This window comes from Oncorhynchus kisutch, unplaced genomic scaffold (assembly GCF_002021735.2).
Source record: "Oncorhynchus kisutch isolate 150728-3 unplaced genomic scaffold, Okis_V2 scaffold3918, whole genome shotgun sequence".
Lineage (NCBI taxonomy): Eukaryota > Metazoa > Chordata > Actinopteri > Salmoniformes > Salmonidae > Oncorhynchus > Oncorhynchus kisutch.
This window is the reverse complement of record NW_022265863.1, coordinates 224998-296479: the sequence shown is the minus strand read 5'-3', so window position 1 is coordinate 296479 and position 71482 is coordinate 224998. Positions and strand designations below refer to the sequence as shown.

At 43.6% G+C, this 71482-nt stretch overlaps 3 protein-coding genes across 6 annotated transcripts; 1 reads left to right on the top strand and 2 right to left on the bottom strand.

The window, feature by feature from the left end:
- Positions 1–11850: 11850 nt before the first annotated feature.
- LOC116372110 (retinal homeobox protein Rx2-like) lies at positions 11851–14233 on the bottom strand (the record flags this gene model as incomplete). Its single annotated transcript, XM_031821197.1, has 2 exons — positions 11851–12104; positions 13873–14233. Coding segments are annotated over 2 exons (615 nt in total), but the record flags the coding sequence as incomplete, so codon positions are not given.
- A 12911-nt stretch (positions 14234–27144) lies between these two features.
- LOC109876040 (poly(A) polymerase gamma-like) lies at positions 27145–45865 on the bottom strand. 3 transcript variants are annotated; one of them, XR_004209120.1, is made up of 25 exons: positions 45708–45840; positions 44489–44656; positions 43977–44043; positions 43749–43830; positions 43534–43643; positions 43168–43221; positions 42493–42604; positions 40930–41019; positions 39738–39876; positions 39193–39265; positions 38893–39013; positions 38071–38155; positions 37911–37964; positions 36667–36786; positions 35751–35860; positions 35123–35244; positions 34629–34795; positions 32742–32860; positions 32324–32493; positions 32048–32125; positions 31669–31857; positions 30411–30494; positions 30217–30276; positions 29017–30062; positions 27145–28973 (listed from the first exon to the last, which is right to left on the bottom strand). XR_004209120.1 is itself a non-coding variant. In XM_031821200.1 (24 exons), the coding sequence occupies exons 1-24, from the start codon at positions 45722–45724 to the stop codon at positions 29955–29957; spliced, it is 2499 nt and encodes an 832-aa protein (XP_031677060.1). In that variant the 5' UTR covers positions 45725–45865; the 3' UTR covers positions 27145–29954. The 3 variants fall into 3 exon arrangements, 2 of the variants coding, with proteins under 2 accessions (XP_031677060.1, XP_031677061.1); XM_031821200.1 differs by having other exon boundaries at positions 27145–30062; positions 45708–45865; XM_031821201.1 differs by lacking the exons at positions 27145–28973; positions 29017–30062; positions 30217–30276; ... (3 more) ...; positions 32324–32493; positions 32742–32860 and adding an exon at positions 33660–33729 and having other exon boundaries at positions 45708–45842.
- Positions 45866–48538: 2673 nt separating this feature from the next.
- Positions 48539–67832, top strand: LOC109876045 (actin-related protein 2-A-like). 2 transcript variants are annotated; one of them, XM_031821198.1, is made up of 10 exons: positions 48662–48709; positions 50110–50220; positions 50472–50486; positions 54865–55080; positions 56086–56158; positions 57829–57965; positions 59368–59517; positions 62523–62668; positions 63172–63304; positions 63738–67832. In XM_031821198.1, the coding sequence occupies exons 1-10, from the start codon at positions 48662–48664 to the stop codon at positions 63906–63908; spliced, it is 1200 nt and encodes a 399-aa protein (XP_031677058.1). In that variant the 3' UTR covers positions 63909–67832. The 2 variants fall into 2 exon arrangements, with proteins under 2 accessions (XP_031677059.1, XP_031677058.1); XM_031821199.1 differs by lacking the exon at positions 50472–50486 and having other exon boundaries at positions 48539–48709; positions 63738–67728.
- Positions 67833–71482: the final 3650 nt, after the last annotated feature.

Here is a 71482-nt window from a genome sequence, read left to right as displayed (position 1 = left end):
AGTAGTGGTGGTGTTAATATTAATAGTAGTAGTAGTGGTGGTGTTAATAGTAGTAGTAGTAGTAGTAGTAGTGGTGTTAATATTAATAGTAATAGTAGTGGTGGTGGTGTTAATATTAATAGTAGTAGTAGTGGTGGTGTAAATTAATAGTAGTAGTAGTAGTAGTGGTGTTAATATTAATAGTAATAGTAGTGTGGTGGTGTGTTATGTTATATTAATAGTAGTAGTAGTGGTGGTGTTAATATTAATAGTAGTAGTAGTGGTGGTGTTAATATTAATAGTAGTAGTAGTAGTAGTGGTTAATATTAATAGTAATAGTAGTGGTGGTGGTGTTAATATTAATAGTAGTAGTAGTGGTGGTGGTGTTAATATTAATAGTAATAGTAGTGGTGGTGGTGTTAATATTAATAGTAATAGTAGTGGTGGTGGTGTGTTAATATTAATAGTAGTGGTGGTGGTGGTGTTAATATTAATAGTAGTAGTAGTGGTGTTAATATTAATAGTAGTAGTAGTGGTGTTAATATTAATAGTAGTAGTGGTGGTGGTGTTAATAGTAGTAGTGGTGGTGGTGGTGTTAATATTAATAGTAGTAGTAGTGGTGGTGTTAATATTAATAGTAGTAGTAGTGGTGGTGTTAATATTAATAGTAGTAGTGGTGGTGGTGGTGTTAATATTAATAGTAGTAGTAGTAGTGGTGTTAATATTATAGTAGTAGTAATAGTGGGTGGTGTTAATATAATAGTAGTAGTGTGTTAATATTAATAGTGGTGGTGGTGTTAATATTATAGTAGTAGTAGTAGTGGTGGTGGTGTTATATTATAGTAGTAGTAGTAGTGGTGTGTTAATATTAATAGTAGTAGTAGTGTGGTGGTGGTGTTAATATTAAGTAGTGGTGGTGGTGGTGTTAATAATATAATAGTAGTATTAGTGGTGGTGGTGTTAATAGTAATAGTAGTAGTAGTGGTGGTGGTGTTAATATTAATAGTAGTAGTGGTGGTGGTGTTAATATTAATAGTAGTAGTAGTAGTAGTAGTAGTGGTGGTGGTGGTGTTAATATTAATAGTAGTAGTGGTGGTGGTGTTAATATTAATAGTAGTAGTAGTGGTGGTGTTAATATTAATAGTGGTGGTGGTGTTAATATTAATAGTAGTAGTAGTAGTGGTGTTATATTAATAGTAATAGTGGTGTTAATATTAATAGTGGTGGTGGTGTTAATATTATTAATAGTAGTAGTAGTGGTGGTGGTGTTATATATTAATAGTAGTAGTAGTGGTGGTGGTGTTAATATTAATAGTAGTAGTAGTGGTGGTGGTGGTGTTAATATTAATAGTAGTAGTAGTAGTGGTGTTAATATTAATAGTAGTGGTGGTGGTGTTAATATTAATAGTAGTAGTAGTGGGTTAATATAATAGTAGTAAGTGGTGTAGTAGTGGTGGTGGTGGTGTTAATATTAATAGTAGTAGTGGTGGTGGTGTTAATATTAATAGTAGTAGTAGTGGTGTTAATATTAATAGTAGTAGTGGTGGTGGTGTTAATGTTAATAGTAATAGTAGTAGTAGTAGTGGTGGTGGTGTTAATATTAATAGTAGTAGTGGTGGTGGTGTTAATAGTAATAGTAGTAGTAGTAGTGGTGGTGGTGTTAATATTAATAGTAGTGGGGTGGTGGTGGTGTTAATATTAATAGTAGTAGTGGTGGTGGTGGTGTTAATATTAATAGTAGTAGTAGTGGTGGTGTGTTAATATTAATAGTAGTAGTAGTGGTGGTGGTGTTAATATTAATAGTAGTAGTAGTGGTGGTGGTGGTGTTAATATTAATAGTAGTAGTAGTAGTGGTGTGTTAATATTAATAGTAGTAGTAATAGTGGTGGTGTTAATATTAATAGTAGTAGTGGTGTTAATATTAATAGTGGTGGTGGTGTTAATATATAGTAGTAGTAGTGGTGGTGGGTGTTAATATTAATAGTAGTAGTAGTAGTGGTGTTAATATTAATAGTAGTAGTAGTGGTGGTGGTGGTTAATATTAATAGTAGTAGTGGTGGTGGTGGTGGTGGTGTTAATATTAATAGTAGTAGTAGTGTGGTGGTGTTAATATACTAGTAGTGGTGGTGGTGGTGTTACTCTTAATAGTAGTAGTAGTGGTGGTGGTGTTAATAGTAATAGTAGTAGTAGTGGTGGTGGTGTTAATATTAATTAGTAGTAGTGGTGGTGGTGTTAATATTACTAGTAAGTAGTAGTAGTAGTAGTAGTGGTGGTGGTGGTGTTAATATTAATAGTAGTAGTGGTGGTGGGTGTAATATTAATAGTAGTAGTAGGTGGTGGTGTTAATATTAATAGGGTGGTGGTTGTTCATATTAATAGTAGTAGTAGTAGTGGGTGTAATATTACTAGTAATAGTGGGTGTTAATATTAATAGTGGTGTGGTGGTGTTTACTATTAATAGTAGTAGTAGTGGTGGTGGTTTGTTAATATTATTAATAGTATGTAGTAGTGGTGGTGGTTTGTAATATATAAGTAGTAGTAGTGGTGTGGTGGGTTAATAATTACTAGTAGTAGTAGTAGTGGTGTTAATATTAATAGTAGTGGTTGTGGTGGTTAATATTAATAGTAAGTAGTTAGGCTAGTGGTGTTAATATTAATAGTAGTAGTAGTGGTGGTGTGTTAATATTAATAGTAGTAGTGGTGGTGGTGTTACTATTAATAGTAGTAGTAGTGGTGTTAATATTAATAGTAGTAGTGGTGGTGGTGTTAATAGTAATAGCCTCTCAGCCTCCAGTATTTATGCTGCAGTAGTTTATGTGTCGGGGGGCTGGGGTCAGTTTGTTATATCTGGAGTACTTCTCCTGTCCTATTCGGTGTCCTGTGTGAATCTAAGTGTGCGTTCTCTAATTCTCTCCTTCTCTCTTTCTTTCTCTCTCTCGGAGGAACTGAGCCTAGGGACCATGCCCCAGGACTACCTGACATGATGACTCCTTGCTGTCCCCAGTCCACCTGGCCCTGCTGCTGTTCCAGTTTCAACTGACCTGAGCCCTAGGACCATGCCCCAGGACTACCTGACATGATGACTCCTTGCTGTCCCCAGTCTACCTGGCCATGCTGCTGCTCCAGTTTCAACTTCCACCTGACTGTGCTGCTGCTCTAGTTTCAACTGTTCTGCCTTATTATTATTCGACCATGCTGGTCATTTATGAACATTGAACATCTTGACCATGTTCTGTTATAATCTCCACCCGGCACAGCCAGAAGAGGACTGGCCACCCCACATAGCCTGGTTCCTCTCTAGGTTTCTTCCTAGGTATTGGCCTTTCTAGGGAGTTTTCCTAGCCACCGTGCTTCTCCACCTGCATTGCTTGCTGTTTGGGGTTTTAGGCTGGGTTTCTGTACAGCACTTTGAGATATCAGCTGATGTACGAAGGGCTATATAAATAAATTTGATTTGATTTGATTTGATTAATAGTAGTAGTAGTAGTGGTGGTGGTGTTAATATTAATAGTAGTGGTGGTTGGTGGTGTTAATATTAATAGTAGTAGTGGGTGTTTAATGTTAATAGTAGTAGTAGTGTGGTGTTAATATTAATAGTAGTAGTAGTGGTGGTGTTAATATTAATAGTAGTAGTAGTAGTGGTGTTAATATTAATAGTAGTAGTAATAGTGGTGGTGTTAATATTAATAGTAGTAGTGGTGTTAATATTAATAGTGGTGGTGGTGTTAATATTAATAGTAGTAGTAGTGGTGGTGGTGTTAATATTAATAGTAGTAGTAGTAGTGGTGTTAATATTAATAGTAGTAGTAGTGGTGGTGGTGTTAATATTAATAGTAGTAGTGGTGGTGGTGTTAATATTAATAGTAGTAGTGGTGGTGGTGGTGTTAATATTAATAGTAGTAGTAGTGGTGGTGGTGTTAATATTAATAGTAGTGGTGGTGGTGGTGTTAATATTAATAGTAGGTGGTGGGGTGGTGGTGTTAATATTAATAGTAGTAGTAGTGGTTGGTGGTGTTAATATTAATAGTAGTAGTGGTGGTGGTGTGTTAATATAATAGTAGTAGTAGTAGTAGTAGTAGTAGTAGTAGTAGTGGTGGTGGTGTGTTAATATTAATAGTAGTAGTAGTGGTGGTGGTGTTAATATTAATAGTAGTAGTAGTGGTGGTGTTAATATTAATAGTGGTGGTGGTGTTAATATTAATAGTAGTAGTAGTAGTGGTGTTAATATTAATAGTAGTAGTGGTGGTGGTGGTGGTGTTAATATTAATAGTAGTGGTGGTGGTGTTAATATTAATAGTAGTAGTGGTGGTGTTAATATTAATAGTAGTAGTGGTGGTGTTAATATTATAGTAGTAGTGGTGTAATATTAATAGTAGTAGTAGTAGTGGTGGTGGTGGTGTTAATATTAATAGTAGTGGTGGTGGTGGTGTTAATATTATAGTAGTAGTGGTGGTGTTAATATTAATAGTAGTAGTGGTGGTGGTGTTAATATTAATAGTAGTAGTGGTGGTGTTAATATTAATAGTAGTAGTGGTGGTGTTAATATATAGTAGTGGTGGTGTTAATATTAATAGTAGTAGTAGTGGTGGTGGTGTTAATAATAATAGTAGTAGTGTGGTGGTGGTTAATATTAATAGTAGTAGTAGTAGTGGTGTTACTATTAATAGTAGTAGTAGTAGTGTGTGTGTTAATATTAATAGTAGTAGTAGTAGTGGTTGGTGGTGTTAATATTAATAGTAGTAGTCGTAGTGGTGTTAATATTAATAGTAGTAGTAGTGGTGGTGGTGGGTTAATATTAATAGTAGTAGTAGTAGTGGTGGTGGTGGTGTTAATATAATAGTAGTAGTAGTGGTGGTGTGTTAATATTAATAGTAGTAGTAGTGGTGTGGTGTTAATATTAATAGTAGTAGTAGTGGTGGTGGTGTTAATATTAATAGTAGTAGTGGTGGTGTGTTAATATAATAGTAGTAGTAGTAGTGGTGGGTGTTAATATTAATAGTAGTAGTAGTGGTGGTGTTGTTAATATTAATAGTAGTAGTAGTATGTGGTGGTGTTAATATTAATAGTAGTAGTGTGTTTGTTAATATTAATAGTAGTAGTAGTGGTGGTTTTAATATTAATAGTAGTAGTAGTGGTGGTGTTAATATTAATAGTAGTAGTAGTGGTGTTAATATTAATAGTAGTAGTAGTGGTGGTGGTGTTAATAGTAATAGTAGTAGTAGTGGTGGTGGTGTTAATATTAATAGTAGTAGTGGTGGTGGTGTTAATATTAATAGTAGTAGTAGTAGTAGTAGTAGTGGTGGTGGTGGTGTTAATATTAATAGTAGTAGTGGTGGTGGTGTTTTTAATATTAATAGTAGTAGTAGTGGTGGTGGTGTTAATATTAATAGTAGTAGTAGTGGTGGTGGTGTTAATATTAATAGTCAGTAGTAGTAGTGGTGTTAATATTAATAGTATGTGGTGGTGGTTGTTAATATTAATAGTAGTAGTAGTGGTGTTAATATTAATAGGTAGTAGTAGTGGTGGTGGTGTTAATATTAATAGTAGTAGTGGTGGTGGTGTTTAATTCTAATAGTAGTAGTAGTGGTGTTAATATTAATAGTAGTAGTGGTGGTGGTGTTAATAGTAATAGCCTCTCAGCCTCCAGTATTTATGCTGCAGTAGTTTATGTGTCGGGGGGCTGGGGTCAGTTTGTTATATCTGGAGTACTTCTCCTGTCCTATTCGGTGTCCTGTGTGAATCTAAGTGTGCGTTCTCTAATTCTCTCCTTCTCTCTTTCTTTCTCTCTCTCGGAGGACCTGAGCCCTAGGACCATGCCCCAGGACTACCTGACATGATGACTCCTTGCTGTCCCCAGTCCACCTGGCCATGCTGCTGTTCCAGTTTTCAACTGACCTGAGCCCTAGGACCATGCCCCAGGACTACCTGACATGATGACTCCTTGCTGTCCCCAGTCTACCTGGCCATGCTGCTGCTCCAGTTTCAACTTCCACCTGACTGTGCTGCTGCTCTAGTTTCAACTGTTCTGCCTTATTATTATTCGACCATGCTGGTCATTTATGAACATTGAACATCTTGACCATGTTCTGTTATAATCTCCACCCGGCACAGCCAGAAGAGGACTGGCCACCCCACATAGCCTGGTTCCTCTCTAGGTTTCTTCCTAGGTATTGGCCCTTTCTAGGGAGTTTTTCCTAGCCACCGTGCTTCTCCACCTGCATTGCTTGCTGTTTGGGGTTTTAGGCTGGGTTTCTGTACAGCACTTTGAGATATCAGCTGATGTACGAAGGGCTATATAAATAAATTTGATTTGATTTGATTTGATTAATAGTAGTAGTAGTAGTGGTGGTGGTGTTAATATTAATAGTAGTGGTGGTGGTGGTGTTAATATTAATAGTAGTAGTGGTGTTAATGTTAATAGTAGTAGTAGTGGTGGTGTTAATATTAATAGTAGTAGTAGTGGTGGTGTTAATATTAATAGTAGTAGTAGTAGTGGTGTTAATATTAATAGTAGTAGTAATAGTGGTGGTGTTAATATTAATAGTAGTAGTGGTGTTAATATTAATAGTGGTGGTGGGTGTTAATATTAATAGTAGTAGTAGTGGTGGTGGTGTTAATATTAATAGTAGTAGTAGTAGTGGTGTTAATATTAATAGTAGTAGTAGTGGTGGTGGTGTTAATATTAATAGTAGTAGTGGTGGTGGTGTTAATATTAATAGTAGTAGTGGTGGTGGTGGTGTTAATATTAATAGTAGTAGTAGTGGTGGTGGTGTTAATATTAATAGTAGTGGTGGTGGTGGTGTTAATATTAATAGTAGTGGTGGTGGTGGTGTTAATATTAATAGTAGTAGTAGTGGTGGTGGTGTTAATATTAATAGTAGTAGTGGTGGTGGTGTTAATATTAATAGTAGTAGTAGTAGTAGTAGTAGTAGTAGTAGTGGTGGTGGTGTTAATATTAATAGTAGTAGTAGTGGTGGTGGTGTTAATATTAATAGTAGTAGTGGTGGTTGTTAATATTAATAGTAGTAGTAGTAGTGGTGGTGTTAATATTAATAGTAGTAGTAGTGGTGGTGTTAATATTAATAGTAGTAGTAGTAGTGGTGGTGTTAATATTAATAGTAGTAGTGGTGTTAATATTAATAGTAGTAGTAGTGGTGGTGTTAATATTAATAGTAGTAGTAGTGGTGGTGTTAATATTAATAGTAGTAGTAGTGGTGTTAATATTAATAGTAGTAGTAGTGGTGGTTTAATATTAATAGTAGTGGTGGTGGTGTTAATATTAATAGTAGTGGTGGTGGTTGTTAATATTAATAGTAGTAGTAGTGGGTGTTAATATTAATAGTGGTGGTGGTGGTGGTGGTGTTAATATTAATAGTAGTAGTGGTGGTGGTGTTAATATTAATAGTAGTAGTGGTGTTAATATTAATAGTAGTAGTAGTGGTGGTGGTGTTAATATTAATAGTAGTAGTAGTGGTGTTAATATTAATAGTAGTAGTAGTAGTAGTAGTAGTGGTGGTGGTGTTAATATTAATAGTAGTAGTGGTGGTGGTGGTGTTAATATTAATAGTAGTAGTGGTGGTGGTGGTGTTAATATTAATAGTAGTAGTAGTAGTGGTGGTGTTAATATTAATAGTAGTAGTAGTGGTGGTTGTAATATCAATAGTGGTGGTGGTGTTAATATCAATAGTGGTGGTGGTGTTAATATTAATAGTAGTGGTGGTGTTAATATTAATAGTAGTAGTAGTGGTGGTGTTAATATTAATAGTAGTAGTAGTGGTGGTGTTAATATTAATAGTGGTGGTGGTGTTAATATTAATAGTAGTAGTGGTGTTATATTAATAGTAGTAGTGGTGTTAATATTAATAGTAGTGGTGGTGTTAATATTAATAGTAGTAGTAGTGGTGGTGGTGTTAATATTAATAGTAATAGTAGTGGTGGTGGTGTTAATATTAATAGTAATAGTAGTAGTGGTGGTGGTGTTAATATTAATAGTAATAGTAATGGTGGTGGTGTTAATATTAATAGTAATGGTGGTGGTGGTGTTAATATTAATAGTAGTAGTAGTGGTGTTAATATTAATAGTAGTAGTAGTGGTGTTAATATTAATAGTGGTGGTGGTGGTGTTAATATTAATAGTAGTAGTGGTGGTGGTGTTAATATTAATAGTAGTAGTGGTGTTAATATTAATAGTGGTGGTGGTGTTAATATTAATAGTGGTGGTGGTGGTGGTGGTGTTAATATTAATAGTAGTAGTGGTGGTGGTGTTAATATTAATAGTAGTAGTGGTGTTAATATTAATAGTAGTAGTAGTGGTGGTGGTGTTAATATTAATAGTAGTAGTAGTGGTGTTAATATTAATAGTAGTAGTAGTGGTGTTAATATTAATAGTAGTAGTAGTAGTAGTGGTGGTGGTTGTTAATATTAATAGTAGTAGTGGTGGTGGTGGTGTTAATATTAATAGTAGTAGTAGTAGTGGTGGTGTTAATATTAATAGTAGTAGTAGTGGTGGTGTTAATATCAATAGTGGTGGTGGTGTTAATATCAATAGTGGTGGTGGTGTTAATATTAATAGTAGTGGTGGTGTTAATATAATAGTAGTAGTAGTGGTGGTGTTAATATTAATAGTAGTAGTAGTGGTGGTGTTAATATTAATAGTGGTGGTGGTGTTAATATTAATAGTAGTAGTGGTGTTAATATTAATAGTAGTGGTGGTGTTAATATTAATAGTAGTGGTGGTGGTGGTGGTGTTAATATTAATAGTGGTGGTGGTGGTGTTAATATTAATAGTAGTAGTGGTGGTGGTGGTGTTAATATTAATAGTAGTGGTGGTGGTGGTGTTAATATTAATAGTAGTAGTGGTGGTGGTGGTGTTAATATTAATAGTAGTAGTAGTGGTGGTGGTGTTAATATTAATAGTAGTAGTGGTGGTGTTAATATTAATAGTAGTAGTGGTGGTGTTAATATTAATAGTAGTAGTGGTGGTGTTAATATTAATAGTAGTAGTGGTGGTGTTAATATTAATAGTAGTAGTGGTGTTAATATTAATAGTAGTAGTGGTGTTAATATTAATAGTAGTGGTGGTGTTAATATTAATAGTAGTGGTGGTGTTAATATTAATAGTAGTAGTAGTGGTGGTGTTAATATTAATAGTAGTAGTAGTAGTGGTGTTAATATTAATAGTAATAGTAGTGGTGGTGGTGTTAATATTAATAGTAGTAGTAGTGGTGGTGGTGTTAATATTAATAGTAATAGTAGTGGTGGTGGTGTTAATATTAATAGTAATAGTAGTGGTGGTGGTGTTAATATTAATAGTAATAGTAATGGTGGTGGTGTTAATATTAATAGTAATGGTGGTGGTGGTGTTAATATTAATAGTAGTAGTAGTGGTGTTAATATTAATAGTAGTAGTAGTAGTAGTGGTGGTGGTGTTAATATTAATAGTAGTAGTAGTGGTGGTGGTGTTAATATTAATAGTAGTAGTAGTGGTGGTGTTAATATTAATAGTGGTGGTGGTGTTAATATTAATAGTAGTAGTGGTGGTGGTGGTGTTAATATTAATAGTAGTAGTGGTGGTGGTGGTGTTAATATTAATAGTAGTGGTGGTGGTGTTAATATTAATAGTAGTGGTGGTGGTGGTGGTGTTAATATTAATAGTAGTAGTGGTGGTGGTGGTGTTAATATTAATAGTAGTAGTGGTGGTGGTGGTGTTAATATTAATAGTAGTGGTGGTGGTGTTAATATTAATAGTAGTAGTGGTGGTGTTAATATTAATAGTAGTAGTGGTGTTAATATTAATAGTAGTAGTGGTGTTAATATTAATAGTAGTAGTAGTAGTGGTGGTGGTGTTAATATTAATAGTAGTAGTAGTGGTGGTGTTAATATTAATAGTGGTGGTGGTGTTAATATTAATAGTAGTAGTAGTAGTGGTGTTAATATTAATAGTAGTAGTGGTGGTGGTGGTGTTAATATTAATAGTAGTGGTGGTGGTGTTAATATTAATAGTAGTAGTGGTGGTGTTAATATTAATAGTAGTAGTGGTGGTGTTAATATTAATAGTAGTGGTGGTGTTAATATTAATAGTAGTAGTAGTGGTGGTGGTGTTAATATTAATAGTAGTAGTAGTGGTGGTGTTAATATTAATAGTAGTAGTAGTAGTGGTGGTGTTAATATTAATAGTAGTAGTGGTGTTAATATTAATAGTAGTAGTGGTGTTAATATTAATAGTGGTGGTGGTGTTAATATTAATAGTGGTGGTGGTGTTAATATTAATAGTAGTAGTAGTAGTGGTGTTAATATTAATAGTAGTAGTAGTGGTGGTGGTGGTGTTAATATTAATAGTAGTAGTAGTAGTGGTGGTGGTGGTGTTAATATTAATAGTAGTAGTAGTGGTGGTGGTGTTAATATTAATAGTAGTAGTAGTAGTGGTGGTGTTAATATTAATAGTAGTAGTAGTAGTGGTGGTGTTAATATTAATAGTAGTAGTAGTAGTGGTGGTGTTAATATTAATAGTAGTAGTGGTGTTAATATTAATAGTAGTAGTAGTGGTGGTGTTAATATTAATAGTAGTAGTAGTAGTGGTGGTGTTAATATTAATAGTAGTAGTAGTGGTGTTAATATTAATAGTAGTAGTAGTGGTGGTGTTAATATTAATAGTAGTGGTGGTGGTGGTGGTGTTAATATTAATAGTGGTGGTGGTGTTAATATTAATAGTAGTGGTGGTGTTAATATCAATAGTAGTGGTGGTGGTGGTGGTGTTAATATTAATAGTAGTAGTGGTGGTGGTGGTGTTAATATTAATAGTAGTAGTAGTGGTGGTGTTAATATTAATAGTGGTGGTGGTGTTAATATTAATAGTAGTAGTGGTGGTGGTGGTGTTAATATTAATAGTAGTAGTGGTGGTGGTGGTGTTAATATTAATAGTAGTAGTGGTGGTGGTGGTGTTAATATTAATAGTAGTAGTGGTGTTAATATTAATAGTAGTAGTAGTGGTGGTGTTAATATTAATAGTAGTAGTAGTGGTGGTGTTAATATTAATAGTAGTAGTGGTGGTGTTAATATTAATATTACCACCACAACCACTACCACCACTATACAGTATTAATAGTGTATAGTAGTAGTATTAGATAGGTTGAGACTATACAGTATTATTAGTGTATAGTAGTAGAAGTATTAGATAGGTAGAGACTATACAGTATTAATAGTGTATAGTAGTAGTAGTAGTATTAGATAGGTAGAGACTATACAGTATTATTAGTGTGTAGTAGTATTAGATAGGTAGAGACTATACAGTATTAATAGTGTATAGTAGTAGTAGTATTAGATAGGTAGAGACTATACAGTATTAATAGTGTATAGTAGTATTAGATAGGTGGAGACTATACAGTATTAATAGTGTATAGTAGTAGTAGTAGTAGTATTAGATAGGTAGAGACTATACAGTATTATTAGTGTGTAGTAGTATTAGATAGGTAGAGACTATACAGTATTCATAGTGTATAGTAGTAGTAGTAGTAGATAGGTGGAGACTATACAGTATTAATAATGTATAGTAGTACTAGTATTAGATAGGTAGAGACTATACGGTATTAATAGTGTATAGTAGTAGTAGTATTAGATAGGTAGAGACTATACAGTATTCATAGTGTATAGTAGTAGTAGTATTAGATAGGTGGAGACTATACAGTATTAATAGTGTATAGTAGTAGTATTAGATAGGTAGAGACTATACGGTATTAATAGTGTATAGTAGTAGTAGTATTAGATAGGTAGAGACTCAATACAGTATTATTAGTATAGTAGTAGTATTAGATAGGTAGAGACGATACAGTATTATTAGTGTGTAGTAGTATTAGATAGGTAGAGGTTGCATACCTGGACACGGACCTCAAGGAGGTTGACCTTCATGGCCAGGAGCTCCCGGCTGTAGACGTCAGGGTAGTGGGACTTCTCAAAGGCCTTCTCCAACTCATGGAGCTGGAAGGTGGTGAAGGTGGTGCGGTTACGCCGGTGCTTCTTCTTAGGGCGGTCCTCCTTTGGAGGCTCGGGGGACTTTTCCCCGCTGCCCACCCCCTTCTGGAGATCTCCCAGGTCCCCGTCACACTCGTCCCTGGAGAAAAGGCCCGACTCTGAAGAGGAGACAGTCGAACAGGAGAGACGTGTGTGTTTAGGTATCTGTCTTCTTGCACTCGGTTCCTTTGGCAGTACCAGCTCTACTTACCAAAAGGCGACCTAATATGCAGCTCTCTCTACGGGTGATCTCATGGTCCCATGGGGACAGATGCCACCTGTTAAACCTGAGTGTCCTCATGTGGGAATAGATAGCTCTAATCTACATCAAGACTGTACTTGCCCTCTGCACTGCCCCAGACCTGATCATCTTTTCTAAGAAAACAGAGTGAGGTTGAAGCCCCACTACATATGGCTGATGGATGGTAGAAAACAGGGAGAGGTTGAAGCCCCACTACACATGGCTGACGGATGGTAGAAAACAGGGAGAGGTTGAAGCCCCTCTACACATGGCTGATGGATGGTAGAAAACAGGGTGAGGTTGAAGCCCCACTACACATGGCTGATGGTAGAAAACAGGGTGAGGTTGAAGCCTCTCTACACATGGCTGATGGATGGTAGAAAACAGGGAGAGGTTGAAGCCCTCTACACATGGCTGACGGATGGTAGATCTAATCCGAGTTTGTTAATTTATTAATCCAAATCAATTGAGGCTCAAGATTATCATCAGATCGTTGACTTGGTAACAAACATGTGAGGCAGGAAAAGTGGTCTCCTTAAGTCACTATGCTGTAATGTTACAGTAATAGAAGGATATAATGTTGTTATAATAAACAAAATATTTGGTACACCATCAGTCAGCCATTCATCCCAGCCAGGCCTACTTAGTCAGTCAGTCGATATCCAACCTGTTATTTCTTATCCAAGCCTGGTCCTAGATCTGGTTGTGTAAAAGGTGGAAACTACTAAGTTAAACATTGTAGCTATACTGTAGTGATAAACTGTAGTCTCTGAATCTTGAGAAAATTACAATCCAAGCACCGTGTGCTTTCAACTGTCCCCATCTTTCCTCCTGGATGAGGTCAGCACCGTGTGCTTTCAACTGTCCCGGCCTTTCCTCCTGGATGAGGTTAGCACCGTGTGCTTTCAACTGTCCCTGTCTGTCCTCCTGGATGAGGTCAGCACCGTGTGCTTTCAACTGTCCCTGTCTGTCCTCCTGGATGAGGTTAGCACCGTGTGCTTTCAACTGTCCCTGTCTGTCCTCCTGGATGAGGTTAGCACCGTGTGCTTTCAACTGTCCCCATCTTTCCTCCTGGATGAGGTTAGCACCGTGTGCTTTCAACTGTCCCCATCTTTCCTCCTGGATGAGGTTAGCACCGTGTGCTTTCAACTGTCCCCATCTTTCCTCCTGGATGAGGTAATCTAAGTAAACATTGTGACTACTCACGGAGAAGTGAAAGTCTTGGATACAAGTCTTATATGAACTGCTATTTCACTGATGTTGTTGCTGTATATGTTACAGATGTTTATGAGCAGTTATTAGTGCCTATGTTGTCCATTATAATGCATTATGCATGTCTCATAAGAGGTTATTCATAGGAAGGGTTACTTTTGTTTATTTATTTTATTTAACTAGGCAAGTCAGTTAATTAAGAACAAATTCTTATTTACAATGACGGCCTAGGAACAGTGGGTTAACTGCCTTGTTCGGGGGCAGGACGACAGATTTTTACCTTGTCAACTCGGGGATTCGATCTAGCAACCTTTCGGTTACTGGCTCAACTCTCTAACCACTAGGCTACCTGCCGCCCTTTACCTTGTCTTCATGTAATAAACAACATCACCTAGTCAATCAATGAATTAACCTATAACAACCAAGGTACTGACCGTGAAAGGCAGAGTGCTGGGTGCTGTCCTCCAGGCTGGCCAGGTATCTGTAGGGGTCTGACTGGCCCTGCTTCCCCTGGTGGGTCTCCAGGCCCTCAGTGTCCACCTCATGGGTCCGTTCGGACCCTACGGGAGTGAGCAGGAGGTACTGGTCCTTACTGAAGCCCAGGATCAGGTCAGTGCTGCGGAGCCGGCCTCCCCCACTAGACCCTCGTCCCGTCACCATGTCATTGTCTGGTGGCAGGCAGCCATCGTCCATCGTTCCCATGGTATCCATTGACAAATATGTCCAAGAAAAGCAGTATGTTGTCAAAGAGCACTTTGATGGGGGATGCAGAACTGTCTGTCCTTGGACTTTCTGTCAGTCTGCAAAACAGGGAAAGTTAGACACGTTGATCTCATGAACACAGGGTTTTGCAGAACGGTTCTGTTGTGAAAGTGCACATGTGCCTCTTGCATATGCCTCTTGTTAATATTGTGTCGTAGCCCTTTCCTGCAGTCGAATGACCAGAAATGCCGTCTAGTGGCCTCAGGGGTGGAATGTTATTCATAATTACTCAACATATTATTATTTTTACGCACCGAAAATCCAGTGTTTTTATGTCAAACGGTTTTGTTATATTTCAGTCTTCTGTGATGTACATAAAATGTAATATTGGGATGCAAACTCAAAATGTAATACATTTAAACTCTCTCTCTCTATATATATATATATATATATATATATATATATATATATATATATGACATGGTGAAGGTGTCTTGCTTTTTTTAAACCCATAACCATGTGTGTGAGGTTTTATACTTTTGTTTCAAAGTATATTTGTTTAAGACTACCAAGAATCACTGTGTGACACTGATTTAGCCCACTGCAGTAAAATGTTATGCAATGACATATTGGTTGTAATGCATATTACTACGGTAACAATCATATTGGTTGTAATGCATATTACTACGGTAACAATCATATTGGTTGTAATGCATATTACTACGGTAACAATCATATTGGTTGTAATGCATATTACTACGGTAACAATCATATTGGTTGTAATGCATATTACTACGGTAACAATCATATTGGTTGTAATGCATATTACTACGGTAACAATCATATTGGTTGTAATGCATATTACTACGGTAACAATCATATTGGTTGTAATGCATATTACTACGGTAACAATCATATTGGTTGTAATGCATATTACTACGGTAACAATCATATTGGTTTTAATGCATATTACTACGGTAACAATCAAGTTCCCTTCAGTTGGAAAACATTTGGGTATATTTGACGCTGATATGAACAATTCACATCTGATACTACTTGACATTTATTCATTATGTTCAATGCATGAAGGTACCTGGACTTATTTCTGTATCTTGCTTTGTCACATGTGCACCGGTTCGCATTAACATACAGTATCTCTATCCTAAAAACAATGTCAATTTGCCAGTTAGTTAAAAAAAATCTGATCTGAAATTATCAACATGTGTTTATCAAATCATATGTTATGTACAGCTAGCTACATTTATCAACAAGACCAAATCATATGTTATGTACAGCTAGCTACATTTATCAACAAGACCAATAAAGTATGGAATGGACCAGTTGAAAGATGAAACCATAAATCTTTGACAATGAAACATAGGTCTATTAATAAATACTGTAGTTACTTTCCCCCCCCCAAAAACATCTAAATCTGTCTTTGATTTTATTTTTAATTTTTAAGAAGAGACAATAGATGTATTCAAATGAAGTAGCCTATACCTTTTGCCATTGTAAAAACAGACTGCAATGAAATGAACATTTATTTGAACAATAATTATATCTTCAACAACAAATAGTTGTAACTAAGTGGTAGTAGTACTATCAACTCAAAATAAACAGCAATAATATCAGTAGCAGCATGTGTAAATATACTTACCTCTATCCAGGTAACTTACAGTACACACATCCTCTTCCAATGCTGAGCCGTGCATTGTGGTTCCTCTATCTGACAAGTTGTAAATGACAGCAGATGGGAGTTCTGGTAGCAGTGCACCTAGTCCTCCCAACCAGCTAAGTCCTTGAAAGTCTGCAAGCATATACGTGAGCAATGTAATAAGTACTGAAATGCTCTGTAACAAGGCAGGGGAGTTCCTCCCTCTTGGCTGCCTGCCCTAATCTTGTGGCCCAGGTGGGAGGAGGTAAGGTCAACGTTGTAGCTCCTAAGACCTTCAGGTGCCTGCCCTAAACTTGTGGCCCAGGTGGGAGGAGGTAAGGTCAACGTTGTAGCTTCTAAGACCTTCAGGTGTGTCATCTTTTTTACCAGTTTCTCACAGCAGGAAATTAATCCTACATCAATAGGAAATGGGAATTATAATGGATGGACATTTTTGTAAGGGTTGATAAAAAAAATTGTTAGGGTAAATCAAGTCTGATATTTTAAAGTAGAAATTACAAACTTTGGTAGCCTCTTTAAAATGTTGAATAAAGTACAAGTTTGCATTTCCTCCTGTGCAGTGACCAAATTACAGTTAGGTATTAGCACCCTTGATAAAGATGAGCAAAAAAAAGACAGTATAAAATAACAATACAAATACAGAGATAAACGATATATACAAAAGTATGTGGACGCCCCTTCAAATGATTGGAGTCGGCTATTTCAGCCAAACATGTTCAAATCAAATTTTAATTGTCACATACACATGGTTAGCAGATGTTAATGCGAGTGTAGCGAAATGCTTGTGCTTCTAGTTCCGACAATGCAGTAATAACCAACAAGTAATCTAACTAACAATTCCAAAACGACTGTCTTATACACAGTGTAAGGGGATAAAGAATATGTACATAAAGATATATGAATGAGTGATGGTACAGAGCAGCATAGGCAAGATACAGTAGATGGTATCGAGTACAGTATATACATATGAGATGAGTAATGTAGGGTATGTAAACAAAGTGGCATAGTTTAAAGTGGCTAGTGATACATGTATTACATAAGGATGCAATCGATGATATAGAGTACAGTATATACGTATGCATATGAGATGAATAATGTAGGGTAAGTAACATTATATAAGGTAGCATTGTTTAAAGTGGCTAGTGATATATTTACATCATTTCCCATCAATTCCCATTATTAAAGTGGCTGGAGTTGAGTCAGTGTCATCGTCAGTGTGTTGGCAGCAGCCACTCAATGTTAGTGGTGGCTGTTTAACAGTCTGATGGCCTTGAGATAGAAGTTGTTTTTCAGTCTCTCGGTCCCAGCTTTGATGCACCTGTACTGACCTCGCCTTCTGGATGATAGCGGGGTGAACAGGCAGTGGCTCGGTGGTTGTTGTTGCTGACAGGTGTATAAAAAAATCAAGCACACAGCCATGCAATCTCCATAGACAAACATTGGCAGTAGAATGGCCTTACTGAAGAGTTCAGTGACGTTCAACGTTGCACCGTCATAGGATGCCACCTTTCCAACAAGTCAGTTTGTCAAATTTCTGCACCTGCTAGAGCTCCCTCGGTCAAATGTGTTGTTATTGTGAAGTGGAAATGTCTAGGACCAATGTTCCGTGAACCGTGTTCAGCGAGTAAAAATCATCCGTCCTCGGTTGCAACACTCACTACAGAGTTGCAAACTGTCTCTGGAAGCAACATCAGCAAAATAACTGTTTGTCGGGAGCTTACGCAATGTCTCTGGAGCGGGAATCCTCACCGCCGACCCCGGACTAGAGGACACCACTGGACTGATGGTCGAGTCTGGAGTGAGTGGCGCCCCCGGACTGGAGGGAGACTCTGGCGGATCCGGACTGGAGGGAGACTCTGGCGGATCCGGACTGCGACCCGTCGTAGGAGGTTCCGGTCTGCGGCATGTTGTAGGAGGTTCCGGTCTGTAGACTGTCACCGGACGCTCTGGACTGGGTACTGTCGCCGGACGCTCTGGACTGGGTACTGTCGCCGGACGCTCTGGACTGGCGAGGCGCATTGTAGGCCTGGTGCCGGCACTGGTGGTACCGAGCTGGGGACACGCACCTTAGAGTGAGTGCGGAAGCAGGAACAGGACACACCGGGTTGTGAAGGTGTACTGGAGATCTGGTGTGTATAGCTGGCATCAATTCTTCCGGAACTTTAACACAAGTTTCAGGCGGAACTGTACGAGGAACTGACACAGGTGGCGTCGGACAGCTAACACGCTCCTCGGGGCGAATGCCGTGCATACTACGCCAAACCAACAGCTCTCTCTTCACTCTCCTCCAATTTCGTTAACTCCTCAAATGTCTCATAATCTCCCCTCCGTTCATTCTCCTCCAATCTGTCCAATAACTCCTCGACAATCTCAGACTCACCCCTCAACTTCGCCGACTGCTCCATGTGCCCCCCAATTTTTTTTTTTTATTGGGGTTTCTGTGGCCTACCTCCCCGACATCATTGCTGTCCTCTCTTGCTCCTAGGCAACTCCTCAGCCTGCGTCCAGGGTCCTGCTCCGTCCAAAATTTCCTCCCAGGTCCATTCCTCCTTAACGCTGCTTGGTCCTTTTACGGTGGGTTATTCTGTCACGTTCATGGTATGGAGGAGACCAAGGCGCAGCGTAAGATGAATACATACTTTTTAATGAAGACAAAGAACACTTAACAAACTATAGAAAACAACAAACCTGTTAGGGTTTTCTTCTGGTGAAAGAGAGGAGGACCAAAATGCAGCATGGTTATCTTTATACATCTTTAATGAAAGATGAAAAATACAAACAATTTACAAAACAAGAACCGTGAAAAACCGAAACAGCCCTATCTGGTGCAACAAACAGAGACAAGGAACAATCACCCACGAAATTCTCAAAGAATATGGCTGCCTAAATATGGTTCCCAATCAGAGACAACGATAAACACCTGCCTCTGATTGAGAACCACTCTAGGTAACCATAGACTTACCTAGAATACTATACTAAACACAATCCCATTAACTTCAAAACCCCTAGACAAAACAAAGCACATAAATCACCCATGTCACACCCTGGCCTGACCAAAATAATAAAGAAAACACAAAATACTAAGGCCAGGGCGTGACAAAACCAACCGTGAAGCTATATAATACTAGTACAGGCAACTAGACCAAGACAATAACCCACAAATTACCCAAGGAATATGGCTGCCTAAATATGGTTCCCAATCAGAGACAACGATAAACAGCTGTCTCTATTTGAGAACCAATCTAGGCAACCATAGACATAAAAAACACCTAGACTAGTAAAACCCCATAAACATACAAAAACCCCTAGACAGTACAAAAACATACATCACCCTCGTCTCACCCTGACCTAACCAAAATATATAAAGAAAACAAAGAATACTCAGGTCAGGGTGTGACACCCGCAGCAATGTTCCAGCATCTAGTGGAAAGCCTACCCAGAAGAGTGGAGACAGTTACAACAGCAAAGGGGGAACCAACTCCATATTAATGCCCATGATTTTGGAATGAGATGTTTGGTCATGTAGTGTATATTGCAAGCAAAAATAAAAAAATGATATTATTTTATACTAATACAATTGCTCGGAGAAAGACATTTTGTCTTAACATATAGTATAATTTCTTCCAAAAAGAGTTATCAAAATTTACTGGCACCCCTGTTTCAATAACTTTCAATACCTTACTTTGGAAGGATAATTTTTTATGAGATTGGACACGTCTAGGACCAATAGGATTAGGTAGGATTCTTAAACAGAGGAGGCTGGTGGGAGGAGCTATAGGACGGGCTTAATGTAATGTAATGGAATAAATGGACCAGAGTCAAACATGTGGTTTCCATGCGTTTGATTTTATTCCATTCCAGCTATTACAATGACCCCGTCCTCCTATAGCTCCTCTCACCAGCCTCCACTGATCTTAGACCATTCCTCCATACAGAATCTTTCCCGATCTTTTATATCATTAATCTGCACTTATGTCCTGCCCTATTAAACTCAAACCAACAGGTTATCAATGGGGTTAAAGTCCTGAGACCGAGATGGTCAAATAACTATTTACTTGTGGATTTTGAGGATGCTCTGTCCGTACACTCCACGCTCGATTAGAACTAGACGCTCCTGGTGGGCTGGCGAGGCAGAGGAGAGAGTGCGTCATTAGTGTAGAAAAAAGAAAAGTAACAGATGGGACTGTCACCACGTAGCTTCTTTTCTGGGTTTCATTAAGGAATCTCTTTCTGAGAAGCTGTAGTGGTAGCCTGGCAAGCCTATTAGAAGTGGATATAGACGCTAAACTCTGTGACATGATTTCTGTGACACGTTCACGTGTCAGACATTTCCAACTTGCTAACTGGTTGTAGTTATACACATGCCACGTTCCACCAGTTAGCAAGACGGATTTTTCAGAGTTCCGACTCGTATGTGAACGCAGCAGAAATACCAGGGTTGAATGGTGCATATGTAGGAGTATCGCGTTATTCACAACCCACGCTGTTTTCAGGGCAGGCATGCCTCTTTTGTCTACATTAAGTGACTTTTGCAGAGGTTAGGAGATCTTACACAGCAGGTTAGGAGAATTAGGTTATGGTCAGGCAAAGTTTAGGATTAGCTAAAATGCTCAAATTCTCCCTGAAGCGACTCAGAAATATCTAATTTACAATCAGACCTGTCCTGAAATCACCCTCTGTTTCCACTAATGTGATTATGTGTGTACGTAGCAGACCAGATGTACAGTGGATGATCCCAACACCTTAGCTCCTTAACCCCTTAGTCTATAGGCCATGGTACTACTGTACAGTAAGTGTTTCTAAGTAACTCTGTCTTCGTGGAATTGGTTTCCATGAAACAGGCTCTGTGGCTTTAATGTGACCAATACTGGACAGAAAATCCTGGGTACTGAGACTCCATCAGGGACTGCCTGCATCCACTGTGCCAAACAGCTACACACACAGCTATGTCTTACTATACTTGAGGACCAACAATTGATTCCAATTCAAATTCCTATTTTCCCTAACCCCTAAAATAGTCTTTAGAAGTGAGGACCAGAAAAAGTCTCAGTTCTCTGAATTTTACTGTTCGGTTTACTGTTCTGGTGAGGACTTCCGGTTGGTTTACTGTTCTGGTGAGGACTTCCGGTTGGTTTACTGTTCTGGTGAGGACTTCCGGTTGGTTTACTGTTCTGGTGAGGTCTTCCGGTTGGTTTACTGTTCTGGTGAGGTCTTCCGGTTGGTTTACTGTTCTGGTGAGGTCTTCCGGTTGGTTTACTGTTCTGGTGAGGACTTCCGGTTGGTTTACTGTTCTGGTGAGTTCTTCCGGTTGGTTTACTGTTCAGGTGAGGACTTCCGGTTGGTTTACTGTTCAGGTGAGGACTTCAAAAGGTTGGTTTACTGTTCTGATGAGGTCTTCCGGTTGGTTTACTGTTCTGGTGAGGTCTTCCGGTTGGTTTACTGTTCTGGTGAGGACTTCCGGTTGGTTTACTGTTCTGGTGAGTTCTTCCGGTTGGTTTACTGTTCAGGTGAGGACTTCCGGTTGGTTTACTGTTCAGGTGAGGACTTCCGGTTGGTTTACTGTTCTGGTGAGGTCTTCCGGTTGGTTTACTGTTCTGGTGAGGTCTTCCGGTTGGTTTACTGTTCTGGTGAGGACTTCCGGGAGTACAGGCTTTACTGAATGACAACAAAGACAAAACGCAACATGTAATTTTCTTGAATAGTTTGGGGTAGGCCTCGTCTCAGAGGAGTGCTGAGCAGCTGGCATCGAACCACCCCGTCTGGGAGAACATGCATCCTGACGGGCCTTTAGTTGGTGGTGGAAGGTTGTTGGAAGACTGTTGCTACAAAACAGCAAGTGAGAGACAAGAGATGAGTTGACATCAATACTCCCATAGGCTTATACCCATTGCTTGAAAGAACCGAGTGATTATTGCACAAGTGAGGTCATAGGTTATTCAGGAAGTGCTCATAGGCTGAAGTGAAAAGGCGAGTGACGTTCCACAAGCTTGCTACCAGTGAAGGAGAGATGTGACGCTATGCTTCCAAGGTGAACTAAAAGCTACCATATAAAACACCTGCTCTGCTAATGAGGTAACATTGTAAACAATACCACGCAATGCCACCGGGATAGGAAGCGATAAAAATGTGATTCAGCCATTCAGACCAGCCTTACTTACTGAACTTTCATAAACCACATTAAAACGTGTTCACACACACAATTTCTGAGTTCCCTAATTTCAACTAGTTTGTGAAACGCAGCAGAAGTACCTGGGTTGAATGGTGCATATGCAGGAGTATCACGTTATTCATAACCCACGCTGTTCTCAGGGCAGGCCTGCCGGTTTTGACTAGAAGTGACTGTTCGTAGCAGGTTAGGAGAACTTACGCAGGTTAGTATAATTAAAGTGGCAGGTTTGGCGAATTAGGTTAAGGTTAGGAAATGGGTTAGGATCTAGCTACAACCAGGCCTGCCCTGAGAACACCCTCTGTTTCCACTAATGTGATTGTGTGTACAGTCATTGCCAAAAGTTTTGAGAATGACACAAATATAAATTTTCAAAGTCTGCTGCCTCAGTTTGTATGATGGCAATTTGCATATACTCCAGTATGTTATGAAGAGTGATCAGATGAATTGCAATTAATTGCAAAGTCCTTCTTTGCAATGAAAATGAACTGAATCCCCAAAAACATTTCCACAGCATTTCAGCCCTGCAACAAAAGGACCAGCTGACATCATGTCAGGGATTCTCTCGTTAACACAGGTGTGAGTGTTGACGAGGACAAGACTGGAGATCACTATGTTTATTTTTTACATTTTATTTCACCTTTATTTAACCAGGTAGGCTAGTTGAGAACACCTTTATTTAACCAGGTAGGCTAGTTGAGAACACCTTTATTTAACCAGGTAGGCTAGTTGAGAACACCTTTATATAACCAGGTAAGCTAGTTGAGAACAAGTTCTCATTTGCAACTGCGACCTGGCCAAGATAAAGCATAGCAATTTGACACATACAACAACACAGAGTTACACATGGAATAAACAAAACATACAGTCAATAATACAGTAGAACAAAAGAAAACAAAAAGTCTATATACAGTGTCACGGCTCCTCCTCTGCAGTGCAGGGGGCGGTTCCTCCTGCAGGCAGAGGAGGGTCGTTAGTGATTGGAGTCACCTGGGCTCAGGGCATTTAAACGGCTTCTCTAATCACTCTTCTCTCTCTCTCTCTCTGCTCCTCCAGGTATGATCCTGTTGTGTTTGTTCCTTTGTAGTTTTGCATAGTTTTCACACAGATTCACACATCCCTGCACTTTACATACACCTCACATTATGATACTTTCACACCTCATTCCTTTTTCTTAGTTTAAAGTTAATAGTTTTTTGGTTTATAATAAAGAACCTTTTTGATTGGCCGATACCTGTTGTTCGTGTCCCCTCCTTTTTGCCACAGGCTATGAGCCGGCCTGTGACAACAGTGAGTGCAAATGAGGTAAGACAAGGGAGTCAAGGCAATAAATAGGCCATGGTGGTGAAGTAATTACAATATAGCAATTAAACACTGGAAGGGTAGATGTGCAGAAGATGAATGTGCAAGTAGAGATACTGGGGTGCAAAGGAGCAAGATAAATAAATAAATACTGTATGGGGATGAGGTAGGTAGATAGATGGGTTATGTACAGGTGCAGTGATCTGTGAGCTGCTCTGACAGCTGGTGCTTAAAGCTAGTGATGGAGATATGAGTCTCCATCTTCAGTGATTTTTGCAGTTCGTTCCAGTCATTAGCAGCAGAGAACTGGAAGGAAAGACAACCAAAGGAGGAATTGGCTTTGGGGGTGACCATTGAGGTATACCTGCTGGAGCGCGTGGGTGGTGCTATGGTGACCAGTGAGCTGAGATAAGGCGGGGCTTTACCTAGCAGAAACTTGTAGATAACCTGTAGCCAGTGGGTTTGGCGACACGTATGAAGCGAGGGCCAACCAACGAGAACGTACAGGTCGCAATGGTGGGTAGTGTATGGGGCTTTGGTGACAAAACGGATGGCACTGTGATAGACTGCATCCAGTTTGTTGAGTAGAGTGTTGGAGGCTATTTTATACATGACATCACCGAAGTCGAGGATTGGTAGGATGGTCAGTTTTACGAGGGTATGTTTGGCAGCATTAGTGAAAAACATCAGGGACAGACTGATATTCTGCAAAAGGTACAGGGATTGGACTGCTGAGGACTGGGGTAAAGTCATTTTATCTGATGAATCCCCTTTTCAATTGTTTGGGGCATCTGGAAAACAGCTTGTCCGGAGTAGACAGGGTGAGCGCTACCATCAGTCCTGTGTCATGCCAACAGTAAAGCAACCTGAGACCATTCATGTGTGGGGTTGCTTCTCAGCCAAGGGAGTTGGCTAACTCACAATTTTGCCTAAGAACACAGCCATGAATAAAGAATGGTACCAACACATCCCCGAGAGCAACTTCTCCCAACCATCCAGGAACAGTTTGGTGACGAACAATGCCTTTTCCAGCATGATGGAGCACCTTGCCATAAGGCAAAAGTGATAACTAAGTGGCTCGGGGAACAAAACATCAATATTTTGGGTCCATGGTCAGGAAACTCCCCAGACCTTAATCCCTTTGAGAACTTGTGGTCAATCCTCAAGAGGCGGGTGGACAAACAAAACATACAAATTCTGACAAACTCCAAGCATTGATATGCAAGAATGGGCTGCCATCAGTGGCCCAGAAGTTAATTGACAGCATGCCAGGGTCAAATTGCAGAGGTCTTGAAAAAGGGTCAACACTGCAAATATTGACCCTTTGCATCAACTTCATGTAATTGTCAATAAAAGCCTTTGACACTTATGAAATGCTTGTAATTATACTTCAGTATCCATAGTAACATCTGACAAAAATATCTTAAGACACTGAAGCAGCAAACTTTGTGGAAATTAATATTTGTGTCATTCTCAAAACTTTTGGCCACGTCTGTATGTCGCAGACCAGATGTACAGTGGATGATCCCACCACCTTTGCCTACAGGCCATGGCACCTTACATTGCCAATTGTTTCAGGCATTATTGCCATTAAGCATTTCTAAGTAACTCCTTGTCTTAATGGAATTGGTTTTCAATGAAACAAACTCTTTGGCTTTAGTGGTACAAGTACTAGACAGAAGATCCAGGGTACAGAGACTTCACCAGGCACTGCCTGCATCAACCAGGTAGTCTCACACAAACGTATTCAATTATAAACGGTTCAGGTCGTTTTGTCTGCAGTTTTAGATCCATTGTAGATAAGACGTTGAAACTACATTGGCATCCTGACCACAGTATCTTTAACTGTGCTACAGGATCTGATTTGCTTTCCATACTAATAAATAAACACTGAAGGGATCAACATCTGATGTCATGTTGATATGCTTTACAATTCATCTAAAACCAGTCCAGTCCAGTCCCATTACAACATTCACCTAAAACCAGTTCAGTTCCATTACAACATTCATCTAAAACCAGTCCAGTCCAGTTCCATTACAACATTCATCTAAAACCAGTCCAGTCCCATTATATTAATTTAAAACCAGCCCAGTCCCATTACAACATTCATCTAAAACCAGTCCAGTCCAGTTCCATTACAACATTCACCTAAAACCAGTCCAGTCCCATTACAACATTCACCTAAAACCAGTCCAGTCCAGTTCCATTACAACATTCACCTAAAACCAGTCCAGTCCCATTACAACATTCACCTAAAACCAGTCCAGTCCAGTTCCATTACAACATTCACCTAAAACCAGTCCAGTCCCATTACAACATTCACCTAAAACCAGTCCAGTCCAGTTCCATTACAACATTCACCTAAAACCAGTCCAGTCCCATTACAACATTCACCTAAAACCAGTCCAGTCCAGTCCCATTACAACATTCACCTAAAACCAGTCCAGTCCAGTTCCATTACAACATTCACCTAAAACCAGTCCAGTCCAGTTCCATTACAACATTCACCTAAAACCAGTCCAGTCCAGTCCCATTACAACATTCACCTAAAACCAGTCCAGTCCCATTACAACATTCACCTAAAACCAGTCCAGTTCCATTACAACATTCACCTAAAACCAGTCCAGTCCCATTACAACATTCACCTAAAACCAGTCCAGTCCAGTTCCATTACAACATTCACCTAAAACCAGTCCAGTCCAGTTCCATTACAACATTCACCTAAAACCAGTCCAGTCCAGTCCCATTACAACATTCACCTAAAACCAGTCCAGTCCAGTTCCATTACAACATTCACCTAAAACCAGTCCAGTCCCATTATATGAATCTATAACCAGCCCAGTCCCATTATATGAATCTAAAACCAGTCCAGCCCAGTCCCATTACAACATTCATCTAAAACCAGTCCAGTTCCATTATATGAATCTAAAACCAGTCCAGTCCCATTATATGAATCTAAAACCAGTCCAGTCCCATTATATGAATCTAAAACCAGTCCAGTTCCATTATATGAATCTAAAACCAGTCCAGTCCCATTATATGAATCTAAAACCAGCCCAGTCCCATTACAACATTCATCTAAAACCAGTCCAGTCCCATTATATGAATCTAAAACCAGTCCAGTCCCATTACAACATTCATCTAAAACCAGTCCAGTTCCATTATATGAATCTAAAACCAGTCCAGTCCCATTATATGAATCTAAAACCAGTCCAGTCCCATTATATGAATCTAAAACCAGTCCAGTCCCATTATATGAATCTAAAACCAGTCCAGTCCCATTATATGAATCTATAACCAGTCCAGTCCCATTATATGAATCTAAAACCAGTCCAGTCCCATTATATGAATCTAAAACCAGTCCAGTCCCATTATATGAATCTAAAACCAGCCCAGTCCCATTATGTAAATTTAAAACCAGTCCAGTCCCATTATATTAATTTAAAACCAGTCCAGTCCCATTATATTAATTTAAAACCAGTCCAGTCCAGTTCCATTACAACATTCCGTGCGTCTGGACCCCACCGAAAGCGTTAAGAGTGTCAGGGTGATGTTAGTGGTGCCCAATTCATTGATTCTTATTAGAAGCCTGTATGATAATAAACATAGGTCCATTATGTCGTTGTGAATCATTTCAGTTTCAGATAGAAATGTGAGTTATAGACCTGTCATTCCCATTTAAAGACAATCTGGTAAGCGGTAGATCCATTCTGTGCATTTTACTTTCAGCTTCAAAAATCTGAAAATACAAAGTTTTAGGTTATTGGAAAGATATTTCACAACAGTTTAGGTGATACAATGATTCTCTAGAGTCTACAGGGAACAGAGTCAATGAGATGACAAAACAAGACAAAGGAGAGCTAGGGGTTTTATGGATTTAATGGTCTCGTTTAAAGGTGATAGACAATACATACAAAAATACCTTTTCCAATACAACTTGTTGCCCTACAAAAAAAAACTGATAAATGACCTGTTAATTGTTTCTCAAAAAGCACAGAGAAAGTTGTTGGAAAACCGAGTGGTGTAAAAGTCATTGAGAGCCTTCAGCTGTTAGAACAGATGATACAAAACCGTACAAATACACAGAAAGCAATAAGAAAACAAAAGGATATGAAGAGAATACGCCTGTTTATAATACATAGGGCGAGTCCCAAATAACACCCTATTCCCTATTTAGTGCACTACTCTTGACCAGAGCCCCATGTAGGGAATAGGGTGCCATTTGGGATGCAAGCAGATGCTCTTTCTGTACACCGAACCAGGGTAGAATGGAGAGAGAGAGATCACTGTTTAACGGCGAGCAGGGCTTGTACTCAAAAGGGCCTCAGAGCACCAGTCGGTTTTGACGTTTAAATCAGATAAGCTGTGTGGTTCAAGCCCTGAATGCTGATTGGCTGACATCCATGGTATATCAGACCGTATACCACAGGTATGACAAAACATGTATTTTTTACTGTTGTAATTACGTTGATAATCAGTTTATAATAGCAATAAAGCACCTCGGGGGTTTGTGGAATATGGACAATATACCACGGCTAAGGGCTGTATCCAGGCCCTCCTCGTTGCGCATTAGAACAGCCCATAGCCACAGAATATTGGCCGAACACCACACCCGCTCGTGCCTGATTGCTTAAAACGAACAACATTATATAGACAAGGGGGACCTGATCCTAGATCAGCACTCGTACTCAGAAGTTTTGTGAGTATGAGTCCTGAAATTTGATTTGAGAGGTCAACTCCTCGACTAGACCGCATCTGAAATTGCACCCTATTCCCTACAGAGGGCACTTCTATTGACCAGGGCCGTTTATGGCTCTGGTCAAAAGTAGTACACTATATATAGAATAGGGTGCTTTTTGGGACTCAGCCCAGGATGACCCCAGGAGACGCCATGTTTAAGAACCTCCACGGGAGGTGCAGAGGATCAACACCCCACACTGAGGGAATTACAACACACACACACTAACTCATGTACACACACACACGCAAAAGCTTGAAACCCTTTCCGTAACACAAATCCAGCTGTGAACCACTTCACAACCATGACCCTGCTAGCGCAACACAACCATGACCCTGCTAGCGCAACACAACCATGACCCTGCTAGCGCAACACAACCATGACCCTGCTAGCGCAACACAACCGTCCAGTCCCTCATGTTTAGTACATTCCCTGGGTTCTAGAGCTGCCTGGGGAACAGTAGCTTACCGCATGCAGGGTTGTGTTCCAACCCTACTATAAAACACCTGATTCTACTAATGATCTGCCCCTCAGGACCCTGGTTGGCTGTATCAGGTGTGTGAATCTAGTGCAGGGCTGGAGCAAAAGCCTACAATACCCAGTAGATCTCCAGGAGAGTTGGTTCTCTATTCTAGTGGGTGTCAAAGCTTGAGAGGGAGGACGTACACAGGAGGTCCTTTTAACCAACCAAGAGGAAGGGATATACACAGGAGGTCCTTTTAACCAACCAAGAGGAAGGGATATACACAGGAGGTCCTGCTAACCAACCAAGAGGAAGGGATATACACAGGAGGTCCTGCTAACCAAGAGGAAGGGATATACACAGGAGGTCCTGCTAACCAAGAGGAAGGGATATACACAGGAGGTCCTGCTAACCAAGAGGAAGGGATATACACAGGAGGTCCTGCTAACCAAGAGGAAGGGATATACACAGGAGGCCCTGTTAACCAACCTAGAGGGAGGGGGAGCATACACAGGAGGTCCTGTTAACCAACCTAGAGGGAGCATACACAGGAGGTCCTGTTAACCTAGAGGGGGGAATATACAGGAGGTCCTGTTAACCAACCTAGAGGGAGGGGGAGCATACACAGGAGGTCCTGTTAACCAACCTAGAGGGGGGGAGCATACACAGGAGGTCCTGTTAACCTAGAGGGGAGAATATACAGGAAGAAAAAAAGGGAGGTACCATCTGAACTTATCCAAAAAGGAATGCTCATTTCTGTTGCAAAACATTTTCATATGTTGGGCCCAAATGAACACAACCCAAGTTCCTGAGTCTACTGGGTGGGAAGGCTGAGACTGGCTATCAAGGTCACGTTGTAATGTGGTTGACAAACAGTGTGGGGGGGGGGGGACAATACATTTTTTAAACATTTTTTTTTCTTTTTCATTTTAGATCATAAAACTATAACAGCTGTATGGATTAGACTAAACGTCTGTGATTCTTTTTTTTCTCTTTTTTTAAAGACGAGCTATGTACAATAAACTACACCTACTGTAGAACTTTTCCATTTGTCAAAACATCAGGATGGTACAGACAGGTGTAGTAGCAAGCATCGACACGTTAAGGCCTTTTAAAACTACACACAGTAAAGGAAGAGGGGGGGGGGAATTTACACTAAATAAATAAATAAATCCAACTCTTCTCCAACCCAATCTTAAATCAGCATTTTAATTTCTGCTTCAGGATCAACTGGGAAGGACCATAGAAACAGAGATGACATTTTTTTTGGGGGGGGGGGGGAGACAAGGGACCGTCGTTGCACATCGTCCAGTGACAGGGTGGGGTGAGAGGGAGAGTTAAAAGTCGGCTTCCTCACTAGGTTTTACCACAGTAGTCTTGATTTGGGATCAGGTCTGGAGCTAGTCAGTGTTGTAGGTCCTGGCCTCGTGAAGGAAGGGGTTTGGTGGGGGGGGGGGGCGTTACCTGGGGTTACCTGTGCCTGTTCAGGGCTAGTCTGATGGAGTTCTTAACCACCCGCTGGTGGTTACTGCTGGGGAGGGGAGAGGTCACGTCTGGCAGCTCCATACTGGGAAGTCTCTGGAGAATGGACACCCACACACACACACACACACACACACACACACACACACACATGCATGAACACAGACACGCATATTATAAGATTTCAAAATCAACTATTAATTTGAAGACTGCTTTCATGCATTCTAGCTAATAAAAATCAGTAAAGTACCTGTGTTCTTGATGTGTCGATAGTTGGAATAGGCATAGCCTTTACCCCTCCAAGACTTTCCTGTTAAGAGAAACAAAACAAAAAAAATTATGAAATGTAATCGACTGATATAAAATAACTGAATAATGTGAGGTGTGTATTTCTAGAGTACAGTTGGTGTTCGGAGTGCAGTGGGTTGAAAGGAGAGTACTCACGACGTTCACTCCGTCCCCTTGCTCCTGGCCGTCGCTAGACAAAGGGAACGGCTCCTTGAAATCAGAGTCATCACCGGACACCAGCTGGAGAGAGGGAGAGAAAGTGAGAGACTGAAATCATGACCTCATTAACCTGTGCAAAAACGTTTCCCCCCCAAAAAATGTATTTTTATACAGCTCCAGTGAGACAATCGTGAAAAGGGTGATTAATAAGTGCATCGACGACGTCGCCCCCACAGTGACCGTACGTACATATCCCAACCAGAAACAGTGGATTACAGGCAACATCCACACGGAAGACTAGAGCTGCCGCTTTCAATGAGTGGGACACTAATCCGGAAGCTGACAGGAAATCCCGTTATGACCTCCGACAAGCCATTAAAACAGGCAAAGCGGCAATACAGGACTAAGATTGAATCCCACTACGCTGGCTCTGACGCTCGGCGGATGTGGCAGGGCTTGCAAACTATCACGAATTACTAAGGGAAAGCCAGCTGCAAGCTGCCCAGCAACGTGAGCCTACCAGAGCAGCTAAATGACGTATGCTCGCTTCCAAGGCAAGCAACACTGAGCCATGCACGAGAGAACCTGGACTCGGCCCACACACTGGACTCGGCTACTGTCTATTATCTATCCTGTTGCCTAGTCACTTTACCTCTTCCTAGACGTACATAGCCACTTCCTGTAGACATAGCCCTATTATTACCCGCTACTTCCTGTATACATAGCCCTATTACCCGCTACTTCCTGTATACATAGCCCTGTTATTACCCGCTACTTCCTGTATACATAGCCCTGTTATTACCCGCTACTTCCTGTATACATAGCCCTGTTATTACCCGCTACTTCCTGTATATATCTCAGTGTTATTACCCGCTACTTCCTGTATATATCTCAGTGTTATTACCTGCTACTTCCTGTATATATAGCCCTGTTATTACCTGCTACTTCCTGTATATATCTCAGTGTTATTACCCGCTACTTCCTGTATACATAGCCCCGTTATTACCCGCTACTTCCTGTATATATCTCAGTGTTATTACCTGCTACTTCCTGTATATGTATATATATATCCATGTTATTTTTACTCATTGTTAACCACTTTGTATTTATTCCTCATGTGACTATATTTGATCTTTATCTCTGCATTGTTGGAAAATAAGGCATAAGAAAGCATTTCACTGTTAGTCTACGAAGCATTTGGCAGGATTTAGTCTGGATGTGACATGTCCATCCAGGGACCACTCCCTCTCCTCACCAGATCTGCAGGGTCTCGTATCCTCTTGGGGGGTCCGTCCTGTGTGGGGGAGTGAGGTCTCTTGGCTGCAGCGGTGGCTCCGTTCTGGTTCTGCTCTGTCGGGCTGGATGTATCTCTAGAGGAGCCCAGGCAGGGTACAACGCTCCTGCCTACTACTGTAGGAATGGTGCTGCCTGCTGAAGGACTCACCTGGGGGTGAAAAAACCCAATGAGTGAATGAACATTCAAGTTGTGTCCAAATCACAAAGTGGCATTCAAACCAACAAAGGACATTTTGTCTTAAAAAAAAAAAAAGGGTATTGTGTGGGGCTGTCGTGTGCATTTGTTGAATCCCGTTAACGAGGGGGGGGGGGGGGGGGGGGTAAACAGGGGTTCTCACCACTTGGACTCCGTCCCCTTGCTCCCTGCCGTCGCCAGACGGAGGGAACGGCTCCTTGAAGGTCAAGACATCAGCCAGCTGTACACAAAGGACAGAGACGATAAGAGTGTGTGCACCATGACCGGTGCACATCGTTTCTGTTCAAACTGACAGGAGTCATTGTTTTCTACGGGAGCTCTAGCAAACCTCCATGTAGAGGTTCTGTTGAGTAATCTAGATGTAACCTAGGTTCTGGGGAGTCGGGGGAATTCATTTTACAATACAAATTCAACTCACTGGCTCTGCACTGTCTTTCAGCCTCTTGGACTGATCCTCCAGCGTAGGGGAGTGGAGTCTCTTGGATCCGTTCTGGTTCTGCTCTGTAGTGCTGAGAGAGACCACGCTCCTACCCACTACTGTAGGAATGGTGCTACCGACTGGGCCCGTTGGGGCAGAGGGCTTGGACTCTAGAGGGAGAGAGGAGGAAAGAGGAGGTTAGGAGAAAGAGAAGGCAAGGGAGAAAGAGACAGAAAGGAGTGAGAAATGAGAGGGGAGAGCGGGAGTGAGAAAAAGGTTAATAACCCAATCAGTCTCCCTTCTCAATCAACCACATTTCAACACTCCTTTAGTGCAATTTTTCACAGCCGTGACTTTCATCAACACTAGTATGTAGACCGTGTATATCTGAGAGGAGAGACGAACGCTGGACACTCACTTGATCCAATGACGGGGATGGACAACCCCTTCTCCTGATCGGCCCTGGGTGGAGAGACGTCTGGCACCGAGGAGCTGTTCTCCACAAACAGAGAAGCTGGCAGCTTGGGGGGTGTCAAACTGCACGGGACAGAACAACAAGATGATTGGCTGGCAGCTTGGAGGGTGTCAAACTGCACAGGACAGAACAACAAGATGATTGGCTGGCAGCTTGGGGGGGGGGGGGTCAAACTGCACGGGACAGAACAAGATCATTGGCTGGCAGCTTGGGGGGGGGGGGGGGGGGGTCAAACTGCACGGGACAGAACAAGATGATTGGCTGGCAGCTTGGAGGGTGTCAAACTGCACGGGACAGAACAACAAGATGATTGGCTGGCAGCTTGGGGGGTGTCAAACTGCACGGGACAGAACAACAAGATGATTGGCTGGCAGCTTGGAGGGTGTCAAACTGCACGGGACAGAACAACAAGATGATTGGCTGGCAGCTTGGAGGGTGTCAAACTGCACGGGACAGAACAACAAGATGATTGGCTGGCAGCTTGGAGGGTGTCAAACTGCACGGGACAGAACAACAAGATGATTGGCTGGCAGCTTGGGGGGGGGGTCAAACTGCACGGGACAGAACAACAAGATGATTGGCTGGCAGCTTGGGGGGGGGGGGGGTCAAACTGCACGGGACAGAACAACAAGATAATTGGCTGGCAGCTTGGGGGGGGGGGGGGGGGTCAAACTGCACAGGACAGAACAACAAGATGATTGGCTGGCAGCTTGGAGGGTGTCAAACTGCACGGGACAGAACAACAAGATGATTGGCTGGCAGCTTGGAGGGTGTCAAACTGCACGGGACAGAACAACAAGATGATTGGCTGGCAGCTTGGTGGGTGTCAAACTGCACGGGACAGAACAAGATGATTGGCTGGCAGCTTGGTGGGTGTCAAACTGCACGGGACAGAACAAGATGATTGGCTGGCAGCTTGGGGGGTGTCAAACTGCACGGGACAGAACAACAAGATGATTGGCTGGCAGCTTGGAGGGTGTCAAACTGCACGGGACAGAACAACAAGATGATTGGCTGGCAGCTTGGAGGGTGTCAAACTGCACGGGACAGAACAAGATGATTGGCTGGCAGCTTGGGGGTTGTCAAACTGCACGGGACAGAACAAGATGATTGGTTGGCAGCTTGGGTGTCAAACTGCACGGGACAGAACAACAAGATGATTGGCTGGCAGCTTGGGGGTTGTCAAAGTGCACGGGACAGAACACGATGATTGGCTGGCAGCTTGGAGGGTGTCAAAGTGCACGGGACAGAACAAGATAATTGCGCTATTAAGTTAAACATGTTATGATGACCTGAAACAAGGAACATGAAATAAGAAAAATACACATTTCATTTATTTTGTCAATTGTGGAAAGAAAATTTTATCTGGGAATAATACATTTTTCAGGAAACAAAAGCCTAAAACTTCTAGTGTGAAACGGTACCATTATGTTCAGTAGTGATGAGGTACAAGCATAAACTACATGTGACCCATCTTCTGCTGTAGCCTTGAACATATTATAAACATGGGTGGCTCGGGTCCTGAATGCTGATTGGCTGACAGCTGTGGTATATCCGACCATATACCACAGGTATGACAAAACATGTCTTTTTACTGCTGTAAGTACGTTGGTAAACAGTTTATAATAGCAATAAGGCACCTTGGGGGTTTATGGTATATGGCCAATATACCACGGTTAAGGGCTGTATCCAGGCACTCCACTTTGCATCATGCTTAAGAACAGCCATTAGCCGTGGTATATTGGCCATATAGCACACCTCCTCGTGCCTTATCGCTTAATTATACAAGTCTCCCTGGTTCTCCCAACGTTCTACGTGAGGAGTACCCACCTGTCGTCTGTGTCTGAGGCGGCCGGCCTGGACGGTTTGCAGACGGAGGTGGGAGAGCTGAAGGGAGTCCCGGAGTCAGTGTCTCTGGAACTGTCCAGCTGACTGCCGTCGAGAGAGGACCGCTTGGAACTACCGCCGTTGGAGTTCCGGTTCAGCTCCACTATGCTCTGTAGGGAGGGCAGTGGGGAAAGATGGGTGTGGAGAGGGGAAAGCCAGAGGGACAAGGAGAGAGAACTTAAATACAAAGCCAATCACGATGGTGGTGATTTGTTCAAATGCATTTCTTTAAATAAATATATACATACGTCTAAACTACACATTGGCTTTTCTCAATGTAGCTTCCCTCAATAACCCCTCTCCTGGCCCCCTTTTCAAAACGCATTGAGAACAAGGGCCGAGGGGAGGGCCCTTGAAATAGGGTTGAGAAGGAGACAAGGAATGGCAGAAAAGGAATGGAGCCTAGAGCCTCTGCCTGAAGAGAGCATCCATCCTACCCTCTTCTTCCTCTGCACCAGCTCAACAGGAAGGTACTGGTGGAGCTGCTTCTTCTTCACGTGTGTCGCTTCGATCTTCATCCCATCCTTCAGCATGTTGATGTTGTTGGCCTGCCTGTAAACTGCAGAAAGGGGTCATGGGGTCATTTAGAGCTCTCTCTACCAGCATAGACAGATGTAAAACGGATAGTTAACTCAAATTATACATTAGTTTCCTTAGCATAGAAGCAGTTCTACGGACACAATTTGACAGCAATTCATGCTTTGGTTTCCCTGGCACTGTTATCACATGCTAACGGTTTAGCATTTGTGGCACAAATCCCATTCAAGTCATGGGACCGCTATTAGCATTTTTCATATTCAAAATCATCCAAAAGTATCTAGAATTGATTGTGAAGCTCAACGAAATCACTTATAGATGATTTGAACATGACGCGCCAAAAATGCTAATATCAGCCCCATGACTTGAATGGGATTTGTGCCACAAATGCTAAAACGTGAGCATGTGGAAACAGTGCCGGGGAAACCAAAGCATGGACTGTTGTCAGCAGTCTGTTACAGCCGAAGGAAACCAATAGGTCCTTTGGTAATTTGGGTGAACTAACCGTGTGACTGTGTGTGGTATTACCTGTATCTGTGAAGGACTGGATGTCGTAGGTCAGGTCGATGTTGACGCTCTCTGCGTTCTCCACTTTCTTGAAGATGATTCCAATGAACCACATGGAGACAAACTCGTTCCTTTTGGAAGACAACACAAATATCAGCTGGGTACAAGGAGATAAACTGGTTCCTGCTAGAAGACCCACCACTAACATCAGCTGGGTACAAGGAGATAAACTGGTTCCTGCTAGAAGACCCACCACTAACATCAGGTGGGTACATTTGTCTGACATTTACCAAACATCTAAAAATGCTTCAATCTGATCATTCAAGACAGACAAGATCCAAATCGTCTCCATGTGCTCCCTGGTGGTAGCTTGGGTCAGTTCGCCCTGTGGGGTGTCTCACTAAAAAACAAAAAGCCTTGACTGCTTTGCACTAGCTCTTCTCCGACTAGCACCGACTTTGCTTGTCGCTACTTTGAGGAAAAACGTAATTACTATGACTAAGATGGGGTTGTCTCACCTAGCTACCTTAAGATCGATCCAATAACTAAGTCGCTATGGATAAGAGTGTTTGCTAAATTACTAAAAATGCATACGTAAAAATGCTAACTAGCGTCAGCGTAACGAAGCAGATCCCCATAGCCTTCCAGTCATTGTGCTAATTGTAGTTGCATTTGCGCTAGCGCTAATTAGCAACTTCCTTCAAACTGCACGCAAAATTATATTCACGAGTTCATCTGACAGTAGATAAAGGGCCTCAGTGCCAAAACCTCAAAATAGTCCATTAAGTGAAATATCCACCTACACAGGGCACAAAGCCATGCAATATAAACTCGCTCAGTGCAAAAAGGTTTTTTAAAAAGGTTTCCGTCTTGTGCCGTAATGAACAATATTTCTGGTGCCTTCAAACTTCAAAAGGTGTGGAGCCTAAAGACTCACTCGCTACAGCTCTCCTTGTTCCCGGGGAAGGATGTGGGGTTGACGTGTGCCAGGGTGATGTACTCATTCCTCTCCAGGTTCCCCACCAGGACACGGATCTTAGACTCCACCAGACCAATCCTAGAGGGAGAGGAACAGACATATCTTTAGATTTGGGCCACCTTTTAGAATGGACACCTTGTTCGTGCCTTTGAGCATTCCATTTATCCAGTCACGACGAGAACTTGGAATATGGTACAAAGCACTGTTTATGTATCTGAAAATGTTGCGAACGGCTATTGGTCAATATTATGCCTTCAGAAAGTATTCACACTCCTCGACTTTTCCCACATTTTATTGAGTTACAGCGTGAATTTAAAATGGATTAAATTGATATTTTGTGCAACTGGCCTACACATAAGACCCATAATGTCTAAGTGAAATGACATTTCTTTAAATGTTTACAAATTAAAAAGGGACGTTTTCCAATGCCTCGTAAAGAAGGGAACCTATTGGTAGATCTGTTTGAAAAAAAAAGCAGAAATTGAATATCCCTTTGAGAATGGTGACGTAATTATACTTTGGATGGTGTGTCAAAACACCCAGTCACTACAAAGATACAGGCGTCCTTCTTAACTCAGTTGCTGGAGAGGAAGGAAACCGCTCAAGGATTTGACAATGAGGCCAATTGTGACCAAAACAGCTAGAGTTGAATTGCGGTATTGGGAGAAAACACTGTAGTTACGCCACAATACTAACCTAAACAGATTGATAAGGAAGCTTGTATAGAAGTAAAATATTCTAAAACATGCATCATGTTTGCAACAAGGCAGTAAAATTAAAAACTGCCAAAAATGAGGCCCCAAAAAATAGTATGTTCTGAATACAAAGCTTTATGTTTGGGGCAAATCCAATACATCACACTCTTCATACTTTCAAGCATGGTGGTCGCTGCATCATGTTATGGGTATGCTTGTCATCGGCAATAAAAAAATAAAATAACGAATTGAGCTATGCTCAGGCAAAATCCTAGAGGAAAACCTGGTTTAGTCTGCTTACCAACATACACTGGGAGACAAATTCACATTTCAGCAGGAGAATCAACTAAAACAAGGCCAAATATACACTAGTTGTTTACTAAGAAAGACATGGAATGTTACTGAGTGGCCTAGTTGTGGCCTGGGGTAAAATGCCTGGGGTAAAATAAACAGATATTTTCTAGGACCTTAGGAGCGCCACATTCCTGTGTAAAACAAAACACTTACCATTCTAATTGGTTTTCTTCTGTGGATGCACTGGCAGTCAGAACAATATAATGCCTGTTAAAGACAAAAACACATTGGCATGCAAATAAACACCAACTATTTCAACATTCATAACCAATTAAAGTTTTAAACATAAAAAAAAATATATATAAATACGTACTTGTACTTCAGGAAGAAGTTGGGTGGCTGGAACAGTTTGGACCAGTCGGTTTTCCCCTGAAGGATGTCATCTGTAACACTGAGACCTGTTGGTGGAACACATTTAGTCATCTCTTGTGGACAGACGCATGTAACATAGGATGGTACCATCCGTCAACAGAATGTGGGATGCAACGATTAACGAGGAACTTCCTTCCGGTTGCGCAGACCCCCCCCCCCCCCCCCCCCACCCCTCGCTGATCATTTGGACAAATCAGGACTTCACATCTTCTGGATTTCAGAAGTGGAAAGGACATTTGGCCATTGCTTTCCTGAGAGAGTCTCTGTTTAGGGGAGGGGGGGGGGGGGAGAGAGAGAATTCTCTAGGCTGGTTAGGGTCTCCTCTCATACAGATACCCCCAGAACATAATCAAACATCTGACACAATTACACAAGATTCTACTTCTAGTTTTCCCAGATGACATTTAGAAGAATGACCACCACCATGTTCTATCAACAGAGTCATACAGGACCACTATACAGAATTAGCACAAAGCCTTCCTCACTGCACAGTGTAATAATAGGTTGTAAAATAAAGCATTTTGAGATGAATCCTGCTGCAAATAGAGAGAAATATAGATTTATTGTTTTGGCCATTTAGCCGACACATTTATCCAAAGCGACTCGCAGTCACATCTGCCTACATATTTATGCATTGGTGGCCTGAACCAGGATCAGTTGTGTACTTTTAGCTCATAATGAACACAATAATATGGATAGAGGGATGGTGGGGGGGGACCTGATCCTAGATCAGCCAGGTTAGGGTCAGGAGTTAGGTACCCACCGTATTTGAACTCCTCACTCATGATGGTGCGTGTGGAAGAGGAGACGTTGTAGGTAGAGTTCTGCTGGGGGTAGGCTGGCGTGATGATGGGCATCAGGTGGTACCGGTCTGACGGATTCACCTGGAGACGGGTGGAGAGGAGAGTTGACACAGGGCAAGAGCAGCTTCATCGCCCACAGACAAACACACAGCATCTTCAAAATAAGCATTTTATCCATTTGTTTTGTTCATTCCATATTTTATTGCGGAATTTGTGCAACTTGAACACACACACACACAAACTCAGCAGCAGACACCTACTCGTGGATCCCAAACAGGTAGATTCAGATTGCTGTCTTCAGGCTGTTTCAAAAGCACAGGATTTGGCCATTCCCTACAGAACAGATTCAGTGAATTGATAGCCTTTCAAAACAATGGAGATTTCAAAGCAACAATGTTTCTTTACCATAGCGGGTCATCGACTACAGGCTACCCATATCATCATCACCCATTTAAACCAATCAGGGCCCACATCATCATCACCCATTTAAACCGATCAGGGCCCACATCATCATCACCCATTTAAACCGATCAGGGCCCACATCATCATCACCCATTTAAACCGAACAGGGCCCACATCATCATCACCCATTTAAACCAATCAGAGCCCACATCATCATCACCCATGTAAACTAATCAGGGCCCATACACACAGTGCCTCAGATTAGTGCTGATCTAGAGTCAGGTCTCCCTTATACATTGTGATTTTAAAAAAGGCACATTCCTAGATGAGTTATCCTGCTCTGAGATGCTTTGTGAGTCCTGGATGTGGAATGTAAATTGAGGGTATGGGGCTCCTTGTGTACCATTTGGAGAAGACGAGGAAGAACTTGTGTACGAGAGTGGCGGCCACAGCGTTGGGGTAGAGCTGGCAGGTCCTGGCTACCAGCATGGCCCAGGAGACTCCACCCAGGAAGCCCAACATGTTGGAGTAGATCCCACGGCCTGGGGGACAGGGAGAATCATATATGCCATTTACCAGATGCTTTATTGCAAAGCAACTAACATTCATGTGAGCATAAAATGTGTTAACAAAATGGGTCATATTCAGTAGGTTCAAAACAGAAAAGACCAGCTAGAAAAGACCAGTCAGAAAAGGGGAAGTACAAAAAAAAGAGGCTACATTTAGTTTCCCAGTCTTAAAATATATCTAGAAATGTTAGGTGTGCCTTAATGGCGTGCTCTGTAACCCAGCTGGTTATAATAGATGTATAGAGGGGTCCTCTGTAACCCAGCTGGTTATAATAGATGTATAGAGGGGTCCTCTAACTCAGCTGGTTATAACAGATGTATAGTGTGGTCCTCTGTAACTCAGCTGGTTATAATAGATGTATAGAGTGGTCCTCTAACTCAGCTGGTTATAATAGATGTATATAGTGATTTTCTATCAGCCCATGTAGTCACAGCTGTTTACACAGTAAGCAGGAAACTCACCTCATCCACCACCAATGTGTAGCATCCACCACAGTGATGCTCACCTCATCCACCACCAATGTGTAGCTTCCACCCCAGTGATGCTCACCTCATCCACCACCAATGTGTAGCATCCACCCCAGTGATGCTCACCTCATCCACCACCAATGTGTAGCATCCACCCCAGTGATGCTCACCACACATCAGCTATCAGCAGAGAGGTGAGGAGTGATACATGCCGATTAGGAATGAGGTGGATTATTAGGTGGCCATGATGGGAATTTAGCCATGACCCCCGGGGTCAACACCCCTACTCTTACGATAAGTGAGAGTCAGGACACCCATTTCACGTCCCGTTAGCTTCAGAGGCAAGCCAGCAGTGGGATGCAGGGTGGTATGCGCTTGCAATGCCAGGGTAGTGTGTTCAGTTCTCAGGACCACCCGTACGGAAAATGTTTGAACCCATTACTTTAAGACACTTTGGATAAAAGAGTCTTGCTAAATATCATACATTACAGCCTATAATATTAAATGGTAGATATTAAATGACAAATATATGACATTCTATTCTAGGTGCTGACTCACGTTTGGCCCACAGCTTGATAGCCCTCAGGGTTAGTCTGAAGTTCTCCTTGTTTGGTACCAAGTACAGGATCTCATCTGTCACTCTGCAGCCTGGAGGAGGAGAGAGAAGAAATCACTAGTCTCAGAAAAGTCTAATTGATCACAACAAGAGTAAAGGGAGGGGTGTTAGTTCCACACGGATGTCATTCCAAAGCTGGTGCTGTAGTTGGGTAACAGAGTTTAACATTGCTACAGGTATGGGTACCATGCATGTAGTACCATAGAACCTAGTACGTAGTAATATATGTAGTACCAAGTATTACTACATACTAGGTTCAATGTGGTACCATGTTATATGTAGTACCACGTACTAGTACTTGGTTCTATGTAGTACCATGTGCTAATAAGAGGTTCTGTGTCGTACCATGTATTACTATGTCCTAGTACTAAGTAGTACCATGTAATACTATGTCCTAGTACTAAGTAGTACCATGTAATACTACATACTAGTACAGTACTATGTTCTAATTAGTACCATGTAATATTCCTATGTACAGTGCCTTCAGAAAGTACTCATACCCTCTTAATTGTTGTTGTTCAGTATATTACTGTTGATGGATTCTATTACAATGTAACATGTTTCAAGATAAACTGTAGTTTGTATACGAGGAAATTGCCTATGATCAGAGAGCAGGGTCAGACCCAGGACAATGAAGACGGACGGGGTGTGATTCTGACTATCTGGCTAAACAAAGAGAGGACCATGGACACTCCACAGGAGAAAGGAGGGAAACTCATTGGGATTACAAAATGTATAGCTGTGGAGGAGAGCATTAGCAACCACAGGAAGAGAGAGCATTAGCGCCACAGGAAGAGAGAGCATTAGCAACCACAGGAAGAGAGAGCATTAGCGCCACAGGAAGAGAGAGATTTAGCGCCACAGGAAGAGAGAGATTTAGCGCCACAGGAAGAGAGAGATTTAGCGCCACAGGAAGAGAGAGATTTAGCGCCACAGGAAGAGAGAGATTTAGCGCCACAGGAAGAGAGAGATTTAGCGCCACAGGAAGAGAGAGATTTAGCGCCACAGGAAGAGAGAGATTTAGCGCCACAGGAAGAGAGAGCATTAGCACCACAGGAAGAGAGAGCATTAGCACCACAGGAAGAGAGAGCATTAGCACCACAGGAAGAGAGAGCATTAGCACCACAGGAAGAGAGAGCATTAGCACCACAGGAAGAGAGAGCATTAGCACCACAGGAAGAGAGAGCATTAGCACCACAGGAAGAGAGAGCATTAGCACCACAGGAAGAGAGAGCATTAGCACCACAGGAAGAGAGAGCATTAGCACCACAGGAAGAGAGAGCATTAGCACCACAGGAAGAGAGAGCATTAGCACCACAGGAAGAGAGAGCATTAGCACCACAGGAAGAGAGAGCATTAGCACCACAGGAAGAGAGAGCATTAGCACCACAGGAAGAGAGAGCATTAGCACCACAGGAAGAGAGAGCATTAGCACCACAGGAAGAGAGAGCATTAGCACCACAGGAAGAGAGAGCATTAGCACCACAGGAAGAGAGCATTAGTACCATTGAGGCTGCGGATGCAGCGGATGTCCAGGTTCCTCAGGTGGGAGTCTCCTCTCAGATCCAGGTTATCTGGGATGGACTGCAGAGCCAGACGCGCAAACAGCAGGTCAATCTGCCCAGCAACAAGACAGCGCAGGTACACTTTAATTACACTGGGCTCAAATTCAGTAGAAGTACAGATCTAGGATCAGATGGGACCACCCGCTAATTCAGTAGGACTTTAAAAAAAAAAGGAATTCTAAAATGTTGAAGTACAATACTACTTATAGTCTGTATCTACTACAGGATATTGTGATTTTGGGTGATGATTAAATAGTGATTATGTTATAATTATGTTTATGCCAATAGTATACTATAGCTACCTATGCTTTCTGTTCAAATATGCCAAAAATTCACGTAATCTTGGGTCTGACGCATGGTGAGAAACGAGCTGCATCATAAACCTCTAATTTCCAGGGTCTGTTCTTAACTTCAAGACTGTGTTGAGGTTGATCTACAGCCTGACCTGGGTTCTGTTCTAGTTCAATATGAACGTAAATGTGTTGGATGTGAATGTTGAATGAATGTGTTCCCTCCGCCGTTAAAGATTTGGGTTGGTGAAAATCCACTCTGATGGTATACCCATCTCACAGAGTGTTGAAATAGACACCATTTGTACATCCAAAACCCCTTTACCTCGATGCCGTCGAACTTGAATTTGATCACAGGTACAAAGGCATCCTCCACCGCCTGAAAGAAGTGCGTCATGTTTAAAGCAATTTGACAGGCCAAGTCAAAGGTACAGCAGAACAGAGATGATAGCCATAATATACATTAAGGAGATAACTTGAGGACTGGCAATTTTAGTGGTCATGCCTTGGCCTCCAGCACATTTACAGTGTCAACATAGGTTAAAAATCTGGTCTACCGCCTTTTGACACAATCACTCTTAATTTTTCCTACACTGTCATCCTCTCGCACACTGTTCAATAAAATATGAGATTCCTTTATTTTCAACTATCCAAATATTATCCTGAGAAGGTTTATTTTATTTAACCTCACCCGTAGGTCTTTAATCTCTTCGTGCAGTTTGAGCTTTGCAAAGAATGAGTCGAAGAAGTCTGTCCTCTCCACATGTCTCGGCGATACACACAAGGCATCAATATCCGCCCCTGCAACGCAAACACACAAAACTTAGCTACACATTTGACAGCACACAACAGGTGTCTCATGCAGACATGCACGTGTTCTCTTTAAGAGTCAGGATAGGACATTACCTTTAGTGTGAACTCCAAGCCGGTAAGACCCAAAGGTGAAGATCTTTCCCCCCACATTGGTTATCGCCGATGGTGGGAGGTTCTGAGGGGAATTAATGTGTAATACATGTTGAGTGATATTGACATCATTCTCCCATTGATATCATAGCAGAGTAGGAATGATTTGCTCTCTGTAAAGCAACCACTAATGCACACAGTTCAGTCGTCGTTGTTCTTCAAGGAACCTACCTTCGTTTCACTGATCTCGGCAATCCATTCCTTGACAAATGTATTCAACTTCCCAAGAACTGCGAGTCTATGGGAAGTAGCATAATGTCAATCAATTCACATGTCCACTACGAAACCCAGCATATCCCAAACACACATGAAAAGAAGGAAAAACCTGTAACTCTATAACCTGGAAAACATTTAAGCAAAATAAAGGTAATCTAAAAGAACAAATACCACCCAACTTCAACCAGTGCAGCTGATACAGGATCAGTTTTATGTTTTAGATCTTAAAGAATAAGATTATAAGGAGAGGTGGGGGGGGCTGATCCTAGATCAGCACACTTCCTCTGAGACACTTTTTGAATACGGGCCCAGGCGTGTAAGTAAACATATTGTTTTTGATTTAGTTGGGTTAAGTCTGACAAAGACCTCCGGGTGGAAACATTGCACAATAAAAAATACAAATAAACTATGGGAGTATTGATCTGTGCAGGCATTGTTTTCTTTATTTCATGAGAACGACATCTCACCTGTGGTTGAGTTCGTCCTCATCCTCAAACACCCCAAAGGGTTTCATGGCCTCGCTGAGCTTGTGTGTGTACTGATGGTCCACCTCCCTGGGGAAGGCCATGCTAATGGATGAGGTAATGCCATAGTGTTTCTGAGGCTGCTGCCCGCCATGCATACTGTTACTGTTCCTGTACAAGTCAACACAGAGAGGAGGAATAGTATGTTATAGATATGATAGAAGCCCTGTTGAATTGTTCAAAGTTGTTTGCAGTCTAGTCAACTAAACGCAACAGTGAAGGAAGTTCCTGATTAAGGAAGTTCCTGATTACCTGAGGTCAATACTTTCTTGAGCAATCTGTTTAGTTATCACGTAGCTACCTAAACCTTAGCAAGCCATTTTTTTGCTTTGTTTCCCCAAGCCACCAAATTTACTCTATAGTGAGCTACATGCCATAAACAATATTTGCATTTGAAGAGCCATCCTATGTTTAGTGCACACACTGGATGAAAAGCAAAACACACAAAGACACAAACCGGGGACTAACTTAGTTACTTTGATGGTGCTTCATTCATTTCCGATTCATTGAGCTGGTCTGGATAGATTAAGTACAAATAGGTAACTAACGAGGTCAGTATCTGTCTGCCATGACGCCGGCGCCAGCTGCAAATTACCTGGTATAGGTCACTACACAGACAGGGACGTTTACAACAAAATAAGCCAGCCAGCTAATGTTAGCGCTTTTGTAAGCAAGTTAGTTAGCAACAACGTTGGCTATTAAGTTGGGTAGCTAGCACACGTTAACGAAAATACATCTATATGACCATCTAGTTATAAAACAGGAACTCAAAGGCTCGAACGTTAACGTCGTTAGCTAACAAGTTAGCTAGCGCTGATTATAAACAAAATACCTTTAATCAACAATTAGCTAGATAACGTTAGTTAGCTATAATGAAATACAAAACAACGACATATAAAAACCCATCGAGTCATCAAGCTACTTTAGAAATATATATGTCGGGGAGCAAGTTAGTAAAGTTAACAGATGCACCAAATAGCTAGGCCTTTGTTAGCTACGCTAACTGCCTCAGCCTCGCATTGTTGTGATGATAGCCGTTCGTTAGCAACTAGCTGGCAGTGTTAGCCTAGCTAGCTAACGTTACATATTCGATCATATTTCTACAACACACATGTTGAAGAGTGAACAACATTGCAATGTCTTAAGCATATGTGCAACTTACGCTGACATTTCTTTCATGACCCACCGATAACTTTCTCTTTTCCTTAGAACAAACTTGTAGAAAACATGTAAACTCAGCCAGCAGCAGCCCCGACCCTATTTATAACAATAGCTAGTTAGTTACACTCCAATATGGCGCTCAAGCAGTCTCTGTATCCCGACAAGCTTTGCGCAGTGAGATTCTGTCGTCATTTCCGGTCATAAATCCATAAACATCCGCAGTGGACTTTTTTGGTTTTTGTGTACTGACTTTGAGTTGTCACAATAAAATTATATATGCGGTAGTTATACTCACTATCCACCATATGGGTATAGAACTTGTTAATCAATAATCCAGGGAGTTTTTGAGGGAACATTTTGAAAAAGCCATGTAAACAAATGTGTCAAATTACATTAGTTTGTTATAATAAAGTGTATGATGCCATGCTACTGCAGTGTATGAGGATGGCATGGGACCTGGTCTTCATTAAGTTTGTGAGCATACTACAGTATTTGAAACAACTGTAATGACAAAGAACGTATTTTAAACTGTAACACCTAGTGTTTGTGAGCATTGTACTGCATCTTCCCTTTTGTGGCTTGGCTGCATTAGGCTCTTTTTAGCCATAGTTCGAGTCCCCGCTGCAGCTCTCCTTTTCTCCTACTACATTAGTGTCAGAGATGGGATCACGTCCAGTGGTCTTACATGGTGTTGGGGAAACATTCTCACTGCACTTGGGGGCTATGTGCTCAAGGATATTTCTTAAGAGAGGGAATACTGTAAAAGCTCGGCATTCAACACCATAGTACCCTCCAAGCTCGTCATCAAGCTCGAGACCCTGGGTCTCGACCCCGCCCTGTGCAACTGGGTGCTGGACTTCCTGACGGGCCGCCCCCAGGTGGTGAGGGTAGGCAACAACATCTCCTCCCCGCTGATCCTCAACACTGGGGCCCCACAAGGGTGCGTTCTGAGCCCTCTCCTGTACTCCCTGTTCACCCACGACTGCGTGGCCACGCACGCCTCCAACTCAATCATCAAGTTTGCGGACGACACAACAGTGGTAGGCTTGATTACCAACAACGACGAGACGGCCTACAGGGAGGAGGTGAGGGCCCTCGGAGTGTGGTGTCAGGAAAATAACCTCACACTCAACGTCAACAAAACTAAGGAGATGATTGTGGACTTCAGGAAACAGCAGAGGGAACACCCCCCCCATCCACATCGATGGAACAGTAGTGGAGAGGGTAGCAAGTTTTAAGTTCCTCGGCATACACATCACAGACAAACTGAATTGGTCCACTCACACAGACAGCATCGTGAAGAAGGCGCAGCAGCGCCTCTTCAACCTCAGGAGGCTGAAGAAATTCGGCTTGTCACCAAAAGCACTCACAAACTTCTACAGATGCACAATCGAGAGCATCCTGGCGGGCTGTATCACCGCCTGGTATGGCAACTGCACCGCCCTCAACCGTAAGGCTCTCCAGAGGGTAGTGAGGTCTGCACAACGCATCACCGGGGGCAAACTACCTGCCCTCCAGGACACCTACACCACCCGATGCTACAGGAAGGCCATTAAGATCATCAAGGACATCAACCACCCGAGCCACTGCCTGTTCACCCCGCTGTCATCCAGAAGGCGAGGTCAGTACAGGTGCATCAAAGCTGGGACCGAGAGACTGAAAAACAGCTTCTATCTCAAGGCCATCAGACTGTTAAACAGCCACCACTAACATTGAGTGGCTACTGCCAACACACTGTCAATGCCACTGACTCTACTCCAGCCACTTTAATCATGGGAATTGATGGGAAATGATGTAAATATATCACTAGCCACTTTAAACAATGCTACCTTATATAATGTTACTTACCCTACATTATTCATCTCATATGCATACGTAGATACTGTACTCTATATCATCGACTGCATCCTTATGTAATACATGTATCACTAGCCACTTTAACTATGCCACTTGGTTTACATACTCATCTCATATGTATATACTGTACTCGATATCATCTACTGTATCTTGCCTATGCTGCTCTGTACCATCACTCATTCATATATCCTTATGTACATATTCTTTATCCCCTTACACTGTGTATAAGACAGTAGTTTTTTTTGGAATTGTTAGTTAGATTAGTTGTTCGTTATTACTGCATTGTCGGAACTAGAAGCACAAGCATTTCGCTACACTCGCATTAACATCTGCTAACCATGTGTATGTGACAAATAAATTTGATTTGATTTTGATTTGAAGTGATTAGAGCGTTGGGCCACTAACCGAAAGTTTGCTAGATCAAATCCCCAAGCTAACAAGGTAAAAATCTGTCGTTCTGATCATGGCAGTTAACCCACTGTGCCTAGGCCGTCATTGTCAATAAGAATTTGTTCTTAACTGATTTGTCTAATTAAATATTCTTATTCTTAATATTTTTATTCTCCAGCTACATGACCATTTAGTGGGGTTCAAGGCCTCACAGACACTTAATTTGTCTGATTCGTTCAATAATGGTATGGGAATAATAATGCATTTTATTTTGTAAAGTTGTTTCTTGCATTAAACAACACAACATTTCCAGTCACCTTGTCTGAAGGTCAAGCCCTGCATTTTTTTTCGTGGATTTTTTTTTCATGGAATGTAGGCATTGAACGCAACACATTGGCTGCTGCTTTCGGCTGTACGATAGAATAGCTATTAAAGTGTTATGGGATGCATTTTCTCCATTGTTGTTTTATGGTAGGCCACTCTGGTAGGTCTACATTTACGATCAAATAGCCACAGTAGCTTACTTGGCCCCTGGATTTTATACTTATTTTATACTTATACTTATTTTGTTCTGTGGCATTTCTAGGAAGGAAAGAAGGATGAATGCCCCCCCCCCCCCGGAAGATGCCAAGACAGTCTGGGTGGTGACTTCCGGCTTGCTGAAGAAAGTTGAGCTGGGGAGGTTTGCTGGCTCCTGGGTTTTGCAAAATGGATAGCCAGGGAAGGAAAGTGGTGGTTTGTGACAATGGAACCGGGGTAAGTTTATGAGTGGAAAGCTGCATATGACCGAGTTCTATTCATGCTATATTTTTCCAAGGCAGAATGGCAGGAGAACATTTTTATCTGAAACAGGAAGTGGATGATGTGTTGCTAGCGCTCTAACGTTAGCTAGTTAAGTCGGTGGGTAACGCTAGGAATGTCTGTCCGTTTTTACAATTATCTACCGCTGGCTAGCTATGTTGTCATCTTCCAATACATTCAATAAAAATCAATTTCACGGTGCAAAAATTAAATCGGCCAGTTAGCTCAAACCTATTAAATCGTTTGACCCAGCTTTCGTGTTAGTTAGTTAGCTGGTTAACTAGTCTAGTTAGGTCAGCTAACTAGCGTTAGCCAACTAACTAAATTTTCACTCAATGTTGATGTCGACATGTTTTGATGTTTTGTAAATTCACATTTGTTTCTACTGGTCCTTATGCCTCAGGTTATAACGACAGACGTAGTTAAGCTAGTTCACGTTAACCATATCCCATGCCCGTGTGTTAATAGGTAGCTGGCAATATCAGGTAGGATATCCAATCTTTTTTTATGGAACGCTATAAAATAGTTGCATCTGGGAAATAGCGTCGGGGCCGCGCTCCTCCTGACAACTGTTTCTAGGGATTCTGAGGTCCCTCCGTCATTTAGGACATAGGTAGTAAAAAGAGCTTACAGTGCTCGGATCCTTCAAATCTGGACACACCAAAGGGGTCTTAGTGGTTGTTTTTGGATTGTACTTCTGACTCTCAGCGATGTGAAGCGATGCTGGCATAGTGTGTATGCAGCTAAAAAGTGCTCACTGTGAAGGGCTGAAGAAATGAGTCAAGCGGAAGTGAGACTAGTTTCTTAACCACAGCTAGGATTCTAAGATACACACACCACACACATTCACTGCTAGGCTAGAGCTTGTGACCCTTACTCAAGTCTACTGAAGCGAACGTCACAAATATTATCAGTAATTGCTTTCTGATGCCCGAAGAAGTGTGGATTATAATTTTGCCTTAACTTAATCTCTCATTACTTCTGGGTAATTGAGATTAGTCATAATAACTAGGCTATTTTGCTTTGGGGAGTCAAATAAATCCTTTGTCTTCCACATTTGCCTCATCTCTCCACATCCTCTCCACCCCTGCTCACTCTCTCTTCCTCCTGTCTTTTAATTCAAACCAGTCCAATACAAACCATATTTATTCACATGGAAGGAACAGACCAGTATTGCCAGGGCAATATACCGTGTTAATATATATATTTTTGAATATATTATCTCTTTCTCGCTCTCTGTGTCTTTATTTTTAATCCCCGTCCCCGCAGGAATTTGTTCTTAACTGACTTGCCTTGTAAAATATTTTAACTAAAGAGAATATATAAATATCTCTCTCTCTCTGTCTCTCTCTCAGTTTGTGAAGTGTGGCTATGCAGGCTCCAACTTCCCCGAGCACATCTTCCCTGCCTTGGTGGGCAGGCCAATCATTCGCTCCACAGCCAAAGTGGGCAACATTGAGATTAAGGTAATACTACAAAGCTATCCTCTCCTGTGCAACACTCCAATGTTGGTTCAAAAGTTACCCCGACACAACAACCCTATTCCTGGACCACGAAGCATGGACTAGGCTTAATCTCATCTATGTCTGACATACTGACTCCCTGAGTCTAGTAACACCTATTTTTAAAATGACATCCCTTCCTCTCTCTTTGTTTTACTGGCTGACTCTCTACTTTATGCTCCACCTCCTTCACCTGTCATCACATGATGAAGTAGAATATTGAGAAGATGGTAAGTGGTGTGAGTTCCTGGCTGGCGTGTGCAGGCCCATGTCCTCCCTGGTTGCCTAACGGAGAGATGCTGTGTTTTTTACTACATTTGGAGTGCCTTTTATTTGTTGTTGTTAGCTATATTTAATTTGTCTCTAATTGGTGTTTTATTTGGCTAATTATAACATTTTAAATACTTCTGTGGAGAAAAATGGATTCCTAATGACTAGGCGGACAGAAATCTAGTGATTATATATATATATTTTTTTAAGAGTCCACTCATTTCACTGTTTTGTTGTTCCTGTTTTTCATCTCAAGTTAGTTTAGCAGAAGGAACTTGAATGCTACATGGCCTGTGTCTGAAATGACATCCTGTTCCCTATATAGGGTCAGCATGCCTATTAAGCCCACGTACCCATTAAGCCCACGTACCCATTAAGCCCACGTACCCATTAAGCCCACGTACCCATTAAGCCCACGTACCCATTAAGCCCACGTACCCATTAAGCCCACGTACCCATTAAGCCCACGTACCCATTAAGCCCACTTACCCATTAAGCCCACGTACCCACGTACCCATTAAGCCCACGTACCCATTAAGCCCACGTACCCATTAAGGCCACGTGCCCATTAAGGCCACGTGCCCATTAAGGCCACGTGCCCATTAAGCCCACGTGCCCATTAAGCCCACGTGCCCATTAAGCCCACGTGCCCATTAAGCCCACGTGCCCATTAAGCCCACGTGCCCATTAAGCCCACGTGCCCATTAAGCCCACGTGCCCATTAAGCCCACGTACCCATTAAGCCCACGTACCCATTAAGCCCACGTACCCATTAAGCCCACGTACCCATTAAGCCCACGTACCCATTAAGCCCACGTACCCATTAAGCCCACGTACCCATTAAGCCCACGTACCCATTAAGCCCACGTACCCATTAAGCCCACGTACCCATTAAGCCCACGTACCCATTAAGCCCACGTACCCATTAAGCCCACGTACCCATTAAGCCCACGTACCCATTAAGCCCACGTACCCATTAGCCCACGTACCCATTAAGCCCACGTGCCCATTAAGCCCACGTGCCCATTAAGCCCACGTGCCCATTAAGCCCACGTGCCCATTAAGCCCACGTGCCCATTAAGCCCACGTGCCCATTAAGCCCACGTGCCCATTAAGCCCACGTGCCCATTAAGGCCACGTGCCCATTAAGCCCACGTACCCATTAAGCCCACGTATAATAAAAAACTAGTTTTATAATCAACTTTTTCCGCTGTTTTATGTTTCAGCCAATTAATCTGGTTGTTATATCCATAACAGTTTTTTTTATTCTTAGCCAATCAGATGTTTCATGATTAAGTTATTGAGTTGTGTTCCCCTAGTGGCCAATTTCAAAACGGAAGAAAAAAACGTTGGTGTTGAGTCAACCCTCAGATAACCAATTGTTCAGACATTTTTTTGGTACCTTCTCAGATAAGTGATCATACTTTCATTTAAAATTAAGAAATGAATGTGCCTATATGCACATGCAGTGGTGGAAAAGTTCTAAATTGTCCTACTTGAGTAAAAGTAAATATACCTTTAATAGAAAATGGCTCAAGTCACCTAGTAAAATACTACTTAAGTAAATAAATATACGTAAGTATTAAAAATAAATGCTATTGCTAAAATATAGTATCAAGTATCAAAAGTAAAAGTATAAATCATTTCAAATCAGCAATGAATATAAATGTTCTACCACAACAAAAAAATGTTATTTTGGGGAAGCATATTAGATTGTGAGTTGGGACATAAAGATTTTGTATGTGAACAACTTCTAAGACCCATTCAGCTGTTCCCAACTCCCTTCACTCGAGCTAGAGGGAGACTGTCCCGGCTGGTGCTAGCTCATGTGCGGATCGCACCCCTGGTGCTAGCTCATGTGCGGATCACACCCCTGGTGCTAGCTCATGTGCGGATCACACCCCTGGTGCTAGCTCATGTGCGGATCACACCCCTGGTGCTAGCTCATGTGCGGATCACACCCCTGGTGCTAGCTCATGTGCGGATCACACCCCTGGTGCTAGCTCATGTGCGGATCACACCCCTGGTGCTAGCTCATGTGCGGATCGCACCCCTGGTGCTAGCTCATGTGCGGATCGCACCCCTGGTGCTAGCTCATGTGCGGATCGCACCCCTGGTGCTAGCTCATGTGCAGATCAAACCGCTGGAACAGCGATTTTAAGGTGTTTCGATGTTCTAATAATTTGAAAGAATTCTTAGAAAACAGGGTGTTTTAATTATGTTTACTTTGATTTGGAAACACATGGGGAGGGTGTTGATATCCCTAATCAATGATGATATCCCTAATCAATGATGATATCCCTAATCAATGATGATATCCCTAATCAATGTTGATATCCCTAATCAATGTTGATATCCCTAATCAATGATGATATCCCTAATCAATGATGATATCCCTAATCAATGATGATATCCCTAATCAATGATGATATCCCTAATCAATGATGATATCCCTAATCAATGAACATGAACATACCTGTCTTTTGTCGTCGTTTAAGTTGATTAAAACACAAAACACTACAGTTGTGCATATTGTGCATCTAACCCTGGTGCCTTCACCAAGATTAGAAACCTCGGTACTCTCTCCAAGATGTTTGGAGTGGACAGGTTGATGCAGAGAGAGAAGATGATGATCAGGGTTGAGTGACATCAGTGGTGGAAGACCTACAAGTGGTGGACGAACATGCAAACAAATGAGGGACAATGAGATGACTATCGGGCGACGACTCGTGCACTTTTGGCTGGGGGTCTTGTCAGATTGTGTTTTATGGTCCCCCACCGGTACCTTTAATACAACAGTACAGGGAGATTTGAAACTGTCTTGGTTTAGGAAGACAAGTTGAACTTATTAACAACAATACTAGTACAGCAAATGTCCATCAGCTTTCAGATAATGAATTGGAAGTTGTGATGGTGTGTTTGATGGTGTGTGTTTGATGGTGTGTGTGTTTGATGGTGTGTGTGATGATGGGGTTTGTAATGATGGGGTTTGTGATGATGGTGTGTGACAATGGTGTGATAGTGTGTGTGTGTGATGATGGTGTGTGTGTGATGATGGTGTGTGTGTGATGATGGTGTGTGTGTGATGATGGTGTGTGTGTGATGATGGTGTGTGTGTGTGATGATGGTGTGTGTGTGATGATGGTGTGTGTGTGTGATGATGGTGTGTGTGTGTGATGATGGTGTGTGTGTGTGATGATGGTGTGTGTGTGTGATGGTGGTGTGTTTGTGATGATGGTGTGTTTGATGGTGTGTGTGTGTGATGATGGGGTTTGTGATGATGATGATGTGTGATGATGGTGTGTGTGATTGTGATGGTGATGGTGGTGTGTGATGATGGTGGTGTGTGTGTGTGTGTGTGTGATGATGGTGGTGTGTGATGTTGTGTGTACATGGTGTGTGTACATGGCTGTTGATTGGCAGAACAGACAGGATGGAAGCAGCAGGTCTTCATTGAAAACACATGGCACTGCCAGACGGGGGCTCCTTCAGTGCCTAAACACACACTGTATCAACTGTTTCTCTAACCTGGTCCTAGATCTGTTTGTCCCAACCATTGACCCTAGCAGTTGGCACAAGTCCAACCAAAACAAACAGATCTGGGACCAGGCTACGGTTTCTAAACGTGTCAAGTAGCTTCCGTGGGCAACAGTTTTCTAGTCTGCGCTGCTGAACGTCAGGCTCAGTGTGTGCCAGTGAAATAGGAAACGTTGTACTGTGTGACTAACACTTGGCTAACCAAATCATGTCGTGATTCCCAATGCCTGGTTTGCATGTAACTCTGACTGAGCCTTGCTCAAATGAGACTGAATCTGAACTTGACCTGCATGCAGATTGTCAGGCAAACTTCTCAGTTACTTGCATGTTTCTCAAGTTTAAGATTGTAGGCCTGTGCTCTGGTCAGAAAGGGAACAGGTTTTAAGAGTGAATGCATGGAAACATGCTGTTTTAAAGAATGCATGCTGGGTAATTGCTAACGGATGTGACTTGCCTCTTTTCTTGTTGAGCGCTGCTGCGTATGTGTATATCCCATTACTGTGTCTCTTTAGGTCGTCATGGAGGCAGTGTTGCCATGCCCCTCTATTACTGCTGGTGAAAGGTGAAAGGTCAAAGGTGACGGTACAGCTAAGCTAACGGTCTGATTTCTCCAGGGCCATATTCATGAGGCCCTCCACCGATCGAACCCAAACTATCCCACGGAGAACAACACCTCAACTTTTCCAATAAGAAAAAAACGCTTGTTTCTGTTTACGGTTGCAAAATGCTTTGTCACATCGTGTGCTAATGAACACGACCCAGGGGTGTCTATCTGAACCTTAAACTCCTCAACGTCTACAGGACCTGATGGTGGGCGACGAGGCCAGCGAGCTGCGCTCCATGCTAGAGGTCAACTACCCCATGGAGAACGGCATCGTCAGGAACTGGGACGACATGAAGCACCTGTGGGACTACACCTTCGGGCCTGAGAAGCTCAACATCGACTCCAGGAACTGCAAGATCCTGCTCACCGAGCCGCCCATGAACCCCACCAAGAACCGAGAGAAGATCATTGAGGTGTGTATGTCGGAGGGGGGGGGGGGTGTAGCAAGTTGACTCCAAGTGCATAGCAACAGCTAGCTACCACTCTAACCTCATTACCGTATGAGAACTAATGTAGGAACATCTGTGTGAGGTTCAGTGGGGGTCATCATTAACAGAGCTCTAAAGCTGTGTGAGGGTCAGTGGGGTCAGCATTAACGGAGCTCTAAAGCTGTGTGAGGGTCAGTGGGGTCAGCATTAACAGAGCTCTAAAGCTGTGTGAGGGTCAGTGGGGTCAGCATTAACAGAGCTCTAAAGCTGTGTGAGGGTCAGTGGGGTCATCATTAACAGAGCTCTAAAGCTGTGTGAGGGTCAGTGGGGTCAGCATTAACAGAGCTCTAAAGCTGTGTGAGGGTCAGTGGGGTCAGCATTAACAGAGCTCTAAAGCTGTGTGAGGGTCAGTGGGGTCATCATTAACAGAGCTCTAAAGCTGTGTGAGGGTCAGTGGGGTCAGCATTAACAGAGCTCTAAAGCTGTGTGAGGGTCAGTGGGGTCAGCATTAACAGAGCTCTAAAGCTGTGTGAGGGTCAGTGGGGTCAGCATTAACAGAGCTCTAAAGCTGTGTGAGGGTCAGTGGGGTCATCATTAACAGAGCTCTAAAGCTGTGTGAGGGTCAGTGGGGTCAGCATTAACAGAGCTCTAAAGCTGTGTGAGGGTCAGTGGGGTCAGCATTAACAGAGCTCTAAAGCTGTGTGAGGGTCAGTGGGGTCATCATTAACAGAGCTCTAAAGCTGTGTGAGGGTCAGTGGGGTCAGCATTAACAGAGCTCTAAAGCTGTGTGAGGGTCAGTGGGGTCAGCATTAACAGAGCTCTAAAGCTGTGTGAGGGTCAGTGGGGTCAGCATTAACAGAGCTCTAAAGCTGTGTGAGGGTCAGTGGGGTCAGCATTAACAGAGCTCTAAAGCTGTGTGAGTGTTACACATTTTCATCATTACATTTTCATCATTACAGTCTTTTAAAGTTGTCTTTCTGTCTCTGGTAGGTGATGTTTGAGACGTATCAGTTCTCAGGGGTCTACATTGCTATCCAGGCTGTGCTGACGCTCTACGCCCAAGGTACTAGACTAGAGGAACACACAGCCTCTTCAACTCTCTCTGGTTCACTTTAAGCCCCAACTCAACACAGCTTACTCCCTCCCATTCAGAGGGTTTGTGAAACGTATCGTGGGTGTGTTAATTATGTTACTCTGTGTGTGTGTGTGACCTCTGTGTGTGTGTGTCTGACCTCTGTGTGTGTGTGTGTGTCTGACCTCTGTGTGTGTGTGTGTGTCTGACCTCTGTGTGTGTGTGTGTGTCTGACCTCTGTGTGTGTGTGTGTCTGACCTGACCTCTGTGTGTGTGTGTGTGTCTGACCTCTGTGTGTGTGTGTGTGTCCTGACCTCGTGTGTGGTGTGTGTCTGACCTCTGGTGTGTGTCTGACCTCTGTGTGTGTGTGTCTGACCTCTGTGTGTGTGTGTGTCTGACCTCTGTGTGTGTGTGTGTGTCTGACCTCTGTGTGTGTCTGAATCTGTGTGTGTGTCTGACCTCTGTGTGTGTGTGTCTGACCTCTGTGTGTGTGTGTTTGACCTCTGTGTGTGTGTGTGTTTGACCTCTGTGTGTGTGTGTGTTTGACCTCTGTGTGTGTGTTGTGTCTGACCTCTGTGTGTGTGGTGTCTGACCTCTGTGGTGTCTGACCTCTGTGTGTGTGTCTGACCTCTGTGTGTGTGTCTGACCTCTGTGTGTGTGTCTGACCTCTGTGTGTGTAGTCTGACCTCTGTGTGTGTGTCTGACCTCTGTGGTGTGTGTCTGACCTCTGTGTGTGTGTGTCTGACCTCTGTGTGTGTGTGTCTGACCTCTGTGTGTGTGTGTCTGACCTCTGTGTGTGTGTGTCTGACCTCTGTGTGTGTGTGTCTGACCTCTGTGTGTGTGTGTGTGTGTGTGTGTGTCTGACCTGTGTGTGTGTCTGACCTCTGTGTGTGTGTGTGTGTGTCTGACCTCTGTGTGTGTGTGTGTGTGTTTGACCTCTGTGTGTGTGTGTGTCTGACCTCTGTGTGTGTGTGTGTCTGACCTCTGTGTGTGTGTGTGTCTGACCTCTGTGTGTGTGTGTGTCTGACCTCTGTGTGTGTGTGTTTGACCTCAGTGTGTGTGTGTGTCTGACCTCTGTGTGTGTGTGTGTGTGTGTCTGACCTCTGTGTGTGTGTGTGTGTGTCTGACGTGTGTGTCTGACCTGTGTGTGTGTGTGTCTGACCTGTGTGTGTGTGTGTGTGTGTGTGTCTGACCTCGGTGTGTGTGTGTGTTTGACCTCTGTGTGTGTGTGTGTGTGTCTGACCTCTGTGTGTGTCTGACCTCTGTGTGTGTGTGTGTGTGTGTCTGACCTCTGTGTGTGTCTGACCTGTGTGTGTGTGTGTCTGACCTCTGTGTGTGTGTGTGTGTGTGTGTGTGTGTGTGTGTCTGACCTCTGTGTGTGTGTGTCTGACCTCTGTGTGTGTGTGTGTGTCTGACCTCTGTGTGTGTGTGTGTGTCTGACCTCTGTGTGTGTGTGTGTGTCTGACCTCTGTGTGTGTGTGTGTGTCTGACCTCTGTGTGTGTGTGTGTGTCTGACCTCTGTGTGTGTGTGTGTTTGACCTCTGTGTGTGTGTGTGTCTGACCTCTGTGTGTGTGTGTGTGTGTGTGTCTGACCTGTGTGTGTGTCTGACCTCTCTGTGTGTGCGCGAGTGTCTGACCTCTCTGTGTGTTTCTGCCCTCAGGCCTGCTGACAGGTGTTGTGGTGGACTCTGGGGACGGTGTGACACACATCTGTCCGGTGTACGAGGGCTTCAGCTTGCCCCATCTGACACGACGCCTGGACATCGCTGGGAGGGACATAACCCGCTACCTCATTAAGGTACCTCTGACCCCTGGATCTCATACACATTGATTGCCCCCTCATTCACTGTTTTGGTTAAATGGAGTACAACTATAGAAAGCAGAGAATGGAACGCGGCAGGTTAGGAGAATGGAACGCGGCAGGTTAGGAGAATGGAACGCGGCAGGTTAGGAGAATGGAACGCGGCAGGTTAGGAGAATGGAACGCGGCAGGTTAGGAGAATTGGGTTATGGTTGTCCCCGATGCGACTGGAACATGCAGCTTTTGGTCTGTAGTTGTACTCCACCCAGCTACGGTCCTCATTCACTGTCCCAGTTCTGTCCTGTGGAAAAGCCTAGTGGTTAGAGCGTTGGGCCGGTAACCAGCAGGCAGCCTAGTGGTTAGAGCGTTGGGCCGGTAACCAGCAGGTAGCCTAGTGGTTAGAGCGTTGGGCCAGGTAACCAGCAGGTAGCATAGTGGTTAGAGCGTTGGGCCAGGTAACCAGCAGGTAGCATAGTGGTTAGAGCGTTGGGCCGGTAACCAGCAGGTAGCCTAGTGGTTAGAGCGTTGGGCCGGTAACCAGCAGGTAGCCTAGTGGTTAGAGCGTTGGGCCGGTAACCAGCAGGTAGCCTAGTGGTTAGAGCGTTGGGCCGGTAACCAGCAGGTAGCCTAGTGGTTAGAGCGTTGGGCCGGTAACCAGCAGGTAGCCTAGTGGTTAGAGCGTTGGGCCGGTAACCAGCAGGTAGCCTAGTGGTTAGAGCGTTGGGCCGGTAACCAGCAGGTAGCCTAGTGGTTAGAGCGTTGGGCCGGTAACCAGCAGGCAGCCTAGTGGTTAGAGCGTTGGGCCGGTAACCAGCAGGTAGCCTAGTGGTTAGAGCGTTGGGCCGGTAACCAGCAGGCAGCCTAGTGGTTAGAGTGTTGGGCCGGTAACCAGCAGGTAGCCTAGTGGTTAGAGTGTTGGGCCAGTAACCAGCAGGCAGCCTAGTGGTTAGAGCGTTGGGCCGGTAACCAGCAGGTAGCCTAGTGGTTAGAGCGTTGGGCCGGTAACCAGCAGGCAGCCTAGTGGTTAGAGTGTTGGGCCGGTAACCAGCAGGTAGCCTAGTGGTTAGAGTGTTGGGCCAGTAACCAGCAGGTAGCCTAGTGGTTAGAGTGTTGGGCCGGTAACCAGCAGGTAGCCTAGTGGTTAGAGCGTTGGGCCGGTAACCGAAAGGTTGCTGGATCGAATCCCCAAGCTAACAGGGTAAAAATCTGTCATTCTGCCACTGAGCAAGGCAGTTTAACCCACTGTTCCCCGGGTTCTGAAGACGTGGATGTTGATTAAGGGTGATTCAGAGGGGTTGGGTTAAATGTGGAAGACACATTTCAGTTGTACAACTGACACGGTATCCCCCTTTCCCTAATAAGCTTGGTGGAAACACCTCTCTACGTCTCTGATCTCCAGCTGTTGTTGCTGAGAGGCTATGCGTTCAACCACTCGGCGGACTTTGAGACGGTGCGTATGATGAAGGAGAAGCTGTGCTACGTGGGTTACAACATCGAACAGGAGCAGAAACTGGCTCTGGAGACCACCGTGCTGGTCGAGTCCTACCAGGTCAGTACCACTGTCCTTCTGGGTCAGTACCACTGTCCTTCTGGGTCAGTACCACTGTCCTTCTGGGTCAGTACCACTGTCCTTCTGGGTCAGTACCACTGTCCTACTGGGTCTGTCCTACCGGGTCTGTCCTACCGGGTCAGTACCACAGTCTTACCGTGTCAGTCCTACCAGGTCAGTACCACTGTCCTACCGGGTCAGTACCACTGTCCTACCGGGTCAGACCTACCAGATCAGTACCACTGTCCTACTGGGTCAGTTCTACCAGGTCAGTACCACTGTCCTACCGGGTCAGTACCACTGTCCTACCAGGTGAGTCGGACCAGGTCAGTAACTAACCTCTTTGCTGGTTGAGTCCTGCACGGTCAGTGTAAATAGACCCCTAGTGACCAATTCAGAACTTTTGGACCACATTTTTGGACCCTAAATAACAGGCCAGTATCAATAGCGTTTAGCAGCTGTTTTGTTGTTGTCTGTTTTGTTGTTTAGCAGCTGTTCTGTTGTTATCTAAAATAACATATTTATGGTGCATAGAACCCCCCAATGACCCCCACAGAATATACCCCCACACGACTGAGAATATACCCCCACACGACTGAGAATATACCCCCACACGACTCTGAGAATATACCCCCACACGACTCTGAGAATATACCCCCACACGACTCTGAGCAGCTGATGAGTAACAGAATATACCACCACACGACTCTGAGTAGCTGATGAGTAACAGAATATATCACCACACCACACGACTCTGAGTAGCTGATGAGTAACAGAATATACCACCACACGACTCTGAATAGCTGATGAGTAACAGAATATATCACCACACCACTCTGAGTAGCTGATGAGTAACAGAATATACCACCACACCACACGACTCTGAGCAGCTGATAAGTAACAGAATATAACACCACACCACACGACTCTGAGCAGCTGATGAGTAACAGAATATACCACCACACCACACGACTCTGAGCAGCTGATGAGTAACAGAATATACCACCACACCACACGACTCTGAGCAGCTGATGAGTAACAGAATATATCACCACACCACACGACTCTGAGTAGCTGATGAGTAACAGAATATACCACCACACCACACGACTCTGAGTAGCTGATGAGTAACAGAATATACCACCACACCACTCTGAGCAGCTGATGAGTAACAGAATATACCACCACACCACTCTGAGTAGCTGATGAGTAACAGAATATACCACCACACCACACGACTCTGAGCAGCTGATAAGTAACAGAATATAACACCACACGACTCTGAGCAGCTGATGAGTAACAGAATATACCACCACACGACTCTGAGCAGCTGATGAGTAACAGAATATACCACCACACGACTCTGAGCAGCTGATGAGTAACAGAATATACCACCACACCACTCTGAGCAGCTGATGAGTAATAGAATATACCACCACACCACACGACTCTGAGCAGCTGATGAGTAACAGAATATACCACCACACCACACGACTCTGAGCAGCTGATGAGTAACAGAATATACCACCACACGACTCTGAGCAGCTGATCAGTAACAGAATATACCACCACACCACTCTGAGCAGCTGATGAGTAACAGAATATATCACCACACGACTCTGAGTAGCTGATGAGTAACAGAATATACCACCACACCACACGACTCTGAGCAGCTGATAAGTAACAGAATATACCACCACACCATACGACTCTGAGCAGCTGATGAGTAACAGAATATACCACCACACCACACGACTCTGAGCAGCTGATGAGTAACAGAATATACCACCACACGACTGAGTAGCTGATGAGTAACAGAATATACCACCACACCACACGACTCTGAGCAGCTGATGAGTAACAGAATATACCACCACACCACACGACTCTGAGCAGCTGATGAGTAACAGAATATACCACCACACCACACGACTCTGAGCAGCTGATGAGTAACAGAATATACCACCACACGACTCTGAGCAGCTGATGAGTAACAGAATATACCACCACACGACTGAGTAGCTGATGAGTAACAGAATATACCACCACACCACTCTGAGTAGCTGATGAGTAACAGAATATACCACCACACCACACGACTCTGAGCAGCTGATGAGTAACAGAATATACCACCACACCACTCTGAGTAGCTGATGAGTAACAGAATATACCACCACACCACACGACTCTGAGCAGCTGATGAGTAACAGAATATACCACCACACCACACGACTCTGAGCAGCTGATGAGTAACAGAATATACCACCACACCACACGACTCTGAGCAGCTGATGAGTAACAGAATATACCACCACACGACTGAGTAGCTGATGAGTAACAGAATATACCACCACACCACTCTGAGTAGCTGATGAGTAACAGAATATACCACCACACCACACCACTCTGAGTAGCTGATGAGTACAGAATATACCACCACACCACACGACTCTGAGTAGCTGATGAGTAACAGAATATACCACCACACCACAGGGGGCTGAACACTGGATTGGTCTCTATATGTTAATGTCGGTGGAGCTTCAGAGGAACCAGGAAGTGCTGAGCAGCTTCCAGAGAGTGGGTGGAATATTCCTCCATGATATTGCTCTTCTTTCATAAGAAGGGAACTCATTATAAAACACACATCTTAAGTGTGTGTGTGTGTGTGTGTGTGTGAGAGACAAAGTGGGTAGTGTGTCTATGGGGGCGTGACATCATATCCTTTGTGGCCACAGGGCGGCGGTGGCTGGGCAGCTCTCAACTTCCTCCCACGGCCTGAGCTGAATAGAGCCTTTACACATGCACACACACACGTACACACAACGCCAGCTACAAAGACACACACAAAATACAGATGAACATGTTTTACAGTAAATGCACACACACACACTCACCACCACACGTGATCATCAACAAGACACTACTACACATTCACCACACGTAAGCCTGAACAACATACACACACCACCCTCTGACTTTCAATCTCCCTCCCTCCCTCCCTCCAGCTCCCAGACGGCAGGGTGATCAAGGTGGGAGGGGAGCGTTTCGAGGCTCCAGAGGCTTTGTTCCAGCCCCATCTCATCAACGTAGAGGGAGTCGGGGTGGCAGAGCTGCTCTTCAACACTATCCATGCAGCAGACATCGACACCAGGTAACTAACACACACAGACCGACAATACACACACAGACCGACAATACACACACAGACCGACAATACACACACAGACCGACAATACACACACAGACCGACAATACACACACAGACCGACAATACACACACAGACCGACAATACACACACACAGACACTCATACACACACAGACCGACAATACACAGACAGACACGCATACACACACAGACTGATAATACACAGACAGACACGCATACACACACAGACTGATAATAGACACACACAGACCGACAATACACACACACAGAGACCGACAATACACACACACACACACACACACACACACACACACTGACAATACATACACACACAACTTTTTTTATCGTCACCTGTTTTAATCTCCCCCCTCTCTCCTCTCTCTCTCTGCCTCTCTCCTCTCTCTCTCTGCCTCCCCCCTCTCACCTCTCTCTCTCTGCCCCCCCCCCTCTCTCTGCCCCCCCCCCCCCCTCTCACCTCTCTCTCAGGTCTGAGTTCTATAAACACATAGTGTTGTCAGGTGGATCCACCATGTATCCAGGTCTTCCATCTCGACTAGAGAGGGAGCTCAAACAGCTCTACCTGGAACGCGTGCTGAAAGGCGACGTGGACAAACTCTCGGTGAGAACAACTATTTTTTTAAATATCTTTTTGTTTTTATTTAACTCTCTATTCATAAATGTAAGTCAATAACAGATTGTTATTTGCAATGATGACCTGTCTAAAGGTCCAACCAGTTCCTAATGGACCTGAAGGGTGGGAGGAAGGATGTATGTTGAAAAGTATTGGGACAGGGCCCATTTCCTCAACATGGTGCAGTGTTGTAGTTAACCCACTAGGTGGAGACAGAAGAAGCATCTCTTAAGTAGTCAGCTCATAGTACACAACAGAAGTAGAACATATAGTCGCTGCTCTACAAATCACCTTGCATCCTGAATTACTAGGCATTATATGATGAGGTCTAGATTTATCCATCCTGTGCCAAACTCCTCCCCAAACTCCTCCCCTCGGACATAATGCTGAATTGCCCCGTCTCCCCCGTCTCCCTCTGTAGAAATTTAAGATCCGCATCGAGGACCCGCCGCGGCGTAAGCACATGGTGTTCCTGGGCGGGGCCGTGCTGGCGGACATCATGAAGGACAAAGATAACTTCTGGCTGACCAGGGAGGAGTACCAGGAGAAAGGTGTCAGGGTGCTGGAGAAACTGGGAGTCACTGTCAGATAAAGACCTCCACAATGTTAAAGACACCACACACACACACACACACACACACACACACACACACACACACAGCCAAATATTCACCCAAACACTGAAGGGTCATCATAGAGAAGCACCTAGAATGTTGTATGTGTAAAACACAGACACGGTTTCCTCCCCCATGGCAGACTAGATATCTATTTATCCTTCTTCCTCTTCTAAACAACAGAATCACAGCATCACCGTAGGGAGTGATGACGCCCTCCTTCCTCTCCTCCTGTCTTCTGATGGCCTAGTATAGTTTAGCTAAGGGTTGGTAGTAGAGTTCAGGACATCACTCCTCCAGCCCTCCTCTCCTCCTGTCTTCTGATGGTCTAGTATAGTTTAGCACAGGGTTGGTAGTAGAGTTCAGGACATCACTCCTCCAGCCCTCCTCTCCTCCTGTCTTCTGATGGCCTAGTATAGTTTAGCTAAGGGTTGGTGGTAGAGTTCAGGACATCACTCCTCCAGCCCTCCTCTCTTCCTGTCTTCTGATGGTCTAGTATAGTTTAGCACAGGGTTGGTAGTAGAGTTCAGGACATCACTCCTCCAGCCCTCCTCTCCTCCTGTCTTCTGATGGTCTAGTATAGTTTAGCACAGGGTTGGTAGTAGAGTTCAGGACATCACTCCTCCAGCCCTCCTCTCCTCCTGTCTTCTGATGGTCTAGTATAGTTTAGCACAGGGTTGGTGGTAGAGTTCAGGACATCACTCCTCCAGCCCTCCTCTCTTCCTGTCTTCTGATGGTCTAGTATAGTTTAGCACAGGGTTGGTAGTAGAGTTCAGGACATCACTCCTCCAGCCCTCCTCTCCTCCTGTCTTCTGATGGTCTAGTATAGTTTAGCACAGGGTTGGTAGTAGAGTTCAGGACACCACTCCTCCAGTCCTCCTGTCTTCTGATGGCCTAGTATAGTTTAGCACAGGGTTGGTAGTAGAGTTCAGGACACCACTCCTCCAGTCCTCCTCTCCTCCTGTCTTCTGATGGCCTAGTATAGTTTAGCACAGGGTTGGTAGTAGAGTTCAGGACACCACTCCTCCAGCCCTCCTCTCCTCCTGTCTTCTGATGGCCTAGTATAGTTTAGCACAGGGTTGGTAGTAGAGTTCAGGACACCACTCCTCCAGTCCTCCTCTCCTCCTGTCTTCTGATGGCCTAGTATAGTTTAGCACAGGGTTGGTAGTAGAGTTCAGGACACCACTCCTCCAGCCCTCCTCTCCTCCTGTCTTCTGATGGCCTAGTATAGTTTAGCACAGGGTTGGTAGGAATTTTGATAGAGTTCAGGGTGGATATCAAGTCTCCCGAAGAAAGATTTTCACAACACGGTGAAAGCAATATGGTGGAAAGTTAGTCAAGGAGTCTATTTCCACACTATGCTATTTTTTTCTGGACTAGTGCAGATCAGGGTTGAGGTCAATTTCAGTTTAGATATTTCTTTTTTTTAAAGAAAGTGAAAACTGAATTGTCCCCAACCTTAATGCAGATGAGGAGACGAGGAGAACAACGTTAGACTATTGAGACCCACCCCTAGAACAGTTAAACCTCTCCTTACCAATCACTTCAAACTTCCCTGTCCTCTTCAGGAGTCGCTAGAAGCTGTCCCTAATCGCTGATGCAGGGTCAGATGGTATCATAGAGGAGTCGCTAGAAGCTGTCCCTAATCGCTGATGCAGGGTCAGATGGTATCATAAAGGAGTCGCTAGAAGCTGTCCCTAATCGCTGATGCAGGGTCAGATGGTATCATAAAGGAGTCGCTAGAAGCTGTCCCTAATCGCTGATGCAGGGTCAGATGGTATCATAAAGGAGTCGCTAGAAGCTGTCCCTAATCACTGATGCAGGGTCAGATGGTATCATAAAGGAGTCGCTAGAAGCTGTCCCTAATCGCTGATGCAGGGTCAGATGGTATCATAAAGGAGTCGCTAGAAGCGGTCCCTAATCGCTGATGCAGGGTCAGATGGTATCTCATTTCCCAAATGGTTAAAGGGATAGTGTGAGATTTTGGCAATTAAGACTTTTTTTTCAGATGAACTTGTGGACACCAAAACAGGCTGAAGTTTCAGGCAGTCTTTTCAAACAGCTCTAAAAGGGCATCATCATTATTTTAACATTTTTCACAGTATTATTCCATCCTCATAGTATGGAAATAGATTATCATATTTTTTTTTTAACAAGTAAATCTCTTTTTTTTCACTGCACGGGTCCTTTAAGGTCAGGGTACGGTTAGGGTTGACTGATCCTAAATATGTGGTTATTTAGAGGTAACCTACCATACGTTTTTAAGGACGTCACAATCAGGATGCATCTCACACAGGCATTGGCCAGTCCAGTATACACACACACCTAGTATTCATGGAGAACTGATCCTGTTTTTATATGATGTTTTGTTTTGTATATCATGATTGATTAATTTCTCTTTTTGGGAGAGGGATGTCTTGATTCTTCTGTTGGATGTATACAGATCCTCTTTATCTTAGTTATTTTATGTTATTTTTTACAAAATGTCCTTTTTTTGTGGTGCACGACCATTTTAAAATGGAGCATATGTCATATGAAACTTCCTCCTTGCTTTTAATGAAGAATTGATGATGATGATGAGTGAGGATAGTGAAGATGATTATAAGGGACATGACCCCCTGACCTTAGTGACGGTAGTAGGGTTCAAAGGTCGGGGGTTCAGGAGTGGGGTTGTGTGAGGGTCATGATATAAAAAAAAAAACATGGTTCAATCTGAAAGTTGTACTTATGAGGTCTGTTCCAGTCGAGCTGCACACAACAACCAATGGTTATACGCCACGTCATGGACTTCACAGTCGGGTATCAGATTGACTATACAGTCACACCAGGCAGACAACCAATGGTTATACGCCACGTCATCGACTTCACAGTCGGGTATCAGATTGACTATACAGTCACACCAGGCAGACAACCAATGGTTATACGCCACGTCATCGACTTCACAGTCGGGTATCAGATTGACTATACAGTCACACCAGGCAGACAACCAATGGTTATACGCCACGTCATCGACTTCACAGTCGGGTATCAGATTGCTACATCCTATGGTATCTGTTTCCCAGACACAGATTTGTCCTGGACTAAACATTCTCCATGGAGATTTTTCATTGGAATACATTTTGAATCAGGTACCAGACTTAATCTGTCTGGTTAACTGGACCTAGATGTGGTCAGCTGATATGTTAAACACCTATCCAGCCAATGAAGGTTTAATCTGTCCGGTTAACTGGACCTAGATGTGGTCACCTATCCAGCCACTGGAGGGTTAATCTGTCTGGTTAACTGGACCTAGATGTGGTCACCTATCCAGCCACTGGAGGGTTAATCTGTCTGGTTAACTGGACCTAGATGTGGTCACCTATCCAGCCACTGGAGGGTTAATCTGTCTGGTTAACTGGACCTAGATGTGGTCACCTATCCAGCCACTGGAGGGTTAATCTCTCTGGTTAACTGGACCTAGATGTGGTCACCTATCCAGCCACTGGAGGGTTAATCTGTCTGGTTAACTGGACCTAGATGTGGTCACCTATCCAGCCACTGGAGGGTTAATCTCTCTGGTTAACTGGACCTAGATGTGGTCACCTATCCAGCCACTGAAAGCGTAATCAGCCTGGAACATGTCCTCTGAGACGTAGTAAAAAGCTGGTATTTAAGTTCACTAGTCCGGCTCTCACCATCACAACATGATGTAAGTTGGAGACACTTCTCCCCCCCCAACACAAGCCTAATATAATATTTGTTGTTTTCATAAATGTTCTATCCAGTGCCAAGAGCAGTGATTGTTATCTGGATCTTTCATCTTTTTATTTGATGTTTCTGTCTGGTCTTTTTATTTTCTTATTGTTCATAGTGTAACTGCCTAACGTCGCTGATTTAAATAAAGTTAATTGATTTATAAGTAAGTTCTTGTTGTGTGGCTCTTTCTTCTGAAGGACAAAACAGACCGAAAGGTTAACAGCAGAGGGTGACCTTCCCATCTCCTCTGACCACGGAAACATCGGACATAATTTTGTTCATTCTCCAAAGTAGAGCGAGAGAAGACGGTGAGGCATCATCTATATTATTAAAAAGAAACCACTTACGACTTGAGGTGGACCCAGAGATCTCAAAATGGTGTCCAAAGTAGAATGGGACAGGAGAGAGACGGGAGCATTATTACTTCCATCATATATGGGTTTATAGGTCACCCCCGTGGTAAATACAACACACACACCGGCCCCAGGGGGGCGAGCTGCCGGAGGAAGGAAGGAAGCAATTTCTAGTCCATAAACAAAGTAGCACTTAGGGAAAAAGACAAAAGGGAGAGCAGAGAGGAGGAACTGAGCCCAGAGCAGAGGGACTGAATAGGAGGAGGGCCGTGTTCTCGAGGATCAAAACCCTAATGTGATTGACTCCTCTACAAATGAACAATGAAGTAGATATTTATGATGCAATGTTCTGTGTAGATCAGTCGGCCTGTAATGTTGAACAAGCCTGAGGAAATGTAAACCTGGTTACACTAATTCTTTAACACCACCAGAGAATAAAGGGCTGTATCTTCTGGTCTCAAATGCAGATCCCACACCTCCTGACTGACACTCCTGGGTTGTGTTCATTTGGCATCGCATGGAAGAAAACAGATTGAAAAACCGCCTGAAGTTGTCCAATAAGAAACGTTTGTTTTTCGTATTCTGTTTTGCTATGATGTGCCATAATGAATATGACCCCGATCTCAGTCCCCCTGACTCTCCTCTCTGTTGACCTTTCTCTCTTGTCCATGTACTGTTCAGTAGGCATGAAACTGAAGAAAACCCTACAGGCTACTCTCGGTGTGAATAGTTTTCAGGACAGTGATTTTGGCTCAATTTGAGACCAGGGTTATTAGTCCCAAAGCGATCTCCATTGGGCACGTTCGATGCAGATCACTTTTGTCAAGTGCCTTTCAAAGTCATGTGGATAAACATTGTCCCACTTGCACCTACATGTCAACCGCATTAAGTTTCTGCAGTAGCTCTTCACCAACTTCATCCTGCAGCCATCGCCTGCCTGCATGGTGGGAGAATGCCTGCATGGTGGGAGGCTGCCTGCCTGGTGGGAGGCTGCCTGCCTGGTGGGAGGCTGCCTGCATGGTGGGAGGCTGCCTGCATGGTGGGAGGCTTCCTGCATGGTGGGAGAATGCCTGCATGGTGGGAGGCTGCCTGCATGGTGGGAGAATGCCTGCCTGGTGGGAGAATGCCTGCCTGGTGGGAGAATGCCTGCCTGGTGGGAGAATGCCTGCATGGTGGGAGGCTTCCTGCATGGTAGGAGGTGGGAGGCTTCCTGCATGGTGGGAGAATGCCTGCATGGTGGGAGGTGGGAGGCTTCCTGCATGGTGGGAGAATGCCTGCATGGTGGGAGAATGCCTGCATGGTGGGAGAATGCCTGCATGGTGGGAGGCTTCCTGCATGGTGGGAGGCTGCCTGGATGGTGGGAGGCTGCCTGTATGGTGGGAGAATGCCTGCATGGTGGGAGGTGGGAGAATGCCTGCATGGTGGGAGGTGGGAGGCTTCCTGCATGGTGGGAGGTGGGAGAATGCCTGCATGGTGGGAGAATGCCTGCATGGTGGGAGGCTTCCTGCATGGTGGGAGGCTGCCTGCATGGTGGGAGGCTGCCTGCATGGTGGGAGAATGCCTGCATGGTGGGAGGCTGCCTGCCTGGTGGGAGGCTGCCTGCATGGTGGGAGGTGGGAGGCTTCCTGCATGGTGGGAGAATGCCTGCATGGTGGGAGGTGGGAGGCTTCCTGCATGGTGGGAGAATGCCTGCATGGTGGGAGAATGCCTGCATGGTGGGAGGCTTCCTGCATGGTGGGAGGCTGCCTGGATGGTGGGAGGCTGCCTGTATGGTGGGAGAATGCCTGCATGGTGGGAGGCTTCCTGCATGGTGGGAGGTGGGAGGCTTCCTGCATGGTGGGAGAATGCCTGCATGGTGGGAGGTGGGAGGCTTCCTGCATGGTGGGAGAATGCCTGCATGGTGGGAGAATGCCTGCATGGTGGGAGGCTTCCTGCATGGTGGGAGGCTGCCTGGATGGTGGGAGGCTGCCTGTATGGTGGGAGAATGCCTGCATGGTGGGAGGCTTCCTGCATGGTGGGAGGCTTCCTGCATGGTGGGAGGCTTCCTGCATGGTGGGAGGCTTCCTGCATGGTGGGAGGCTTCCTGCATGGTGGGAGGCTTCCTGCATGGTGGGAGGCTGCCTGGATGGTGACCCACTCAAATGTGACCAAAGACATGACAACACTTCCCTTGAATCAACCATATTTCAGAGAGATTTACTTTGATAGTCACACCAAGCAGACCGCCCCTCTGTGGTGACTATACAGTCACACCAGGCAGACCGCCCCTCTGTGGTGACTATACAGTCACACCAGGCAGACCGCCCCTCTGTGGTGACTATACAGTCACACCAGGCAGACCACCCCTCTGTGGTGACTATACAGTCACACCAGGCAGACCGCCCCTCTGTGGTGACTATACAGTCACACCAGGCAGACCACCCCTCTGTGGTGACTATACAGTCACACCAGGCAGACCGCCCCTCTGTGGTGACTATACAGTCACACCAGGCAGACCGCCCCTCTGTGGTGACTATACAGTCACACCAGGCAGACCGCCCCTCTGTGGTGACTATACAGTCACACCAGGCAGACCGCCCCTCTGTGGTGACTATACAGTCACACCAGGCAGACCGCCCCTCTGTGGTGACTATACAGTCACACCAGGCAGACCGCCCCTCTGTGGTGACTATACAGTCACACCAGGCAGACCGCCCCTCTGTGGTGACTATACAGTCACACCAGGCAGACCGCCCCTCTGTGGTGACTATACAGTCACACCAGGCAGACCGCCCCTCTGTGGTGACTATACAGTCACACCAGGCAGACCGCCCCTCTGTGGTGACTATACAGTCACACCAGGCAGACCGCCCCTCTGTGGTGACTATACAGTCACACCAGGCAGACCGCCCCTCTGTGATGACTATACAGTCACACCAGGCAGACCGCCCCTCTGTGGTGACTATACAGTCACACCAGGCAGACCGCCCCTCTGTGGTGACTATACAGTCACACCAGGCAGACCGCCCCTCTGTGGTGACTATACAGTCACACCAGGCAGACCGCCCCTCTGTGGTGACTATACAGTCACACCAGGCAGACCGCCCCTCTGTGGTGACTATACAGTCACACCAGGCAGACCGCCCCTCTGTGGTGACTATACAGTCACACCAGGCAGACCACCCCTTTTTTTTTTCTTTTTTTTTCTTTCACCTTTATTTAACCAGGTAGGCTAGTTGAGAACAAGTTCTCATTTGCAACTGCGACCTGGCCAAGATAAAGCATAGCAGTGTGAGCAGACAACAAAGAGTTACACATGGAGTAAACAATTAACAAGTCAATAACACAGTAGAAAACAAAGGGGGAGTCTATATACAATGTGTGCAAAAGGCATGAGGAGGTAGGCAAATAATTACAATTTTGCAGATTAACACTGGAGTGATGAATGATCAGATGGTCATGTACAGGTAGAGATAATGGTGTCA

Coding starts and splice junctions, on each gene's coding strand:
- LOC109876040 (XM_031821200.1), bottom strand. Junction 35,861..36,666: donor AACAAGGAGAGCTGTAGCGA/GTGAGTCTTTAG, acceptor GTCTTCCAAAAG/GAACGAGTTTGTCTCCATGT. Junction 32,494..32,741: donor CATCCCCGTCATTGGATCAA/GTGAGTGTCCAG, acceptor CTCTCCCTCTAG/AGTCCAAGCCCTCTGCCCCA.
- LOC109876045 (XM_031821198.1), top strand. CDS start 48,662: ATGGATAGCCAGGGAAGGAAAGTGGTGGTTTGTGACAATGGAACCGGG. Junction 57,966..59,367: donor TAACCCGCTACCTCATTAAG/GTACCTCTGACC, acceptor TCTGATCTCCAG/CTGTTGTTGCTGAGAGGCTA. Junction 62,669..63,171: donor GCAGCAGACATCGACACCAG/GTAACTAACACA, acceptor CCTCTCTCTCAG/GTCTGAGTTCTATAAACACA.